The sequence below is a fragment of the Sycon ciliatum genome, chromosome 5 (assembly GCF_964019385.1).
Source record: "Sycon ciliatum chromosome 5, ocSycCili1.1, whole genome shotgun sequence".
NCBI classification, from domain to species: domain Eukaryota; kingdom Metazoa; phylum Porifera; class Calcarea; order Leucosolenida; family Sycettidae; genus Sycon; species Sycon ciliatum.
Window position 1 is genome coordinate 9599289 of NC_088647.1, and position 67868 is coordinate 9667156.

The 67868-nt window shown below is 47.5% G+C and overlaps 3 protein-coding genes across 4 annotated transcripts in view; all 3 read right to left on the reverse strand.

Annotated features, from left to right (window-relative positions):
• LOC135817515 (uncharacterized) overlaps positions 1–22312 on the reverse strand; it is a 48409-nt gene extending 26097 nt beyond the window's left edge. The window contains exons 1-5 of the mRNA XM_065330718.1: positions 21663–22312; positions 10741–11498; positions 9021–9098; positions 7488–7754; positions 4062–4176 (exon numbers count right to left, since the gene is read on the reverse strand). Of these exons, the coding sequence (XP_065186790.1) occupies positions 4062–4176; positions 7488–7754; positions 9021–9098; positions 10741–11498; positions 21663–21768 (1324 nt within the window). The 5' untranslated portion in view covers positions 21769–22312. The remainder of the gene's footprint in view (positions 1–4061; positions 4177–7487; positions 7755–9020; positions 9099–10740; positions 11499–21662) is intronic.
• Positions 22313–31465: 9153 nt separating this feature from the next.
• LOC135817516 (lysophosphatidylcholine acyltransferase 2-like) lies at positions 31466–60039 on the reverse strand. The gene is made up of 15 exons (XM_065330720.1): positions 59820–60039; positions 50634–50779; positions 49588–49811; positions 49217–49339; positions 48412–48453; positions 46901–46956; positions 46108–46142; positions 40611–40665; positions 39544–39573; positions 36451–36503; positions 36063–36188; positions 34388–34538; positions 33594–33695; positions 32976–33087; positions 31466–32444 (listed from the first exon to the last, which is right to left on the reverse strand). The coding sequence occupies exons 1-15, from the start codon at positions 59931–59933 to the stop codon at positions 32359–32361; spliced, it is 1455 nt and encodes a 484-aa protein (XP_065186792.1). The 5' UTR covers positions 59934–60039; the 3' UTR covers positions 31466–32358.
• A 2054-nt stretch (positions 60040–62093) lies between these two features.
• The window catches only part of LOC135817517 (lysophosphatidylcholine acyltransferase 2-like), a 21501-nt gene continuing 15726 nt past the window's right edge, over positions 62094–67868 (reverse strand). For both annotated transcript variants that reach the window (XM_065330721.1, XM_065330722.1), the window contains 5 exons: positions 67864–67868; positions 67168–67318; positions 66477–66578; positions 64936–65116; positions 62094–63043 (listed from right to left, as the gene is read on the reverse strand). The exon at positions 67864–67868 is cut by the window's right edge and continues 121 nt beyond it. In XM_065330721.1, the coding sequence (XP_065186793.1) occupies positions 62961–63043; positions 64936–65116; positions 66477–66578; positions 67168–67318; positions 67864–67868 (522 nt within the window). In that variant the 3' untranslated portion in view covers positions 62094–62960. The remainder of the gene's footprint in view (positions 63044–64935; positions 65117–66476; positions 66579–67167; positions 67319–67863) is intronic.

Here is a 67868-nt window from a genome sequence, read left to right on the forward strand (position 1 = left end):
CTCAAAACCGAAATTCTTCAACAGACTCTGCTAGTACCCCACATATAGAACGTATTGCCTAACAAGCTAAGAAAACAAGGATGGATTACCAGCACAGATTGCCTTGATGCGTGTCACATACACACTTTGACAGTAGACAGCGAATCTGACCATTGTAATGCAAGCTACAACAGTGGTACGTCAGTGTTCCAGTACATGATGTTCGGCCCTAAAAGCAATTTCCGACAGAGGTGCAACCCCTGCACACTTCCTCATTACTTGGAAAGTGTGTCTCTTCACACACTTCCTCTGCCAAGTGCCACACATCACCCTGGACAAACAGACTAGACTGCCGAAACTGAAGGATCATTTATATTATGCTTTAATAAATCGACATAAACTTTCACCCAAAATACTTAGCATGTGACTGAATGGAGACAATGTGCATCCGGGTTACTACTGTACTAACTAGACACGGAAAATGTGTACGCGGCACAGGAGTTACACGACTGAAGTTCAAAAGCAACTTGTTGCTAAAGCCTGTGGTAGTGCCTGAGCAAGAAATCTGCAAAGGCCGCAACTGCAAATCATCACGAGTACTATAAAGTTACAAAAATCTCACGAAAATCCAATACCCTCTGGGTCATCCAAATACCGTGTATGATGTACCACGAAAGCGTGATTCAGATCTGCCAAATTTGCAAAGGCGGTATTCAGTGTACATGTGCCGGATTGCCCCCTCTGCATACATAAACACCATGAAAGGAAGGGCGGTCTTTCTGACTGGATAACACTGTGCAGCCTGGTAGGCAAGCTAAGGGAAGGCTTTCATTTTTGAAGTACTCAAAATATGCTTGCCATCAATTTGAAGTGTTCAACAAGGCATCATCAAGTTGAAGTGCATGCAATTGTAATGTTTTGAGAGCTACATGCAATTCAACTACTAGTAGTAGGTCACTGCCACTCCCGACATTGCAGCCTGGCAAAAAAACGTGCATGGGTACAAAGTGTTCTGAAGTAAACAGCAACTAGACCTAGTACTCAGTAGTAGTACTAGTAGGTCCTGGAACTTCTTGGCCCGGCCGCAGCCTGGCCATCATCCAGCACGCTATAAGAAGGTGGCACTGAAGCATGGTGCTTGAAGTATTAGCTTTTACAGGGGGAGGAGGGGGGGGGGGGAGGGGGATTGCACACAGAATAATGCTTTGACCAGGGTGGTGCTAGCTACCTACCCTGTGTGTAGTGATCAACCAGCGAAAGAGCGGCACACTTCGGTCCCGTGACAGTTACTCTGCACCATCGCAGTATGCTTGTCTCCAAACTGCCCCATCCACGTGGAACAATAATATATTATTAGGATTGTACACGGCTGTGACTTTACTATGACCGCTACATGAACATGATGAATGCCATTTCGCCGCGTTGTTCACGGTCCTTGGGTCTACCCCCCATTTAGCGGCAGTGAGTCAGTGTGTCAAGATAGAACACAGGGCGGGATATACACAGTTATTACACGTATCATTTTCATTAACTGTGCACTTTTATACAATACAAACAACGAGCAGTGCATTGGATATTCCCGATCCGAATGGCCATGCTACACGCATAAACCAGGTGATATTGAGCCTGGCTCCCTGATGGCCACACATCCACAGTGTCACAGAATGATAGAGATATCTCCGAACTCTATGTTCACCCTATAACAAAACTCCCACGCACAGCCAGTCAATTATTGTTACAAAACACCATGTGTACAGGTATGACGGAATAGAGGTATCATACCGTGACAGTGACACGTGCTCTCTCCAGACAAACAAGTCTACAGTAGAGGCTATCAAGGAGTGGGTCACGCCCAGGACATGCTGTGGCCCAGAATAGCCCTTGCAGATACGGACACACCTGACCAATCCGATATGCTCCACCGACTTGCTATGCCATGGCCGCACCATGACAGATAGAGAACGTGACGAAACTAACTACAATTGTGGGTTACTTACCCTTGAATGGATTTCAGCAAGAAGGGGGGGGGGGGGGGGTAGCTTAAGTGACGGTAGCATTTCTCAGGAATCTTTCCTTTGAAGGCTGCCAGCCAAAAATGGCAAAATGCTGCTACTAGTAAGCCTGCGTGCCAATTGGTGGATGAAGCCTTGGGAAGTATGACATAGCGCAGGCACTTTCAGTAGGCCACACTCACCGAGGCCACTAGCACCTGTTGGACAGCAGCCGTACATGTTATGCTGCAAAGGGGGTATATAAAGACACTCAGATAGCACGTTCTTCATCACAGTTGGTGAGATCTTCTCTTGGAGTTGATATCACAGATACCTATCCTAGAGACAGGTCATACCCGAAGTTGAGTCACTAGCTGGCCATAGCTACTTTGAAAATAATTATAATAATGATTGGTGTACAGACTTTTCTTCTCAGCGTTGTGCTGTTCATTACCTGTGCTGTACTACAAACCCAAACGCTGGCACTCCCTGTGGATGTACCTAGGGCAGATGGTGAAAGTGCAGCAGATAACAGCAAGAGCAATGCCCTCACTGGAGAGACACCGTCGATATACGGACAGCATCCGGTAGTCAAAAGATCTGAGAGACCGTGTACTCGGAAATGTGTAAATGGACGGAACTATTGCGAAGGCACAAATATACCTGCTGGAAGGGAGCGCTGTGGCAACATACAGGTACATGTATGTAGTGCAGAATCCGGTTTGGTGGCTGTGAAAAAGTACAGGAAGGGTAAGGACGTTTGCAGACCTCCACCAGAAGGTCCGGAACTAATCGTCATTGGCGAAAAGATATTCTACGATGGAGATAAGACCAGAGAACTAAATTGCACACGGCCCAAAGGAGGACAAGAGTTCAACTGTGGCAGACTAAAATGCAAGAAGGGTCGCTTTGTCAAGTTGCTGACGGAGAACGAAAGTTGCCTATGAGCCAACATTTCTGCCATGCACCAATCATAGGGGAGATCCAGTGCACACCATGGATGCTACCGGCACATACAACTTGTGACAGCTACCCGACTGCCAAGCCCAGACTTGAACACACAGGTACATCATGGAGCCGCATCGTGCAAAACAAGCCTGGCTGCACTGGTGAGCAAACGACTACTGATATACTAGACTGGCAACTCTGCTCGTCATTCGTACTCCAACTCCAAACGGTATTACCTTTGTATTTCTACATGTACAAGATAGTTTGCAAGCTACTGTAAGACCAGTATTTTTAACGAACATTTAATTCTAACGAGTCAACGAATTTGGAAGAATCGTTTCCATTTGAAGTCGTTATGCGCACAACGATATGTACATGTACAGTTATTTGCCGGTTCGGAGACAAAAAATCGTTAGAATTTCACCTCACTAACCTACAAAAATCTGGAGATGCGATTTAATTTTAATTGACGTTAAAGTATCTGGTCTTACAGTACCATAACCACTAACATGTGTGCACGCTAATGAAAGCATAGCCTGTAGAATTTCAATAACACTTCCCAAATGCTATAATTGTTGTTTACATAAACTTGAAGCTCACTGCCGCTCACAATGCCGGCACAACGATAACTTTTGCCATGGCAAATCACGACGCACACTTTCACGCAGCTTCTTTCAACTTTGAGCCAGAGAAGCGACATGCGTTGCCTTTTTACACCACTAATTCGAATGCACGTGCTATTGATTTTTGTTTTAAATCTGTCTTGTTGCTGGCCTGTCTTGGCCAGATTATTGAAGAGATTTTGATTTTTCTACTAGGCTAAGCAAACAGCACACATGTGAACTCAGTGTTCAGTGCTGCTCTTGACACATATGTGGTTGAGATCAAGACTATCAATCGTGTCCTACAAATACTCTCAATTTCTTCTATACTGGCTGTGGACTGCACGTGATTCATATCTGCACAGCGGGACAGCCTCTCAGTTATGAACTTTTCACGAAGTCTATGTGATGGTTGTAAGGCACAGTCAATATTTTCAGGTTTTCCCTTTTTGAACGCCTCCCTCTAGCCGCTGAAGCTCTAACTTGAAGAATCCGAACAAAGATATTTTCAATCCCTTGACTCATGCAGCCTGTGACTTACTTGTACCCATGATCTGTGTGAGGAACTTGGTCTTGTCTGTGGGCAGGTTGAGCTGCTGGATGATTGAGATGCTAAGGTTTAAGTTCTCCTGGCACTGCAACGGTGCTCCGGGTGCCTGCAAGTACAGACCACACGCAACAGAGATAACACTCAGTTTTTAATAGCGTGTTTTTCAAAATACACACAGATGACAAGCAAAGGAGATGCTACTGCTGTTATCTTTTTAAAGGGGAAATTCACCCTAAAGTGAAAACTTCACAGCTGGTAGTGAAAATGCACTGATTCCAACGGTGAAGGTTCCAGGTTGGTGGGACCAGCCGTTCCCCAGTTATACCAGCTTGAAGTTTGCACTCAATTTGGTGACATCATGATAACGTCATTAACTTGATCAGACTAGGCCGGATTTATGACGTCAGAGAGATAGACTTTGTATGGGATTAGATGGGGAAATTTCAGTATTTTGACTCTCCATTGTCCCAAAGAAGTCAGATGTTTTTCAAACTGCGGTATGGGAAATATGGCACCCTACCGGTATCCCGAATGGAAAAAATTCTCGTATGAAGTTCGTTGCAGAGAAACGAGAAAGAAATTGTTTTTTCCCATCTACTCCCATACAAAGTCTATCTCTCTGACGTCATAAATCCGACCTAGCCTGGTCAAGTTAATGACGTCATCACGATGTCACCAAGTTAAGTGAAAACTTCAAGCAGGTGTAACTCGGGAACGGCTGCTCCGATCACCCTGGGACCTTCACCCTTGGAATCAGTGCATTCAAGTTTCGCTACAGGTTGTGAAGTTTTCATTTTAGGATGAACTTCCCCTTTAATATACACAGATGCCAGTAGTGATTACTCACCACGTGTTATCTGTACCCGAGGGCATCCCGCAACCTCATTCCATCATTATTCATTTTCCTAGCTGCCATTGCGCAATGTAGAAAGGAAAAGGGCAAATGGATACGAGTTGAGAGTAACTCTCCATCACTGTAACTGGATACTGGATACTGGTTAGCGCTACGGAGATGTGTTGAAGCTAGGTGTCAGGACGTCGAATGTCTCAGTATTCTTGTCAGTTTTGTGCCTAGTTATTGCACTTTCTGACTGTATAATAGTATCCAGTTACAGTGATGGAGAGTTACTCTCAACTCGTATCCATTTGCCCTTTTCCTTTCTACATTTAAATGTTAATGAACATTTAATCTAACGATTTAACAGATTTAAAAAAATTCGTTTACATTTGATGTCATTATGTACAAAACGATATGTACATGCACAGCCATTCGCCGGTTTTGAGATAGAATTCATTAGAATTTCACCTCGCTAACCAACAAAAATCCGGAAATCGTAAATTATTAGTGTCTTAAATTGCTGTTAAAATATCTGGTCTTACAGTACACCTGTAGCAGCATACTGCCAGGACCATGCAGCTGCACACACACACACACACACACACACACACACACACTATGGCTTGCATTAGACAGGGCAGTAGAACCTCTCTTATACGCATCTCCAATGACAATGTCCAGACAATTGCCGCCCTCAATTTGGCACCCTGCATGCAGGTCTCCTCGCGTAACTGTGACAATGAAGAGTCCTTCATTTTCGTGGCGGTCACCACAACTACTTGAACGCCATATCCATTATACGTAGGGTCGTGGTGTGTTCCAGTGGCGTAGCCAGGGGGGGTGCTTTGGGTGCCCAAGCACCCCCCTCAAAAATTTCAGGTACCATTTTCGTACTGCTGTGGATCTACGCCCGCCCGCGATCGAGACTCGACGTCGACAAGATCGACGCCACACGACGCTGCGCTGCACGACGGGGCCCGGCCAACTGTATTACACTAGTACTAGTAGCGCATGCAGGTTGCACTTGAGACTGCATGCATGGCTGCACATGCAGTCATGTTCTCGCCGGTGACAGGCGCAGTAGTGCTAAATTATTAATTTTTAGTACAATGTAGTACTACCGGTACTGTAATTTGAACTAGTACTACCGTGGTAGTATAGTTGTGTGTAGATCTTTGCCTTTGAATGTGAGTTTGGTCGTTTTCGGATGCACTGCGCATTGTACAACTACCGGTATATAGACTCGCACTTTGTGTAGCTAGACTTGGTAGAAGTGAAAGAGAAGTGTCAACGTCGTTTTGTGATCCGCAAGTCGAATGGATTCTTATGAAAATGTCGATCTTGAAGTATTTTAGTCGAGGGAAGTCGAAGAGACCAGATACCAGTAGCAGCAGTGCCAGTGCCAATTGTCTGTATTATATTCTGGGTCCAACCACACCCTGTCAATCTCTTACCATCCAACTTCTGTAGCAAAGTACTGTGCGTTTCATACGATTATCTGACTTTTTATTGAATCATTGGTGGAATGGAAAATAATGAAATAGATGCAAAAATGAAGGATTTGGCACTCAATATCGAAAATTTTTCCGGGGGAGGGCCCCCGGACCCCCCCCATTTTTCGCGCCCTTCCGGCGCACGCCCACACTTCCAGTAAGCACCCCCCTCAGCCACAATCCTGGCTACGCCCCTGTGTTCCCGAGTTCTGAATAATTCAGGCGAGTATATGGGAGGGTGCAGGACTCGTGGGCTTTTAAGTCAGGATCCAGGGCACCGAAGAACAAACAGGCTAGATTGTTACCAGGTACAGCACACCCCCGTATGTACACGGTGGCTCAGCGATGTTGAGATCTCTACATGAAAATAAGAACGACCCGGGATACGGCTCTGACCCCCCCCCCCCCTACCATCCCCGCTCTTCGGCACCAGGCAACACTGTGCTGGCAAATTGCATCTTGGTGAAAGGCCCAGAGATTAGGGAACACAGTTGTGTAGCATACCCACAGCACCAAAGTATCGAGCACCAAGTTCCATGCCCATACTTGACACGTTGCATGCTCTCAACATATTACAGTGAAGTTTTCAATGTGTCTTGACGCCCGCGCTGTGTCCCCAGATGATGGGTTTCCGGGCAGCTTGGAAACTCTGCCGGATAGACGCCCGTGATTCTCAGATATGGGCACCCCTTGGTCCAGAGGCGCCCCGGGAAAGGAGGTTCTACTGTCATGATTATTGAACTTCTCTATGGGGCATGCATTGTTTTCCTCCATCCCCCACCCCAAAAGTCACTTAACCCTCCCTGCCCCACCCCAAAAAGGCAATGTGACCTCCCCCCCCCCCCACCCTAAAAGGCATTGTATCCCTCCCGCCCTACCACCCAAAGGTACTGTACCTCTTCCACCCGACCCCCAACAAGGCATTATACCCAGCCCTCCCCACCCTAACCCACAAAGGCATGTCCACATGCCCCAATAGTCCCTGCAATGCCAGGAAATGTCATGAAAATTGTAGAGAATATTACTGAAAAATATAGTTCTCCCCGTGCGGGGTTCAAGTGGGAATCTGCATACTGCCATACTCACACGGCGGTTGTCAACACTTTGCCTGTCGGCTTCGGTATTATGGGCATTGTCTTGTCGGCTGCTTTGGCCTCGTGATGCTGCCGCCGGCGTCGGTCTACGCGAGCATCGGCGACGTGGCTTGTCTGGCTGAGGAGCTTGACCGGATGATGAGCTGGGGTCTTCATCACTACCACTACCACTGCCAAAGCCATCGCCGCTTCCGCTGCCAAAGCCATCACCGCTTCCACTGCCACTGCTGCCAGATGACTGGCTATGACTGTCTTCATCCTGATATTAAAACAACAACAACAACAACAGCAGCAGCAGCAGCAGCAGCAGCAGCAGCAACAACAACAACAACAACAACAACAACAACAACAACAACAACAACAACAACAACAACAACAATAACAGGTGAATATCTGCTCATGGGTCTAGACAATTGTTTACCACTTGCCGGAATAATACAATTGGTGGCCTTCCTCAGCCCCCCACCCCCCCCCCCCCCCATCAAACCCTATAATCATGCACACTGCCCTACACAGTCCAGACACTGCATCCAGCAGTCCAGGATATCATTGCACGGTTACATGGTCCAAGGTCCCCTGCATGGTCCCAGGCGCCATGCACGGTCCACGGTGTGTTCAGAGGCCTAGATATGCCCTATGAAGTTCAGCCACGAGTGTATGCATGAGGGGGCTAGAGGGGGTAGAGGGGGTAGAGGGGGTAGAGGGGGTAGAGGGGGTAGAGGGGTGGGGGGGGGGGGGGCTAGTAACTAGTAACTCATACTGGTTACATTTCCTGTACTCTGCTATACCTCCTGGTCGCAAACTTGAGGGCATAGAGGTGGAGTCTAACATCACCTTGCACTCTTGACTTGACATTCGGAGCAGCCTGCTGTGCAGAACACTCAATATAACCTACTGTTCTCCTTGCATGGGATCATGAGGCACTCTGTTAAAGACCCTGCATATCTATTTCCATTCCATGCAGTTATCCGACCTCAGATATACCGAGTATCTTGGCTAAGAAAGGCAGCAACAGCTGTTGGAGTACAAGACCAGTCAGGATCAGATTCCTACTCCGATTTCATGCTCATGGAATCTTAAAAATCAAGGCAACCAATAATGGCATAAGGGGACCTCCTTTTCTTCAGCATCAGCTACCCGAACATTGTATTGCCACAGACATGTGATTCAGAGTAGCAGCCTGATCCTGATTTTCCTCGTGTGAACAGATTTGTCAAAAGAATGTGGGGGGGGGGGGAGGCTACTCGGACAGCTATGGTAACGCCCAAGGGTTAAGATTTCCAGGATGCCTACACTACATGGACACAACGCTTGGGTTGCAATGAAGCCGAGACCCTATGGTCGGTCAAGCTGCCCCTGCCTCTCCCCCACTCCTGCCATTCTATATGTCTCATCGCTGCCTTGCTGCTTTGTGCCGGCAAATGGTGTTTTTTTTGTAAAAATAAAATTTAAAAAACATGCATTCCTTGCAATTCAACAGCAGAGCTTTTTAAAGAATAGATCGGTATGCGATGCTAGCACTCACGTCATCAGGCAGCCACTGGTCGCACATGCGCGATGCATCCGCCGGGTTCCAGGACAACTGCAGAGAGTTCAGCGTCACCTGCACAGCCAGACAAGCAGTACACATACAGACAGCAAGCGGAAAACCAGCGATAAGACATCACCCAGGCAGCTGCACCTGCATTTGCGTTTGCGTCATAATCATCTCCATCAGTGTTACCAATGCTTGGGTAAAAGACAGGGACTGCAGCCATTCACTTATCACTTTGGGGAAATATTAGGCTTGATTAGGTACTTCGAAGTAATTGATTGAAGGCAGATATGCCAACAGATGAAACGGCAAAGCCACTGCTATTTGCGATGAGGCCTTTCATACCAACAACGACAATGACGACGACGACAGCAGCAGCAGCAGCAGCAGCAGCAGCAGCAGCAGCAGCAACAGCAACAGCAACAGCAACAGCAACAGCAACAGCAACAGCAACAGCAACAGCAACAGCAACAGCAACAGCAACAGCAACAGCAACAGCAACAGCAACAGCAACAGCAACAGCAACAGCAACAGCAACAGCAACAGCAACAGCAACAGCAACAACAACAACAACAACAACAACAACAACAACAGGGGCAAGGGGCAAGCTAGAAAAATAGAAGCCCGTCGCATATTGCAGCCAAAAAAAATCGATGGTGATGATGCACAGCAGCCGCATTTGTGCACAAGACGACGGGCTTCTAAACACGTTTGGGGTCATTCGTGTACGTGTACAGTACAGTGGTCCCTGTATAATCCGGCACCATTTGTGCTAAGGAAAATCTGCTGGATTAGGGAGGGTGCTGGATTAGGGAGGGTGCTGGATTAGGGAGGGTGCTGGATTAGGGAGGGTGCTGGATTAGGGAGGGTGCTGGATTAACAAATCTGATTTACTGCTACAATGTGCATGAAGAGGACCTTTTGGCTATTGAAAATTGTGCTGGTTTATCGAGGGTGCTATTTTTTGAAATTTTTCCCGGGGGAGGCCCCCCGGAACCCCCCCCCCCCCTTTGAAGGGCACCGGCGCAAGCGCCTGCATTATAGCCAAGGTTGTACGATGTAGCTTAGGCTGGTGTACAGAGTTGGCGGGGATCGATCGCATACAATCTGGTACATGAAAAAGACATCCTGATCTGCGCCTCAACTTCTACAGAAATAAGCCCGGCTGTATTATGCAACATTGCGGCATCTATCTGTGAGGATACCGTAGTGTCGTGTATCAAAGTCAGGCATCCTCCTGTAGAAACTGATGTCAGTGCTAGGCTTCTAATCAAGTCAGGCTTCTCTATTCATACCAGATATTTCTATGTATGTCAGCAAAAACCGGTCTTATGTTCCACCAGTGCATCTTGAGGACCAGGCTCGTATTAAAAAAAAGGCTTCTATATGAGACATGCTTTAAGGGGTCGTCGCAAAAGTTTTTTGTCGTCCCTGAAACGAACATGATTCATTTTTGGGGGGGGAGGGGGGGGGAGGGGGTGCGAGCCAAAATCGCAAGTCGACCGACACTGTACATATGACGTGCACATGCATGCGATTTTTGTCGTCCAGCATAGCAAGCTGTGTTCGTTTCAGAGGGAGGGGAGGGGGCCCGAGCACGAAATGAACGATGTTCGTTTCAGGGACGACAGGAAACTTTTGAGACGACCCCCAATACAAGACACTGCGGTATGACTAGTGTTTTACATGCATCACCAGATCTAGTACATACCACGAGTGGACACGGGTACCGCTTGTCGCCTGACCAAGCCAGATAGAACTCATTCTCCACATCCAGTGGCATTGGCAACCTCCAGTTGTAGTTGCCCGGTATCACCTGCGAGACCTGCAGAGCGCAATCCAGGTACACATCCACCTGATTGTCATGGATGGCAATGGCCAGTTGATGCCAGTTGCTGTCAAACCCTCTCACAGACACCGTCACCGTTGCCACACCGTCTGACTTGTTGTCCGCATCGCTGAGGTTCTGGATCGGGATCGGGAAGTTCAGCGTGATGTTCCGCAGCCTACGGCGTCTATCGTAGCGGCCAAACCGAACGCCAAGCTGTACAGGGTCCTGGCGTTCTTGGTGCTGACTATCTCCCCAGTGTTCGCCGAGCGGATTTAAGGTGTTTGGTGCATTATCGCTGTCATCCGCATCCGATTGCGTTACATTCTGTCGCTGTGTGCCGCGGATTGCAAACAAATAGCCGCCGGAGCGTTTCGCCTCGTCGCTTCCGAAGTATGCCGTTGATAGAGGATCGTCGGCTATTTTTAGCCTGACCATGATGGCTATATTGTGCGGTGGTGCCTCGGTCAGCACTAGCTGGGTGGGCAGGCGGAACAGTGCGTTCACCATGAAGTTATAGCTGGTGTTGTGCAGATTTCTCGGATGGCTGTCCTCAATGCCCACCCCCTCGGGCAGGCCATCGCTGTCTGCCTCCTGTTCAACTTCTTGCATAATCTCAATGATGGGGTAGTGAGCCTTCCCTGCGCCATCCATTATACAATACATGGAAACAGAAAAAAACAAGACATTAGTATAGAATACAAATAATTATTCCAAATGCAATGGATTACAATGATGTCATTGGAATGAAAATGACATCATGATTGACTGCAGGGGCATCTTCAGTTGGTCCTGTGCGGGGAGTCGTACAAACCCTGGTAAGGCACCCTGGTCTAATGAACACGATACATTTGTCAAAGGTTAGATACTGTAAAACGGGTAACTATTGCGACGTAAAAATGTTTGCGAATTTTGCGAGAGGCCCCGAATCGCAAACTTTGAACAACGCAAACTCGGGCCATGTAAAGTTCAGTGCAAGGACTGACTCGACTGTGTAGAACGACTGTAGAACGACTCGCAAGCATAAACAGCGCAAACCAGTCTCAATTTGTAAAACGCAAACATTTATTGTCGCAAACGTTACCCGTTTTACAGTATCAACTCAGTATTTATGTCCACCATTACCCGTGGCAGATCCAAGGCCACCCAAAGCAAGGGTAAGTACTACACTGGGATTACAACGCCACCTCCTCATCAAGATACATAATGCACAAAGTTGCCTGGGGGCCCAAAGTGATTACAGTGACATCCAGTGAAGGAATGCAACGTGTATAGGGTACATTCTGAATGTCACCAGTACAGCTATTGAGACTCAAGTTGTACAGTGTATTGAGATTTGTACGGTGCTATACAAACCATGGTCAAAATTTCAACAGGAGGGACCCAGGCCAGCCCCCCTCCCCCCCCCCCCCCCCCCCCTCTCCCCATCCAAATCTGCCGCTGATGTCGCGTACGCGAGCTTCGTGATTTGAATCTCGATTACTTAGTTATAATTTTACTACTTCCCTTTTTCACGTCGGCTCTACGCGACGTCATTTGCTTTCCCCAGCTCCGCTTGTGAGGCGCATGTGCCATCCTTTTTCGTTTTTTTTTGACTTTTACAGTTTTAGAGAGAGAGCGCGAGAGAGATGCAAAGATAGAAGCTTGAAAGTATTTACTATTTATGGCAAGGTCGCGTGATGAGTGTGAGTTCGTGTAGAAGCATGTAGCCCTTTAGAGGCAAGAGTGAACCCAGGGCGCAGAGGTGAAAGTGTTTACCACAGCTGATTCCCCAAAGCATTGAATGAAATTCTATGAAGTAAACAAGTTACCTATGGAGTGATAGCATTCTCGTCAATCTATTGCAAATTTCAAATTCAATCACAAACCTGTACCCTGCATGTCAGTGAAACATTATTGCATGCCTGGTGCAATCATCAGTTGAATAGAATTTGCTCAAACATCACACCAGGCTGCTGCCAGATGTCATGGTCATCGACAGGTGCCCCAGCGTCAGGACCGGCAGTCAACCGCCATATCTACAGTGCGACACCAATGGTAATGATGTATTCTGTTTGCATTGCTTCGAGTAAGGTATTCACAGGGCACTCAGCTACTGGGGAGAGAGTAAGAATGTTTACCGCCATAGAGTATGTTCACATCATAATGTACATGTGCGAACATACATGGATATCATGAACTAAGGATGCCGGGCTCTGGTATTCAATAGTACTTTACAAGTTCCTGATAAGACCACCGACGACAGTGTCAGCACTTGCGATACCCCGAACATACGCATGCACTTTCCTTGTCCCCAACTGTGAAACCTTTTCACGGGAAGTACCAGCTTTCACGTCTAGCAGAGATTGGTTGTCAGCGCGGCTGATCTGCCGCAGTCATCTCAAATGTCCCTCGTGAACTTACATAAGTACATTACTCCTCACAGCGGGTGCTGGCTGCACGGTCTTATAATAATTATATGAAAATATTTTTCCAACTAGGTTCATTAACGATGGAAAGCAGAACTGGTGCCCATAGACCAAGGTATGAGGGCTGTTCACGGAAAGAGCCGACACTGACGCAACCTGGCTACGCCGTACACACATACGCAAATATCTTACGTCGACTTTGTGAAAGAGATACAAGAAGGGCACGGTTCGCACCAGGGTGTGCGCTGGTACTAGTATCTTCCGACTTTGAATGACATCGCATTGTTAACAAAACTATTACCCTGTCTGACACGCACATCACCCACAGGTACTCTTCCCATGCAGAATACTCTTAGCGTCCGTCGATCCAATAGCTCATCGACTTCCCTCTGCAACGCAGCATGTTCAGTGCAACAATACGAAACAAATCCCGGCACCTGGACCCAAGGAAGACGAAGGAGAGACCCTGTAATGATGATGGGCATGTAATGTTGCTATTCCATAATGTGTGACACGGTCCCCCTTCCCCCATCACCACCACCACCACCGCAGGGCACCTTGTAGCAATATTTCTGGCTCTTTCGTTTCATGTAAATGCTCGATGCCCAGATATAGCATCCAGTTCATCACGGCGGGGCATGGTACAAGCGGGGCGAGCAAACCACGGCTGTGGTGACACGGAAGCAGGCATTGACTCTGTATTGGTGATGCTGATATCATGCTCATCAGCATGTACCCAATCAAAGGTAGCCATCACGGCCAGTCATTGAGAAACACGAAATACAGGCCAATCCATTATGAGATTGATTGCGAATATGAATAGCTAATAGAGCACCTGCATGACTGACAATTATCACATTACCACCACAGGCAGTTTTAAACAGCGCTAATTGGGCTGTGATCTTGATTAGAGCGGAAGGTCAATACAGTCCGCATAATAGATAGTACAGACGATATACACTTAATCAAATTAGCGCACCCATGGCACGCTAATGAGGTAGGAGCTTAACGCCGACATATGCACAAACACACACACATGTACATTGTACATGCACACGCACGCACGTACATGTACATGTATATAAAATTGATACGCACAATGGAAGCTGTTGGGTCCTCACCAAGGAAACATATCAGTTGTAAAAATGGACACCCACATACATGCACATGTACATATACACATACGCCCACAGTTTACTGTACATATGCATACAGGGACGGCCTACCCAATTCACCGCACCTGTGATGCTGACTCATGCCAGTCATTTAAAAAGTCCCCCGCTGTGCCAGTATCAGATCTAGTATTTGTGAAAGGGGATACTGGAAAACGACTTAAGTGCTGCCGCAGTGTCTAGTACAATGAGAGGTCGAATGCACCTGGGTGGTTTCCACTGTACACTACGAACACATCGCCACACCAGCACAGCAAACAGGAGTGTGACTGTGTGACTGAACAACGATCCTAAACACTAACAATACAATGAAGCATTGGCCAGTACTAATGGATGCGCACTGTCAGCATGTCATACTGCTACACAGTACACAGTATACTGTATAAGCAGAAATTTTCACCTGGAATTTAATTTCGTCTTTTTCGTCCAAGGAGCGTTTGGACTGAATTAAATGCCGGACTAATGTCGATTTGTCCAACTTTTCTATACGCTCTTATGATCCATGGACGAAATTTACAAACGGACAAACTCCCTTTCTTTGGAGTTGGACGAAATTATTGAGCGACGAAATGTTCTGCCTGTACAGTACATGATTGTAGGTGTGCTGATGTGTATACTGACTGCCGACATCACGGTGTGACTGCAAGTAACTGTCTCAACAATCATTGCATGTGCATGTAGATGACTGCAGGTGCACTATGTGTACTCATAGAACTCAACATGCTGCTTGGCCAGGGCAGTGTGCATACTGTATACAGACAGTCTACATGCAGTGTACAATGTACATGCAATGTCCATATCGGCGTGCATATACAGTGTACATACAATGTACATGCAGTGTCCATATCGGCGTGTACATACAGTGTACACACAGTGTACATACAGTGTACACACAGTGTACATACAGTGTACATACAGTGTACACAACTGCACAATGATACAGTCTACAGTCCTCATGCAGTGTCCGGGTAGCACTAGTACACGACAGGTTCACTGAAAGCACTCCAGGAGCATGAGTCTAATGAGGACACAGTGCCAGTTCTCAAGTGCCCTTAGTGTCTTCCGCCCCATACCCTGCTGAAAATGTGCAAGATAAGCAACCACTAGCAGCAGACGTTCTCGTAAATCAGTCGAAAAGCTGAGTTGTAAGTATGTCGTATCAAGCGGAAAGAGGCGGACTGTTCACACTGTCAAGCTCATCAGAATATACCTTTGCAATGATGAGCGTTTAAGTTCTATCGGTGTGGACAGACATGTGCTGAGGGGACTTACTTACTTAAGCTATAAGCAGTTTTAATGGGTTCCTGTCACATATACAGGCCACAATCATCGGGCAGAAACACTGATCCAACCCATGTAACCATGTACAGCATACACTGCTACTGCTCTGTACTGTGTGACAAGTATGTTGGCAAGTAAGAAAGTTTCAGACACAAATCGACGAGTCAAAGGCTAGAAGCATGCAGTGATAAGGAGTGGACCAAATCACTTATTCCACCCAGAAAAGGATGTACTAAGTTATCAGTAGTCGGGTGTCAGTAACAGTCACCACAGCAAGAGTAGTAATTGCCGCTGACTGCTATTGCTATTGCTGCTGCTGCTACTGCTGCTGCTGTTGCCACTGGTGAATAGCAATGAACTCACGTGGATGCTATGCATGTTATGCTAATACTACTTGCACTGCCCTCCACCAATGTTTACCCTACTAGTATGCGTCTTCAAGCCCACTGTAGTTCTGACGGGAAGCAATGATGTTGACAATGTCATCCTCTGCCCACAAGGATCATCTAATGATAAACTCAGTGTACCGACACTGACAACAAAAACAAGAAAGCGGAGAGCGCCCGATCACAGAACCACCTGACACACACACACACACACACACACACACACACACACACACACACACACACACACACACACACACACACACACACACGAACAGAGGCAGAACGGTAAAGCTACACCACGAGATCTAGTTTCAGCGCTGCTTCTGGTCGGTAGACAATGCAGCTGTGTTGGATCACACACTGGACTAACTGCACCTGCAACACAGCAACCCCATGCCCGTGCAGAGCATGTCACAACCAACAGCCCAGTATCTCTGGGACTAGAATGAATGTGTCAAAGCAGGCTAAACCACAACACTCGGAGCCTACCGTGACTTCACTTGGGCAATATGATAGTCCAGTGAAATACACAAATTCCAGTGGATTATTCTGGTTTGGTATTACGGAATCCAATCCTGTTTTTTCCATTTGACATCTCTTTTCAATTCAGAAAGTTGATAGGCCATAGATTAAATTCTCAACATAGTTGTCTCCTGAGCAGATTGCCAGGAGAAGGCGACCGTCTGCATCATTGAATGATACACGCATTTGCATGGCACGTAGAAGGCCATACAATGGCCATATGTAAGATTATCGCAACGCAAGATGACACCGTTTTGTGCGCTGACTAGGCCAGTATCAGCTTTTCATGCCTTCCTCATCAAGAAAATCTCAACCCGGCTGGCACATTGAATGTCTGCCATCACGCAAGGGAACAGAATGACGCAAGGAGAGAGTATTTTTACACACCTAGTTCACCAGGCAGCTTCTCAACTGCAGGAACAAGAACGCAGCACTGATTGAAGCCACTCATTTCTCACTTCAACGTACCTTGTCATTCTGAACTAGTGCGTATCTCCCATGTTACATGAATCTTATAAACAAGGCTACAAAAAATACCTGATACATCCGCGTTTGGGAATACAAACGGCACTGTCATCATGTATATCGTTATAGGACGCCAGTGTGAAGCCACTACAACCCTTAGTGGTGTGTTGCAGCCAATACAAGCATACCAGAAAGATCCCCATACCCGGCCAAGCTACTGATTGCCAGAAAGTACATGATAACCCAGGGCTACCAGCAGCGCAACACTTCACCTCGGCATGGATTGCCTACATAAAAATCCCGTGTTTGGCAAGTTGCCTGTGCCAGCACTTGAGTAAAGAGAGCCTCAACTGCTCACTAAATCTGTATCATCTGGCCAATGTCCGGGTAGATAGTCGAATTCACAACAGGGTCTAATGCCCAAGTAGTCTTTGCCTGACCACAGCTATGCCTCAGTATGGCGCCACCACATGCAGGGCCACCCTCCTCGCACCCCGGGAGTGTAAGGTAGAAAAGGTTTCTTTCAACACCTTCCCCGGTTCGCGAAGGAGCCCTCTCTCAATGACAAGGCCTTTCAAGAGAGTGTGAAGCGAAGGGTGATTGTCAACTTTGAAAGAGCTCCATGCACTAAGGACATGATTGAAAAGTAACCCCACACTCAAGGCACATTTACAAGATTGATATCAGCTCCTACACATGAACAATAGCAGACATGCGCAACCAGGCAGCACTGTAATGTTCTTGAATAGCACCCTCCACATCCACCCCGCATCCACCCCGCTTACGCAGCACTGACACGCTCACTCACAGACTGGAACACTTGCATGCAGCATGTACTGAGGGAACATAATTGCAACACCGTGTACTGTACATGTAAAAGCAGGAACAAATCAAAGATACAAATGCCCTGAAGAGAGTGAAGCTTCCTGCGTGACTAGACTAGAGTACAGAGTACAAGTACACGTGGTCGGCACACACACTACGCGTGTTTGTATTCAGGTAATACAGATCACATGGTCTTCAACACCACCCCGAGATTACTATGTTTCCCATATCATCCAGCAGACACAGTCACTGGGCTGCATTCTATAGCCCATGTACAGTCTATATCCAGCCCACTGATAATGGTGCAGAGCCACTCCGTTTTATGTGTATATCAGCACTGCTTGTTGTACATGTACTGTTGTGCATTATCATACTACTGATTGGCCAGTCTATAGATAATATCTACACATGTAATGACAAGAATATTTGAGTCCACCCAGTGATGCTGGGATGAATTATCCAAGGAACATCAATCAATACTAAGTGAGTAGTACTCTACTGCTCCAGATCTATAATGGAAATCACTCTGTTAGAATCACATTTCCCCAGGCTATGATGCATCATGCAGGGTGATACCCAGCAACCTGTGCTTGAATACGGCCTTGTGCTCCACAGCACAGTAGCGCTGCATGGCGCTACATGCTGACAAGGAAGTGTGTTCCTGTGTCACCATCCTGACTGAACATCTGCAAGGAAGTTCATACCTCGTCATCGGATCCTCAGGGGATGCTGCGTATTCAACCAAATCTTTGTTCCTTTCTTTTGATACAACATGGTCAGGGTGTGCACGATTGTTATCTTAGCATACCAAAGAACCAGTTTACTGTGTAACATGATGACAATAACATCTCTAAAACTCAGTGCTTGCTTCCTCTCACCTATTAGGACCTACGTGCATGTAGTCAGGGCCAGTCACACCCACTGGCAGGCATGAAACACAATAGTGAAGAGTTTCCTGCTTGCTCTCGGGTGACATGCTCTGCCACTAAGGAACAGAGTTAGTCGCTACATTGCATGTTGCGGCTCAGTGGCTTGTACCATGATCACTTCCTAGTACTGAGTACCTCGTCTACAATTCCACACACACACACACACACACACACACACACACACACACACACACACACACACACACACACACACACACACACACACACACACACACACACACAGCTGTACAAGGTGGGAAATGAACTACATAATATCACCTTCCTGGATGAGGCCACAAACTTGCTCGGGTTTCGACAGTGAATTTCAACCCCATAGCAGTGGAAAACTCGTGACGTTATGAGCACACTAGTAGTAGATATTTCCCGCACGTTATTAGACCAGTACAATGCCAGCATTTACATCCCGAACTTCAAACCCAGCTAGACATGTTCACAAATATTCAGGCGCACCCAGTTTGCCTGTGTCCTTGTATGACTGTATAAGGTAGTTAAAGCCTAGAGGTACCACCATGATGCGCAGGAGGAGAGCCAGTGATGGGTAGGAGAGATAAAACCACCACGCCAACAGGAAGAAAGACAAGCAGCATTCTCGTCTAATTGACGCTAATTAGAGTGTACCTGGACACACACCAGTTCAAAGTGTGACTGAATGGAGGACGTGATTGAAACCCAGGCAGCCAGCTGCAGTTGCATTCACTAAGACAGGCCAGCTAAGTTAAAGTTACACTCTCTAGCCGATCATCCTATGATAGAATGCAACCAACGTCGCAGACAGTGAAGAAGACTCTGAGTCAGGGACTACACGTGCAGTCGAACACACGTAGACACAAAATGCCGAGTTCAGAGTTGATCTGCTGGCATGCATCACGCACCAGAGTGGCCATCAGACCCCTGTGGCACAAGCATAGGGTTAATCACAACCCCCTGGCCATGAGGACACGCACAGAATAAACACTGAAGCAGCTCTACAAGACATTGATTGCCTATTTTCAGCAGCGTCCTGGAACCTGGGGGCCTCCAATCTCCAAATCACACCAAAGTGTGTTATGACATTTTTGTGAATCGTGTCTCAAGCTTTGGGGGGATCAACAGAATCATGGCTTGATGTCTTCTCCAGTTCCATGGTGATGCATACCCGGAACACTGTGCACCCATTGCTGAACAGCGTGGATGCCCCCTCCAGTCACTCATTACATACGCACTCCACTTCAATCAGGAGGAGAGTTGACCTGTCTTCCACCATCAGGCTCCACTTCTATCTGCTTGTTCCTAGCATGCCCACAAGCAAGTCTCCTTTCACATCCACTCCCCAGCACAATTCCCAGCCCATCGCCTAGTCCATTGTCAAGACAATGCCCGTGATGAGTATGGATAAACCGCCAATAGGACCCTGAAGGCTTCATAAACCCGCAAAGCCCAGTGTTCTGACTCAGCTACCACTGTAACCATGCAGGGATCTGCGTTCAGTGTGAAGCAATCCCAGCTACTAATTTGACTAATTGCATGCACTTGCATCTAGACAACAACTACACAGATGCTGGAGTGCTCTCTCATAGTCTTTTGCTCCAGGTGGGGTCCCATATCTGGTAACACAGTGTTGGGCAAAGATCCAGCATTGCCACCAAAAAATTTAATTGATTTCCCTGCTCCACTGACTAGTGACTGTCCAAAGCCTCATGCACTGCATCTGGAAATTCTGTTCTGTCCTGGCCAGACACATTCCAGCAGGATCACACTCAGCTCAGCCAAGTACACAGTCATACACACTAATACACACCAACGACGTGGCCCGAGGATGCGTTGTAACAACTGACACATGTTCAGTGTTAGTCACTGTTACCGTTGCAGCCAGTTCTTTGAATGAGATTATGTGCTGTCACTCCAAAACTTGCCTCTAGCGACTTGGGGCTTTCGACCACTTTTCTTCTGGCATGGGTGGAATTGTCGACGACTCGCCTTCTCGCCTGAACAATGCTGGGGCCACCAACACTAGCCCAACTTCTCAGTGTTCGAACGATTGCTCGCTGTCAGTTACTGCAGTGTCACGAGTTTTAGTCACTGCACTGGAAAGATACTGTCTGTACCCGTCAAAGGAAACCTCAACGGATTGGCCCAGGCAACACTGCTTAGCACGAGGGCTTCGACTCGATGCTCACAGCTAATGCAAACAATACCCTCGGGGAGAAAAGATCTGCCTTCGACTCGAATTGAAAAAGTCTGAAGTGGCGCTGAAGTGTGCAACGTAGACACGAGGACTCGTAAACACACTCTACGAAGTTAGTTTGTTCGACACTGTCACGGCCATGATCGATATCGACAAAACGTTGCCAAAAACATTCTCGTGATAGCAAAGGAACTCGAGTTCTACTGTCGAAATCCTTTTCATGTCCTCCGGACCGAAGCGGCATAGGTGTCGTCGTTCAAAGGAGCAACAGATGCTTGCTATCTATGTTTCCTTTCCGCCGATAACCGAAAACATGATTCCATCGACACGCGGATGAACTACGCTGATTTCGCCCCGAAGCCTCACCACAAACCATTCGCGTCACATGCATGGGTTCACTTGCCAGTTTTGGGCGAGACTACCCCCTGGCGGAGAGAAACACCCGTCGGAATGGCGTGGATAAGCAAGCGTCGATCCTGTGAACCACTCATGTCGGCGAGGCGGATGGAAACACGCTGAGCCTGACAGCAATTGGGAGTGGTGTCAGGTATTCTGGGTCCTTACGCAAATCCTATTTTGCCATAATTTAGTGCTCGATCAGGACACACGCACACATACATACACTTTACCTGTTTTCTGATTGATGCCGACCACCAGCCGAGAGTTCAGGCTGCAGGCTGCAATGAGTAGCGTGGTGAGGGCCCAGACGCTCTGGCCTTCAGTGGGCCGCAGCATCTTCTAATCCCGTAGGCGCTTGCTTCGCCACTATCCTCCCTAGTCACGTCGGGTAACGACCTTCCCCACTGTGAACGCGTCCGACAGGAATTTCCACTTCACCGCACAACACTGTCTGCTATCGGCTCTCCGGCAAAGAGCAACCTGTAGTCACTCCGGAATGAACTTCCTACAAATTCTTGCTCGACCTCTCAGGGAACACTACGCCGCACTCGTTTCTCCCAATCACTGATACTTTGATAATTTCTAACAAGTGTCGGCTAAGGTTCGTCTGTGTAGCTAACGAGGCACGTATGGCCACTACGCGTCCTGCTTGCTGGAGCGGAGGAGGATCAGAACCTTTCTACCAACCGGCCAGAACACAGCACTGCCTGGAAGAGGACTGCAGTATGCGTGCTGTGCTGTTTCAAAAGGTCTCTGTTGAAGGGCCCAGCAAGCAGCTGCATGCCCTCTTCTATTTCTATCTGTCTGAATGTAGCAGCACACTTACTGCACAACGACGTCGTTACAGTCCCCCTGTACTGGCTGAATGCGGTCTAGTCAGGTCTGATGCTAGAGCACTTTCAACTCAGGCCGAGATTGACGGCAGCTTTTTGTATCCCATCACTGCATGCATGATCATCGCCAGCGCATGCCAGGACACTTCACCGTTCAATCTCAGGCAGTCAGGGTGCCTCGGCTGGCTCAGTAGATTCTTCATAATAATAATAATCAGCATCGTCTGTTGCTGCTGCTTGTCCTGCATACACTACTCGCGCCCGCATAGCATGTGCCTGAGTTAGTGACCTGAAAAGGCTGAAGGCAGTGAAGTGCATGGGCCTGGGGTGAGCGAAGAGAATGCGCGCGAATCGCGGTGACCCCTGCTGCACTCCTGCACCCTTCGCTCTGCCACTAGCACTACGCACTGTACTAGTACTACTAGCGCTGTACATCACACAGTAGCAGGGAGGCGGGGGGTTGTAGATCTACGACTCCCTGATCAGTAGACAGTCAGTCAGTAGAACATGCCCACAGATACAGTGTAGCCTGTAGGCCAGTCCTGACATTCCAATGCAAAAATTTACTAGACTAACAACAAGGGTATCGCTAGGCCTAGGTAGCATTGCTGCGAAGCGGGAATACCCCGGTCTTGTTCAGAGTTCCGTCACGTGAGTCACAATAATTATGTTCCACGTGGCCCAAGTGGCGTTTGGCTCAAGCCAAGGTATCCCTGCGTTTTCGCCCCTTATGATGCAATCGTCGACGGCACGATGTCCTCCTCTCAGGACTCGGGTGCTTATGAAGAAAGTAACTTAGTTAGTCACTAGTAGCATCGTTGGAGGAAGGCTGAATCAAGCCCGATAAGTACTCCATTTACACACGGAAAATGTACACAGCACACGAGTGGTCGTCGTTTGGTTGCCATACAATTGCTGCGCTGTGGCGAGGCTTGCCCACTGGCACTGGCTCTGTTGCCTGTGTGTCCTCTCACATACTGAGCTAATCTTGGTTTCTTCCCGATCACATGATGCTGCTGGTGTGCATTCTTGGTGAAGTGCTTCCACTGCTAGCACTGGTCTTCCTGTGTCCTGCTGGGCCTCAGACCAGCTCATGACTCCAAGTCTTCGATTCCCTCTTCTCACCCCACATGACGTCCATAATGCCTGACACGCATATACGGGCAAGTAAATTAGTTGTACAGTCAATACAGAAGCATTGTAATCCCTGCTACAAGCTAGTATTGACAGTACTGTACTGCACAATGTACATGATTGTATTGTGCAAGGCAGTTTGGAACATGTAGCGTCTAACGGATTACGATGCGAACAAGCGGTGCCGCTTCGGTGACCGTCACTGGCAAGCATGGACAGGTCCGCACTGATGTCTAGGACGTATCATGTCAGAGGAGGCCATTGTCGTGTGAAGACGGAGGAGAGGTTGTCAACTTCCGCCGCGGAACTCACCAGCTCATGCAGCTGCTCTACAACAAAGGACGCGCAGCGAGGAGGCCAGGGGTCCATGATGCGAGTTGTTACAAGTAATAGTTACAACAGCGGCGGTGACTGTGCCGTGTTCACTCCAATAGTAATACACACACGCACACATACACACACACGCACACATACACACACACGCACATATACACACACACGCACATATACACACGCACACGCACGCATAAACGTGTATGCTTTTTAAAAGAATGCTTGCCAGAGCTCACCTGTGTGCCCCTCTAACTAACACTGGTACCAGGAAGAAAAGCGCGGTGCGGATGTAGTTTGCACATCGATTTTGGAGTAGCGACGATGGTTTTTCTAGTGTCCCTGTAATTACTTGGGAGGATTTGAGAACGTGAGCCGTTGGTTCCTACAATGTACCAATTGCCAGCAACATTCACGAGTCGTTTGTCGGGCATTTAACACGTAACAGTCATGTATCACAAAGGTCATGAAGCGTAAGGTATTCGTGTCCTACTACAACTAGTACTACGTGTAAGCCAGGTCACTTGTGTGTTGTACTCAATCTTCCCTAAAGACCTGGGCATAACGAACTCTTCACTGGCTTCCGCTGCTAGCTTTGCAGTCTGCAAGTTTAACCTCTTGAGCTGATAGATGCTTGGGGATTCTTTCGGGGTTTTGTTTTGGATGCACTTCGATTCGCCTTTCACCATGGCATGACCACACGTTTGCAAAGACCTTCGTTGTAAGTTGCAATATCACTTACTTCAGAAGTACATGTATTTGCAAACGTCTGCTACTCTTAGGGACTTTAACGCTCCGCACAAATCAGTTACTGGATAACTTGCTTTGGTTAGAACCGGTAAATATGGACACATCCTTAGCTACCAACTGAGCCTTCCAATTGCACCACTTTCAGCATCGGCCGTTCACTGCGCTGCTTCAAAAAAAGTGGTATGGGCAGGATACCAGTACATTCAGTTCACCGAGCCAGGCATGCAGCTGATAAACATTGTCATTGGTTGCCGTCTATCTATCAGGGTTGCTCGGCTTTGTTTCTCGGCGTTGCGCTGATGAGTCAACACACGTCGATGCATGTCCGCATGTAAGTTGACATACAGTCAGCCTCTTGGATAACAATAATCATTCCTGGGCGCGGTCGATCGTCGATATTCGCAAGGTTGACTGTGCTCTAAGCTAGACATGACAATCATTATTATGAAGGTTTAGAAAAGGTTTGGCAAACTGCCATATTATGAATACAAGTATATAAAAATTACAACTCCGCCTCCTGCTGTCTAAGCTCAGCCTGCAGCTTGGCGTATGCATGTGGTCAGTATCAGCGATCTCACGCTGAGACAGTGTCCTAAATAGAAACTAATAAAGTAAGTGAGCTTGCTGTGTGACCAGAACGCAACACGTTCAAGTAACATAGTTACTGCACATACTACCTGTGCATGTAGCACTCCAATCTCTCACTACGACGTCCTTTACAATCCAGTCTCTCTCTCTCTTTCCCTCTCTCTCTCTCTCTCTCTCTCTCCCCCCCCCCCCCTCCCCAAGAGATTTCAACCGCATGCATAGAAAATCAGACATTGACGTTCATTGTGTGAACAGGACTTGGCGGGATGTTGGTGTTGGTACGACTCATGCAAGTGTTTCTTTCGCAAGGGCAAAGCAAGTGGTGGACAGAACATCATCATCACTGCACAAGTGTCACTAAGTGTGTTAGGATGAAACTTTCCCTCTCAGAAGATCATCATTCGCTCCGCGGGAGACCTTCCTTCTTGGTTGTACGGCTCGTACGGCGCAGCAAGACACCAGACTGCCATGCACGCGGGGTGTCTAGCCTAGCCGCAACCTAGGTTGTGCTTAGTTTCGGAGGAAACCAAACATGCACAGGTGTCAATAGCTGACAGTGGACGCACGTCCTTCCCCAGTCTTACTTACTAACCTTGGTCTTATAATACCCAAACACGTAGATGCACATGTAGTGCATTGCCGAAGCGAACTTTTATCTCCACGTCGCTTATTCGTTTAGTTCATTGTGGTATGTACATGTACATCAGTAGAAACACCCTTGTGCCATCTACATGTACATGTACCGTGTACATGTAGATCTAGCAACGCCTTTTACGTTCAACTACAGCATGTACTTGATAGGGAATGCGACGAAGTGGTGTGTTTCAACTACTAAACGTTACTTCAACATGATCGACAATCTGGAGAATGTTTTCTTCAGATTCCAAACACTACTAAATGCAGCACGAGACGCAAACGATTATTGAAATAGTTCCGGTCATACTGCAATGCTGCGACCCTGTACCTCTTCGCTGTTACTCCGAGTTTTGTAGTGCTGGATCTGTCCAGCGGGCAACTACCACTACACGCTCTGCCTGAGGATTTCAGACGTCTGAATATTAAAAAAAATGGATTGCCGTATAACTTACCACAACGGAACAGAGTCGTGTACCTCAATGATGCATCAGGTCTGCAGAGGTTCTGGTCCGTGACAAGCACTGAACTTAAATGTAGCCTCAATACCGTCATATCCAGACTCAGGAATTCTGTTGCTAGCACTTGTCCTGCGCACCACTGACACGGTACCGGAAGCAGCTAGAGAAATTACAACGCTTCAGCCATTGGCCATCATCAGTGAAATAACTGTTGAAACAAATGATCGTGAACCCAAATACATGAACTTAAACATTGTGCCATTGTGTTAAAAATATATCGTCACGTGAGTGAAAAAACATCAGCACTAAAAGCATCACGTTCCGTAGGGATGTCAATTGAATATTTATCCAAGATGAGAAATAACGATATTGCGTGACTGATCCTTTCAATGTTCTTTCTTATCTTTCCTTTTACTTTCGCACCTGGACTCCTCCTTGGTTTCCCTTTATCTCTCTAGCTATTCTCTTGTAACTTACTTCTTGCTATTATTCACTTATGCGGGGCTTTGAGTAACTACAGTCACAAGCCTCTTGTACGGGCAACGCAAATTTGCTTACATAATAATAATTATTATTATGACAGAAAATCTCAATACCAAAAAACAACAAAAATGAACAAAACGTCAAGAATCTGAAGAAAGAAAAAACTCAATCCAATTCTTTGAAGATGGCAGTTGGCGGTCACGCTGCAACAAAATCACCAAACGTAAGCACTAACAATGTTGAAACATGGTTGCAGGAGAGTAACTACATGTATACTGTCTATAAAGCATCACTGCTAAATACTATGGGTACATGTATCTGGCAAGCCCATCGCTCTATCTTGTTGGAACCAAAGGCTTCCTTCCAACTACTAGTAGTCCAATAGATGCAGCCATCGTCCCGTACTGCAAAGGAGTTGATTTTCTCGCCGTCGTAGCAGACTATCTCACCAACAAGATCAGAACCAAAAAGTATGTACAAGTAGCTAATAGCGTGCAAGGTGATGGTGATGGCGATGGCGTGAGAAACATTGCTGTGCTGTGTTGAAGCGCATGTGTGAGTGTGAGTGTGAGTGTGCTCATGTCATGGGCCTAGCCGGCTTGTTGTAGTGGTGTTGCTATACATGTAATGTGCATTCTGTACTGTTGGACAAGGAGGAAACCTGTACGTCTTAGATAATACTAATGCTAGTAATGGCCGGTCCTGTCAGACACATGTACATGTACATGTAGTACCCATTGGCAGTGGCAACATTTAATTATCAGTCGGATCGGACGAATCGAAGGTTCGATGGACTTCTCGCGTGCTCTGGACAGTAGTCGTGAGGCAGTCAAACGTCAAGTCAAGTCGGTGGAAAAGCGCGAGCTTGGGCGATGGACAATGGCTGAAGTGACGTTACGCCAGTTGAAACCTCTCTAGCTGCTTTTGATGCTGTGTCGGTTGTACGAAAGAGCGTAAATGTGGTAGCAAGGGTATAACCTCCGTGGGGGCTTGTTATACTCTTGGTAGTAGTGAGAGCGGAGAGCAAGTAAAGACTTTAAGTGCCCTAGTCTGGATATCGTGCGTAACTCAAGTTTCTTAGTCACGTGATTCCTAGCCTAGTTTCCTGGAATCCTGGGGGGGGGGGGGGGATTCCTGGCTCGTTTAAAAGGCACGTGGTTCATAAAGAAGATGTGATTAGCTGCTTGGTGTAACCTTTCGATACATGTATTGCTTTTTCGGGGGTCCACAAGGCTGCAGTGAGAGAATGGGGTCGCCAAGCGGAGGCTTCATTTGACTTCTTTTTCTCTTTCTGATCATTACTGTACATGTATGTTCTTTCCACTGTTGTTTCCAAAGCTGAGTACATGGACCGGGAGCTGCATGGTTCGGATGTCTAAACATAACCTCAGCTCTCAGCTATCCATGGTCCAATGGGCAATGGACCATGGCAGAATGTTGACCAAATTGAAAACGGATTTACGTGTGTATGTGTCTTGTTCTTGTTCTTATTCTCCACGTCTCTGTGAGGACACTCTAGTAATTTCAAAACTCTGTGGTGATCCCCTTGAGGAAATCGCCTCCCAGAGCCTTGTAACTGATTGGGGAATATCGGGTTGTTCGGTGCACGGAGTGTCGGTGCTGATATACTAGTACTAGAATGCGTATACAGCAGAGCTTAGGATAGCTATGCGCCATCATCACGATCATTATACTGGAACACCGCGGGCAAAGACACTGGGCCCCGGGCCAGTCAAACACCTATCGAGCTGTTTCCCCCCGCAGGAAATTCTGGCGGAACATGACGCAATACAACACGGTGCATAAGTATCACACCTTTGGCCGGAAACTGGCCAACAACAGGGTCACGATGTGGCTGGCACAGATGTGAACGACCGAAAAGGAGTAACGATGATCGCATTCGGCTCTCCAATGTACGATGATGTTACTTCAGTGCTAACACTATTCAGTAACTGCCGGGCCGATGCTTATAATACGTCTTACAATCATTCATTTCACTACTTCCGAAGTAGTGCCGGTATTCAGTAAGTAGTCAGCCATCGATGTGCGACTCCGGGTATACTAGTGTGTACAATAGTGTAATGTACATGTATGTGTGACTGTGTGTGCAATTACATGTACTTCTGTTACAGTCGCTTGTATTGCTTTCACCGATCGAGGCAAGTCGTGTATACATGTGTGTATGTTCATGGTCTCCTTGGGTTCGCATTTTTCACCCTCTTGTTTTCACCGGTCGTGTTCAGGTTTTTAAGACTTTCCCATCGCGTGATTAACTCTTCTTCTAACGCAAAGGATACTTCTTTCATTGAGTTTTAAGTTCGGAACTACACTGTGATTGCTTTCTTACCTCGAGTGTCGACATTGGTCCTCTTTACCTAACCACATCACAGATTTACATGACGTGTAGGGCAGTGAGTGGATCTACATGTGCATGTACCTGTGCCTCAAAGGCTCAATGATTACTAGTACCTGGTACAGTATGTGGAAGAATACGACGGTTAGCGAGTTACGTGCACTGCACATGTATGGTCAACGGGCAAATACTAGGTACAATGTGTGACTAATAGTAGTACCGGCATGTAAGCGTAGTGTTGCTGAAAAGGACTACGGCCGGTACGGGTGATACCGAACCAAAAACACAGTAACCGCATAATGATCGTAGTGAAACTCAGAGTTGTGACAAAGCTTCCAATCTCTCGTGTGTAACCGCAAATATACAAGCAAATGTACATGACTGTATATCTTGTCGAATGAGAAGTCATTGAGAACTAACTTGAGTCGCGCCTGCACGTTCACGCCACCTACATTGTACATTATGATATTGCGAAATAATTAATAGAAGGCCTGATGGATGGCACCAGCATGCACTAGGCAATCCATAGCAGTACTCGAAAAGGAGTGCCGGAGGAGGAAACTCAATGGTTCAGCGGCTTATGTCGCAGCACTAATAATATTATTATCTTTAACGAATTCTTCCCATTCTAAACTCACGTCAGTGGACGAAGCGATGCAGTGGTACCACCTTCGCTGTGGCCAGCCACCAGCTGTGTGCATCTAATTACTGAGGTATTGATTGGCTGAAAACTTCTCAATCGGATCTTTAGCTACAAGAGGCCATTGGCCAAATCCAATCCAATCATCTCAACAGAGGATGTGTTCTGGAAGTCCTAGTGGTAACTAGTGTTAGGCTAATTTCAGACTGACTCCACACTGCACTGAGGACACATGATGCATACTAATAATGGCATGATGAGATAGGCCCATGCAGATTGACACGCGGAGAAACCTCCAGACTCGGTATGGTTCCGAAGAGCACATCCTAGCTCTTCTCCGGCCTCAGTCTGCGTGGGCCTATCTCATCATGCCATTATGACACACCCGGCCCGCCAAGTCAGTTGCGTTTCGAAATACACTGCACAATGCAGATACTAGATAGTGGTACGAACTTCGGCGATAATTTCATGCGAAATAATAATTAGTTGGTTGCTATCCACACCGGAGCTCACGCTTTTCCCGGCCGACCTGACTTGACACTTGACTAAACTTCAAAGTGACTGCCATCCAGAACACACGAGAAGTCCATCAAGTGTCAAGTCAAGTCGGCGCGGGCTCCGGTGTGAGCAACCAACTTATCAATCCAAGTTCAGATCCTCTACAGTATTTACAACGAGAGTCCAGTGAGCTAAGAGCGATACTCCGTCCCGATAGTACATTCTGCAGCCAGTGTTTGTCACCAGTGGCAATAGGGGTTATGGACCGGCTCTACTACAGTCTTGTCTTGATGAAGTTGATGATAATCACTGAAGAGTAGATCTACATGTGCATGGTTACCTAGCAGTCTTGACTTGAGGGTACCTTCAACTAACGGTCATGATTGCAGAGGCAATGAAACACCTTCTAGGAGTGGTTCAGGTCTTCCTGCTTCGCCTTGATTTCGCCTTGATTGTTCTCCAATCTTCCCAATCACGGCTGAGCGCTACTGAGTACTGTACTGTACACCAACTAACTGTCCACTCCAGCCCAGGGCAAAGCGCTGCTTCACCGCGTACATAATACCTTGAGAATTGTGGATGGAAACCGTCGCAAATTCAAAGTAAACGTGAACTCTGGCTCCATGTGTTCAGTTCGTAGATGATCTGCAATATACGCAGCATGCACACGAATACTGAAAAGTGAAAGACAATCTCCTCACAATCAACACCGGCCGTGCATGGCTGATACCACGAAGTCGAGGTTCGCTACCAGCGAACAGGATCATGTGGCACTAGGTGCCCCAAGTAACTTGTTTAGCAGAAATGTAAGGTACAATGTACGACCAAGTGGGTTTCGGACTCTAGCTTGGTACAATCGTGCCTGGTACTGGCAGCAACAGCAAGAATATACTATTGCCACGCCTCCACTGCTTCGACTGCCAGTATGTGTATCCCTGTGCTTTTTGCCGGCGTTTGCACCATGATGGTTTGTGGCTATTTCGTGTAATATTTAAAAAAAATAAAACCTTTAAAAAAACACATCAGCCCTTCCTGAAGTATAGATGAAGTCAGTTCACCAAGAGTACACTGGGTGTTTCTCATAGTCACCAGCACACCATCGATTGAGTCGTACTGAAGTAAAATTACCTTATTCTGCCAAGTCTGGCTTCAGACGACAACAACTTGCTGGGCACATACAGGTTTCGTCCACATTCGAACATTCTACAGGTGGTGCACATACCGGTACCGATGCAGGTCTATAATAAACAGGATTGCTATGAATTGGATTACTCTGAATTGGATTTCTTTGAATTCATGCCAGAAGTCTCTCAGTCAACGACCAAAAGAGTCGAAAAGACATAACTTCCTTCCAGTGATTGTTTGATTCTTCAAGCAAGCAAGGGAAAAGGAGAATTCAACTGTTGGAGGAAGAAGTGCAGGACAGGAAGGAGGTTATACATCCATAGAGCAGTGTGCTAAAGCAAGTTGGGCAGCTGGCCGTGATCAATCCAGGATGCCATGACCGCGTGTGCAAAAGACATTAAAAAGTAGTGTAGACATTAAAAAGTTGTCTAGAAGGGCAGGGAAGAGGGAGGGATTATATTCTTGCTTCTTCACCAAGCAGGAAGTAGACGATATCTCCATAGTAAAGTGATGGTATACATAATAATAATAATAATAATAACTGATATAACTACGTCTCATCTCGCGGGCAAAAATAACTTAAAATCTTTCCAGTATTCAGATAGGTTTCTAGTGGCAACGTGTTAGCATACATGTACATGGTGTAGCAAACTAATACTACTAGTTACTTCAACTTTCTCAAACTTATAAATAAGAGGTACAGTAAAGCTTTGGGTGCAGTAAAACATGAAGGCAAGTCAATAGTTCGTTTCAACCTCGCAGTACACGGACTGTGGTTGCCTTCATCTGCCAGCAAGGTACTACACCAGTTATGCTGGTGGAAGGATCCACGTCAGTCTGCCGCAGCTCCAGTTTTCAGCTAGGTTTCAGACCACCTTTAGTGGCAGCAGGCGACAGAAGCTCTCAGAACTCAGACTTGCACTTGCCGGTTGAGGCAAAGAGTGCAGTGTACATGACAAATTCACGGTGATGTACATGTTGACCACATCACTTGTTCCAGGCGTGCCGTGAAAAGATCGATTTGACATTTGGAATAGGCTAAAGAAAAGACTGGTCAGGTAATGGCGGAGTCTTGCACATCTTTGTCCCCGAAAGCAACTAGGACTTCTTCTTGGAGAGGGCTGAAAGCAGTGACACGAGGACCAGGAGTTCTGGTTTCTTGGACACAAGCTGCTTGAAATCATCTATGTGTGAACGAAAGAGAAGCAGAGAGAGAGAGAGAAGATCCAATATCAAGGAGGGAGTTGTTCGAATCTGAGAAAACAAGGTCTTCGCCCTGGCCACTCACATCATTCTTTTGATGCAATTGGAATTGAAGCTCTGCGCCAGCCAATTGGACTTCGTTCTTGCAACTTCACACTCCTGTGTCATACACGGTAAGGGCATATGGGTGGGAAATGGTACCACAGCCGTACACAGAGTAGTGCTCAGGGCATTATGGTGGAGCGGTGTAACACAATCCCGCTGCACCTTCTGTGTAGATGTAGTTGCAGGCGTGTAGCCCGCATGGGGCACCAGGGGGCACGTGCACTCTCCTAAAAAGGTCGACCTAGGTTAATTCAGCATGCACATAATGACTATGGATGACATGCACCAGGTATCCTACACATACCGGAACGCAGCCGTGCACCCCCCCCCCCCCCCTAAAAGGGGGAACACCTAGGCACCTGAGTTGTCTAAATCACTTTCACCTCTAACACATTCGAAAAACTTACCTGAGCTTAACACCTCCTCGTCCGCCGCGGACTCCTTGAGCCACGTGCGATACACGGACAGCTGTGCATCCTTCACTGACTTGCTGACCTGCGTAGCAGCGACAGTCAGCGTCTGAAGAACACAATGGCAGAACAACATTAACTGCCTCAGACTGGGACGGTGATACTGTGCAAATGACAGTTGACTGACTGAAGTACAGCATTGTACTGTCCAAAATAACTGGTTTTTCATGGCCGTGACATGCCACTGGATCACTTTCCAGACAGTGGCAGCTACACACAGAGGGAAGCCGGGAGATAGATAGAGAGAGAGAGGTAGATGGAGATAGATTATAGATAGAAAGAGAGAGAGAGAGAGAGAGAGAGAGAGAGAGAGAGAGAGAGAGAGAGAGAGAGAGAGAGAGAGAGAGAGAGAGAGAGAGAGAGAGAGAGAGAGAGAGAGAGAGAGAGAGAGAGAGAGAGGTAGAAAGAGAAGAAAGAGAGAGAGAGAGAGAGAGCCGGAAGTTACACACTCTTGGGAGCCATGTCCCCCAGATAGCATCAGATTTCCAAAGCCACTAGAATCACGTGCAAGAAGTATCCAAGACAGAAAAGTCGTATGTCCAGTGTCAAACTAACCTCAAATGCCTCATCAACAAAGGCTGAGTCGTTCTCAAATGGCCGCATGAGATCAGCATAGGCAATAGCATATTCACGAAATGTAATCTTGCCTCGACTGGCCTGGATAACAAAACACAACCACAGGTATAGTGCATCAGAAAACGTCTCAATCTTACACACTCCACTCTCCACTGCAGGCTACTGGCTACATCGAATAAAGAGGCCACCATTATTTCGCCCACGAAGAGTGCAACCTGATAATGGAGAATAGGGTGTCTGGTCTGTGCATGTGCACGCAAGTGTGTAGCGTGGCTACGTCTTTCGCACAGGAGCAGAGACAGGCACTGTAACAGAACTACTGCAAAGCACGCTGCCAGTAGTAGGCTACTGTATCACCTTAAGGCCTGGCTGTGCATTTCTGAGTTTAAAGAGTGATACGAGAAGAGTAAGATGTGTTGGGTGGATAGGATTTCCTCAGACAAAAAGCATTTCCTGAATATATCCGTCGTGTACCGTTGATCCCCGCACTGCACTGAAGTCCCAGAACCATCGGGTACGCATGTTTACGTACATGCAGCTAGCTCTGCACCGCAGTGTACTGAGCAGTGGCCCGAGCTGCCACAACTGGCTTCAAGTATAACATCAGAGACATGTGTGAAACTGGGTGAAGTTACAAGTGTTCCTGTTCTGAAATAACACACCATGGGACAGCATCCCATCTTTTAAAGAGTGTACATGTTTGGCTATATTGTGCACAGCAGGGCAAAAGAAAGGCAAAGAGAAACCAGGTGTCTTGTAAGGGTTAGACATACCGTGTCACAGATCCTGAAGAATTCGGAAACGCCCTCTCTTGCCGGCCATTTCAAGTCAGCGGTGAAATCTTCACACGTGATGAATCCGTCTTTATCGGAGTCGAGCGCTGCAAATCGCTTTAGCAGAATCTTCAACTGATTCAGATTCAGCCTGCAAGAATAGCACATATACATGTGCATACACGTGCGCTGGAAAATTCACACGAGTAATGCTACCAGTGTTCTACCTCCCTAACAACTGTGCGTATCCCGGCACATCACGGCTTAGGGTCAGCTGCGACCCTCCACCTCTAATCCAAGCACAGTCCTTGGCTATACCTTCAACCTCTAATCCAAGCACAGTCCTTGGCTATACCTTCAACCTCTAATCCAAGCACAGTCCTTGGCTATACCCTCCACCTCTAATCCAAGCACAGTCCTTGGCTATACCTTCAACCACTACTCAGTATGGAATCCTCAATATGTTGCAACATTTCAGTCAGAGCAAATACATGTAGCTCTGGACTTGCTTGGCAAGACTTCAGGAACACGATAATGGACCTTATACAGTCAACTTCGCTAATAACGACTGCGGATATAACGACAATTCGCGAATAACGACCGAATTTCCATGCCCAGAGCAAAGTCCCATCTAACTGTATACATTTTACTTCGGATATAACGACTATCTGAATAACGACAATTCGCGTATAGCGACATGCTTTTAGTGCCCCGAGGTCATATTCACTGCTTGAATAACGACTTTCTGGGCTTTTGACAGCTATTTCAAGTACCTGTCAGTCAAGTACATGTACCTGTCATGCAGAAGTACCAGAACCTATGGTGCACCGGTGGCGGTGATGGATATTAATAAAGGCACACATGCAAGAAAATGCAGCCAAGGGGGCCGGGGGGGGGGGGGGGGCTTTTTCTTCCTTTTTTATGTTGGCTTCAAAATTGTTGGATTTACCAGCACACCTACATGTATATGTATACAATGTACATGTAGTTGTACAAGATTGTACAGTAATCATCATACATGTACATGTCTCTGGCCCTGTAGATGGCTCAAAAAGGCATATTTTTCAATTGATTTCCCTTGCATATTGAATTTTTAGTTCCTTTCAACTGCAATATGAAAATAAAGTACACATATTGACATAGAGCAAGAAAAAAGCTTGATTTTGATATGCATGTCATACTATACAAAATATGGGTTCACATACATTCAAATGGGACTTCGGTTATAAGGACACTTCGCGAATAAGGACACTTTTCTGATGCCCCGCCGAATGTCGTTATTGGCGAAGTTGACTGTATACCGGCAAGAGTACATAACCCCCAGAGTGTGCAACGCCTGATCCAGCTCTGCATAGGGTCTTGGTCGAGCGTAATCGGATCTTTGCGTCATAATATACACATCTGAGAGGAACCCGGGGAGTCGCGGGTACTCTCGGATCAAAAACAATGGTGCCCTGCCTCGAGACCGGCCTTGCGCTGGTATAGAGTGTACGCATGACATCAGAAGATCCGATTACGCTCGACCAAGACCCTATGTAGAGCTGGATCAGGCGTTGCACACTCTGGGGGTTATGTACTCTTGATATGGGTTGTGAACTTGTGATGGTGGGTAAAGAGAAGAACACTGCATTAGCCCTCTCAGGAGCAATAGTGAACAGGAGGGGAGGGGGCTCACCGGAAAGTGTCTCGCATGAGAACATACTCCACATTGCCTACCCACGCTGGCAATCCATAGTCTACAGCAAAGCCAGTCAGGTGCATATCCTGACGACTGTGAAGGGATACTTCATGGTCCATTTGCCTGTCGCAAGGGAAACAAAACAAGAAAGAGAAAAGGGAACGCTTTAATGATGAAAGCTCTGAGGTGCCAAACCGGTGTGTGTGTGTGTGTGTGTGTGTGTGTGTGTGTGTGTGTGTGTGTGTGTGTGTGTGTGTGTTGCTGAGTATAGTGTGGTGCTGGTAGAAAGTGAGTATGCACAGAGGTGGATGACAGCCCCACTCTACATACTCTACATACTGTATGTTGCTTCAGCTAACAACTTGTGAGCTAGTGCACTACTTACTCGGCAATGGTTCTCTGAAAGTTCCTAGCGTAGAGCTGTGGATCTTGCTTTTCCTGCATACCAACAGGCGAAAGAAAATGCACACACAGATACACACTTCACGGGGAACACACACCGAATTAGACGACATTGAGTTCGGAGATTGCGCAAAGGGCAGGTTGCAGAAGCACTCACAAAAACGAGTGTCATGACACTTCAAGTAAGTTTATTCATGAGCTTTTCAGCTAATTCCATTCAGCAACGCCGAGGAGCAGGCAGCATGCATCATATAGCAACACACAACGTCTAGACTGTGGTGATTGCACATCCCACTGTTTGTCATTGTATCCTTTTATGTGACATTTATGCATTCATCCGGCCGCGCTGCACGGCATGCCAGTTGTACCGTACGCACTGTAGCTGTACCTGCCTGCCTGGCTTTTCCTTTGATCTCTCTGTCGTTCTCTGTATTCCCACACACTTGTGATTTGTTGTAAACTAAGCTAGTTACAAGATGTCTTTGGTGCATTTGTAGAACCACTACGGCATCACATCAGCACCTGAGATCTTCCAGAAGCGTCTCACCATCCTTCTGGACCAGCTCCCCGGGATGTTCGTCTACATGGACAATATCATTGTCCCTGGCCGTACACGAGAAGAACACGACCGTAACCTAGCTGCCATACTAGACATCCTGCAGAAAGCCAATGTCATGCTGAACATGACGAAATGTCACAAGCGTCAGGCCGAAGTGAAGTTCCTTGGTCACATCTTCTCTGCCAAAGGTCTCCACCCTGACCCAGCGAGAGTGTCCAGCGTCGCTAATCTGAAGCCGCCCAAGAACGTCACGGAACTGAAGCGCATTCTCGGCATGTTCGCGTTCATGTCACGCTTCATTCCCAATCTCTCGGAAGTCAGCGCTCCACTGTGTCTTCTACTGGGGCATGACACCGCATGGGAGTGGTCTGCTACACAACAACAGGCCCTGGACAAGCTCAAACACCTTGCCACCAATGCGCCCTGCCTCGCGTTCTTTTAACCAACCAAGCCCACGGTCATCAGCGCTGATGCCAGCAGTTACAGCTTGGGAGCTGTCCTATTGCAGGAGCACGACGACGGAATGCACCTCATTGCATTTGCCTCACGCAGCCTCACCACTACTGAGCAACAGTACGCGCAGATCGAGAAGGAGTGCTTGGCTGTTGTCTGGGCTTGTGAGCGATTACACGGCTACATTTACGGCAACTCGTCCCTCACTGTCCAGACGGATCACAAACCACTCATCCCGCTGATCAATACGCGTGATTTGAACCGTGTCCCGATGCGATGTCAACGCCTCCTGATGCGCCTGCTTACGTACAATCCAGCCGCCGTGTGTGTCCCTGGCAAAGAGCTAGTTGTCGCCGATGCTCTATCCCGCGCTCCGCTCGCCTGTGACGACACGCCTAGTCTCCAAGACGAGATCAGCATCAACCTCACATCTTACATCGGTGAGATCGTGTCGGATGGTAAATCCCGTGACATTGCTGACGCCACCACATAAGATGAGACGCTCAAGCAAGTCCTCCACTTCGTCCAACACGGATGGCCGTGCAACCCACGTGATGTCGACGACACTGTGCGTCCATGAACGCCAGTTACTGTCCTGTGAGCAAGGTGCTCTGTACCATGGTTTCCGCATTGTCATGCCACCCTCTCTGCAGCCTGAGATGCTCGAGAAGCTCCACGAGGGACATCAAGGTGCAATGAAGTGCAAGTCTCGCGCCCGCCGTTCCATTAGGGTGGCCAGGCTTGTCAAGGCAAATCGACACAATGGTCGCTACGTGTGAAGTGTGCACCAAACACCGCGTCCAGTCGACCGAACCACTGCAACCCGTCCAACGCCCAACACTGCCGTGGCACATGGTTGATGCAGAGCTGATGGAATTCAATGGCACGACTTACCTCGTCATCGTTGACTATCTCTCGCGTTACCTCGATGTCGTACCGCTGACTGGCACAACCTCGATTGCTGTCATCAAGCATCTGCACTGCATCTGTGCCGAGCATGGTTTCCCGTCCACCTTGGTCACAGACAACGGTCCTCAGTTTGCCAGCGAAGCGTTCACTGAGTTCTGCACAGCAAACGACATCACTCATCGCACTTCCAGTCTATGGTATCCCCAGTCGAATGGCGAAGCGGAACGTGCAGTTCGCACCGCAAAGAATCTCCTGCGGAAGGCCGAAAGCCTGCAAGATGCACTCTTGGCTTACCGCACGACACCGCTGAACAACGGCTATGCTCCATGTCAGCTGTTGTATGGCTGCCAGCTCCGTACCGGTCTACCTGCAATGACTGAGCAGCTGGAACCGAAATGGCCAGATCTCCCTAGTATTCTGGACTCGGAGACTCAGTCCCAGGAGCAGCAGAAGTTCCACTACGACCAATGGCATGCAGCTAAGCCTCTCGCGACTCTACAGCTTCATGACCGTATATTCATCACCGATCTTGAACGGGAGGGCAAGATAGTAGAGCAAGTGTCCAATCGTTCTTACCTCGTTGAGTCTGGTCACTCTACTGTTCACCGCAATCGTCGTCACTTGATCCGACTGCCACTACCAGAAGCAGAGAAGCCGACAGTCGAAGTTGAGTATGGTGGCACAGCAGCTGATCCAGTCCGTCGCTCTGCTAGAGCTGCTTAGCCTGTCAACCGCCTCATTGAATCATGCTAATTTAGCAACGTGCCGAGACGTATCTGCCGTCGTCTCTGCACATCACTCATTCACTGCCACTTGCTCTACAAACAATACCTACATTATCGAATAGTCTTTGTACTTCTCATCTTCTCTATTATAGCCTGTTTAATCTCAGAGGGGAGATGTAGTGGATGCACATCCCACTGTTTGTCATTGTATCCTTTTATGTGACATGTCATGTATGCATTCATCCGGCCGCGCTGCACGGCATGCCAGTTGTACCGTACGCACTGTAGCTGTACCTGCCTGCCTGGCTTTTCCTTTGATCTCTCTGTCGTTCTCTGTATTCCCACACACTTGTGATTTGTTGTAAACGAAGCTAGTTACAAGATGTCTTTGGTGCGTTTGTAGAACCACTGCATAGACATGGTTGCTTACCGCTTCAGAAGGCTTGTATACGGGCAGAAACTGCACATGCACACACACACACACACACACACACACACACACACACACACACACACACACACACACACACACACACACACACACACACACACACACACACACACACACACACACACACACACACACACACACACACACACACACAGACACACAGACACACAGACACACAGACACACACACAGACACACACACACACACACACACAGACACACAATGCACTGTGTGTTGTAAGGTATATCATAATTATTTCTAGAAATTGTGCAAACATTTTTGAAAATTGTAATAATTTGGAAGGGTTACTCAGTGGATGGATGTGACCATTTCCGACAAAATCAATGTTCTTCCCAGGTGCATTTTCTATCTTATCCTGTATTATTTTTACCCTCAAATGTTCATGGACTGAGGAATTTCAAAGCTATTGTTACGGATCAATTCGAGGAAATGAAAAGGGAGAAGTCTGGAGAAAAATCGATCGTCGCCACCAGGACTCGAACCAGGGACCTTCACTATACGCTAGTGATGCTCCAACCATTGAGCTATGGTGTGGCTGTCATCCCAGCAGAGACCTTTCAACATTTTCTTCTGATTTTGAAGCTGACACTTCCTGTGAAACCACACAGGATGATGGAGCACATCCTTCTCTACACCCACACACTTAACATGCAAACTAGTATGAGGGGGGGGGGGGGGAAAGCTCCAATGCATCAAGTATTCATCAGTTTGTGGGGATGAAAGTGGGAAAAAGGGTTTCGTTCGTGGACTGGGGTGAGCAGCCCGATAGTGACCTGAGTGCAGGTGCCCCGGTAGTGACCTGAGTGCAGGTACCCCAGGGTAGGGACGTGAGTGCAGGTACCCCGGGGTAGTGACCTGAGTGCAGGTACCCCGGGGTAGTGACCTGAGGGCAGGTACCCAGGGGTAGTGACCTGAGGGCAGGTACCCCGGTAGGGACCTGCATGGGAACCAGAGAGCTGGGGCTGACTTTGTTCTAGAAGCATATTCCGGTGTACCTAACCCACCCTTGCATGCATAGAGCTTACCTGAAGAGTAATTGGGTTGTACAGTATACTCATTGTCTGAAGCAAAGCTGCCGGACTGGACAAAGCACATGCACACACCACGCACACACGCACGCACACACACACACACACAGACACACACACACTTTACTACTTTTTAAAGCCATAATTAAAATTATAACATACTGCTTAGAGAAATAACACTAAGAGCAACAACAGTGAAATTTACAAGTGTGAATTTTAACAATCAAAGCGAGAAATGAACAAAGGAGAAAGGAAGGAAAGACAACGTGATAACACATAACAGCAGCCGTTAATGTTCTAGGTGTAATGTACTGCTGTTATGTGTTATCACGTTGTCTTTCCTTCCTTTCTCCTTTGTTCATTTCTCGCTTTGATTGTTTAAATTCACACTTGTAAATTTCACTGTTGTTGCTCTTAGTGTTATTTCTCTAACTTAGATTTTCTATAATAGTACATACTGCTTAAAGGGGAAGTATACCCTAAAATCAAATTTTCACCAGTTGTAGTCTTCGGGGTGCTGAGTCGAATGGTCTTGGTCCGAGGAAGCTGAGACGCTCCCTTCCTACTTGAATCCCAATCGAACTCACGCACTTCCACCGAAACTGGGTGACTGCGCCCTACTAGATGGGGATTTGTATGCAAAATCTCACTAAAAGCGCCATTTCGTTCTTATAAAAGCACGGATGACCGCGATTGGCCCATATGTTGTAGTCTTTTGGACGCTGAGTCGACTGGTTTTGGTCCGAAAAGGCTGCGATGTAGCGTTCCTCCTTTATTCCCAATCGAACATGGTTGAAGAAGCGGTCACGTGCTCCTGCGTACACCAGTCACCTGGTCACCGTGCCTGCAGGGTACAACTTACTAGCCTGTTTGACCTTTTTTGGGTGCACTCCTGTCACTCGAGTTGAACTCGAGTTGAACCTTGGTGTGAAAGTTGTCGCCTGCTGGCGCGGTGACCAGGTGATTTGGGCACCCAGGAGCACGTGACCGCGTGTTCAACCATGTTCGATTGGGAATAAAGGAGGAACGCTGCATCGCAGCCTTTTCGGACCAAAACCAGTCGACTCAGCGTCCAAAAGACTACAACATATGGGCCAATCGCGGTCATCCGTGCTTTTATAAGAACGAAATGGCGCTTTTAGTGAGATTTTGCATACAAATCCCCATCTAGTAGGGCGCAGTCACCCAGTTTCGGTGGAAGTGCGCGAGTTCGATTGGGATTCAAGTAGGAAGGGAGCGTCGCAGCTTCCTCGGACCAAGACCATTCGACTCAGCACCCCGAAGACTACAACTGGTGAAAATTTGATTTTAGGGTATACTTCCCCTTTAATTAGAAGTTTCTTCCGGGACCAATTTCTATCAATACGATTTCGGTAATCATTTATGATCATTCGAACCTCAAACTGGGCACCGTAAAGTCTTGTATAAAAGCCGCGGCTTATACGACTTTTTGGGGGAAATTTCGCAGGCTTCTACATGTATATGAGACAGGCTTCTATACACGACAGGCTTACGTGTGAAGTTGTGTACCTGTATTCTGACTTGTTGAATACCGGTATCACCAATATCACCGGTATCACCAATATCACCAATATCACCGGTATCACCAATATCACCAATATCACCGGTATCACCAATATCACCGGTATCACCAATATCACCGGCATCACAGCCATTTTGGCACAATCGGGTTTGTTTACTCATCTTTTTTCTACACATTTCTTCTGTTGCTATCTGATCTACGTGATGTGTTCACATGCACGTGAGGCCTACACATGCGACAATGGCTGTAGGGTAGCCCGTACGTATATAATATATTGACCTTTGATAAATACCCACACTCATTTAGAATAGTGACCACACCATCAACAGTGTCAAATTCAAATAAATACCACTGCACTTTTCCCTAAAAAGGAGTATTTTATAAACAGTATTTATTGGCCTTAGTGGTGCTTTGAAAGGATTGGGAGAATGTCAAATTCAAAGGATCAGTCGGGGAAGTGAACTGCCCATAGCTCAGTGGTTAGAGCATTGCTCATGACAAGCAAGGTCCCGGGTTCGAGTCCTGGTGGGTCTGGCGATTTTTTCTCTTTTCAGGCAGTTCACTTCCCTGACTGATCCTTTGAAAATGTAGTAGCCTCAGGATTTATTGCGATTACATACCAGTTATAAAAACCTCGGCATCGCCTCGGTTTTTATACTGGTATGTAATTGCAATGAATCCTTCGAGGGCAGCTGAGGGACAGAGTTGCTCTCTCAGCAGCAGATAGTCTCGCACCACGATTGCAGTTGCGATGCTTGAACCCGGCCGCAGAACGGAAGCATCGCTGGCATGTTGGGCAGTGCTGCTGGCAACAAGCTGAAAGCGGCACAGACAGACTGACTGTTGGTGTAGGAAACTTGCGACTGGCTGACATCGATGGACAGAATACTTACCCTTGCTACGGAACCACCTCTGGCAGTTCTGGCACTGCACTGACCCACGCTGGAGCTGGATGGAAGCTATCTCTGACTGGTGCACTTGTGCCCCGTCCTATCGGAGACCCGTGAGAAGTTCTGGTCACACACTGCGCAATGCACAGACTTGGGTATGGTGGAGCTCGACTGGGGGGCAACCCGCACTTCCCTCCCCTGTTGGCGGTCCTGAGCAAGGTTGAACCGCTGAGATGGCTGCTGCAGTGCAAACTTGAGGTCGCTCATCACTGTATCCTTCCACCGTCGACGGAAACAAGCGATCAAAATCAAGGAGGGACTCATCTGGGACTGTAGTACCAACGACTTAATTGGGTTTGTGGACAGCGAGGAAACAGTGGTTGACGATCACACAGGCAGCAATGAGAAACTTGTCGCGACACATGTGATGCAGTTCCATTTCAAATCCTTATTCTCTACTTTCAATTTTCCATGTGCATACTTTCATACCAATTCACCAAGCTCTAGTTCGATCAACGAGATGTTCTGGACTGGTGTGGAGCAGCTCCACAATTATGGGTTCAGAGTACAAGTTTGTTGCTGCGACGGCGCGGCCAGTAATCGAAAGTTTATGATCGATAACCAGGCCCTGAATAGCGAAAACCCTGGCTCTACCATCAACCCCTATGGAAACTGGCCTCTCTTTTTCTTGTCAGACCCAATACACCTTAAAGGACGACGGCATATTGTTCTTTTTTTCTTTTTTTTTTTTCTGTTCTGGGAGGGTAAGCAGTTCGAATCACTATTGTTTCGCGAGCTATGCCTACGTCTTGACATTGATAAATCACGAACGACTCCGTATCATCCGCAGGGCGATGGTGTTGTTGAGAGAGCGAATAGAACGATCCAGAATGTTTTGAAGATTTTTGTTGATGAGGCCAATTCGAATTGGGACGAGCTACTTCCTTCGACGATGTTAGCGTACAATACAAGTGTTCACGCGTCTACGAATTTTACGCCGTATTCTTTAATGTTTGGTCGCGAGGCACACATGCCTCTCGATATTTTGTGTCCTCCGCCTGCCGACTCACTTCCTGAAACGCACGAATCTTTTGCGAATGAACATGTTTCAAAGTTGCGTTCCTCCTACGATTTGGTTCGACAACATCTCGATTCTAGTCAACGTTGTTCCAAAATCCGTCACGATCGAAAATCTCGCGCTAGTCCATTGAATGTAGGTGACCGAGTTTGGTTACATCGACATCCGCCGCCTCAAGTTTCGCCTAAATTTTTCAAATATTGGTCGGGACCTTGGGAAATTGTAAAGAAACCGACAGACGTTACGTATGCGATTGAACCTCGATTTGAGAGTCCTATCCGCCATCGGCCTTGCACAGTCCATCGAAATCGCCTTCGGAAATGTTTGACACAAATGGGACCTGCTGCACGAACACCGCTTGCTGCGCCTACACGAACAACTCTTGCTGCGCCTCCGCGACCAACACTTGCTGCACCTACACACACGTACAATACTCGTTCTCGCCCTCCGACTTAATATAATATTCTTTACCGATAAGTGTCCTTTAATTCGGTGTTGGTTTGTTTGGTGTGTGTGGTCGGTTGTTTTGCTTCGTTGTTCTCGTCCTGGGTGTGGGGCTTCACTCATCACACCATGATAGCGAGTATGTCTCTTTCGCCTGATGAAGAAATGGCAGCAGCCCTCTTGCTTCCGCTTCCGCCGAATTCGCCGCCCTCGTCTCCTCCGCCTCCACCTCCGCCCCAAACGCCGCCGCCGCATCCGAATTGCGCCATGCTAGAGCCATGGGATATCTCACCATGGGGGACGCCGCCGGAATTCAATGACTGGGTGCGGCAAGCACCGTCGCCGCCGTCGCCGCGGACGCCCATACTTCCATCTCCACCACCGACGCCCGGACTAGTCAGGCCGGCGCGCCTGGACGCCGCGCGTCGCCACCTTATTATCCCACCGCGCCCTCCATCGGCAGAGGAACTAATAACGGCTATTCGCCAGCGCCTGAATATCCGCACTTACCGACCACCGCTCCGATGACCACGCCCGCAACCTCGACAACGACCACGCCCGCAGCCTCGACAACGACCACGAACGATACGCCCGACGATACGCCCGACGAGACACCGATACTTTGACGCCGACGTTCTCCCACCGCACCGCCTTATTATGCCGACCATGCCCCGCCACGCACCGTACCGTCACTGGACTGGCCCTCCACCCAATCGTCGTGGAAAAATGCGGGCACAAGTTATGCGATCGAGTCCACCAACTAAACCAGATTTTGAAGAGTCAGATGTGCACAATCTAGCACAAAACTGATAAGGAGTACTGAGACATTCCACATCATGAAAATCTCTTCAAAATCCGGTTTAGTTGGTGGACTCAATCGCATAACTTGTGCCCACATTTTTCCATGTTACCATTTTTTCCTTGGCTCACCATCTGAGTTCTTAAAAATCTGGTGCACACCAACTAATTTGTCCATTTTAAAGGACATCATTGACATTTAGTCATACAAGGTGCCGGCGCGCTGCTATTTCATGAACGTTCAGTTGGTGTTGGTGGCTTGCAATCCCGTACAATACTTAGGACATAGTGCAGCTTCTGGGACCGAAAATGTCTGTTTTGGCCGCTAGCTATTGCACCAGACATACATGCATTGGCCAGCCTTGCCTTGATCCTAGATAAAACATGGGCGGTATGATCCTATTAATTTTCTGTCTCTGTCTCTCCCTTTCCTGAGAATTTGCCAACAGCTCACCCGGCAATACAAATTTTGTTTTGCATCAGGCCATTAATGCTTTGCATCTGGTCTGTCATCCCTCCAAGTGAGACTTGCTCTTCCTAGGATTTCTACAATGTGGACGTGTGTGTGCGCGTGCACCTGTGTGTGTGTGTGCATGTGCGTGTGTGTGTGTGTGTGCGTGTGTGTGCGTGTGTGTGTGTGTGTGTGTGCGTGCGCGTACGCACACATGCTATGAACATTCTTTCTTTGCCTCTGCGAACCTCCCTATTACAAAACCAAACCAACTCTATGCCTGCACTCACATTGAACGGTAATAGGACCAGAATATCCAGCCTGGCTGCAGTTAACAAACGGAATGTATGTACACGCACGCACGCATACACACATGCACGGACGCATGCAATACCACATGCAGCCATTAATTTTACTACTCGAAGTACAAAGTGTCGTACGTACCCATAGCCCCCCCCCCCCCCCCCCCCCAAAATTCACGGTTCGCGTGAGACTCGGCCAAAGGCCCAGTTTTCCGCATCCGCAGGAACGCCACCACCCTCTTGGATCAAGGCGCAGATGCAGCTCCTAAGCGGTGGGAGGTGAGTAGATCAGACCCACCACAAAGTGGTCAAAGACCGAAAATCCCATTCACTGCATCCATGTTTCCCTCGTACCAGGCCACGAGTTCCCAATTAACTGTGGGTCGCAGCACGGCTGGAAAAAATCCTTCCGCTTCCAAGCAGGACTTGAACCTGGTACCCTCTGTTTCTCAATCATGGTCTTAGACCATCCCACTGTGCCTGCCTCCCCCCAAAGCACCAAAATATTACCGTGTGCGTGCGCGCACACACATACACACACACACACCCACCCACCCACCCCCCCCCCCCACACACACACACACACAAACACACACACACACACACACACACACACACACATCTTCCCGCACGCATACCAGCCCACGCATGCTTTCCCCGCTGACCTTTGCCCGGTTGATCTTTTCCTCCGCTTACTGGTTTGGTCTGTTCACACTTTTTGCGACACCTGTGGCTGCGACACACGATTCACTATCTTTCTTGTTTCTGCTCAACTGCTTACCTCAGTGTCAAAATGGAGGAACACAGGTTGAACAGGCAAGCCATACTTGAATGCACCTAACAGTACGCAAAGATTAAAGCAAACACACACACACACACGCACAGACACGCACAGACAGACAGACACCCACACACCCACATGTGCACGCCATGAACACCACATAGTAAACAGTTGAACAACACAAGACTAGATACTGACGGATACCAACCTTTCCTTACATTCATTCAGATTGATATTGAAAAAGGGAGAGCCCTTCTTTTGGCATTTATCCGTTTCTTGTAGCTGATCAGGGAAATCAAGGAGAGCAATTCATATCAAGCAAGAGCTCGATTCCCCACATACAGGTTGAATCCTGATAATTCGAACCTCAAAATGCCAGTAAACTTCTAATTATCCGGAGATTCTAAATATCCAAACATGAACCGACAACACAATATGTATGTCAAAACGCAGATGCTGTGGACCTTTTTTGGTGGATTTAAAGGTATTAGAGAGGTTCCGGAGTACGGTTTTTCGTGCCAAAATCCGTAGAGGCGCTACGGATTTTTTATACGTTGTTTTCGAGCAGTGAAATGTTCCGGAGTACGGAACTTATGTGTTTGCCGTCATTGCCTAGGTTACGATTGCAAACACGTCACATTCCCGCGCTATGCCTTTTTATTTTGAAAATTTGTACCGAAATCAAAACTTCCCGTCGAAAATCGATGTTTCTCGTACCAAATTTGTACGCGAAAAATCGTTCTGCACCCGATGATGCAAAATCTCCATGCGAAACATGGTTCGTATGAAAGCCAGTCCAGAATCCGTGCCGAAAAATCGTATGGAGAACGCCTTGAAAAAATCCGTGGAGCCCATACGGATTTTGGCACGGAAAATCGTACCCGGAACTTCTCTATTATCAGCCTAAAACCCCTCTCAAACATGTCGATGGTGTCCGCATCCTGATCAATTTGATATGCATATTATAACCCGGATCGAACATGTCTTCCTGGATGAATTTGAATTCTGCCATATCAATGATAGGAAAATTTCCAAGGATGTCTGGCAATGACAATGGCGGGAGAGTACATGGACCAGAGTATGCAACTCCCGGAGAAAGAGGCCACAACGAAACAATTTAGGTCATAGTGGCTCGCGTTTGCAATTGCTGCATCTCACACCGGTTTACAAAGTCGTTTACCATACCACCAACGTGATGTCTGTTGCGCATTGCTGCTTGTGGTACGAAAGGGGAAAAGTGAATGCAAATTTCCCGCTATCACTTTATTAACGCGGTGATGACACTACGGCGCGATGGAGTATCCCATGACTTCCGATGAGCTAAACAAAACCTTTGCCATGGCGTGGTTGTATGCAGCATAGATGCGGAGTTGCACACACTGGTTGATATACTCTTGCTGTTACTCTACACAGGATACATAAGTGTTCATCTATACCTGGTGGTATACTGGTACAATCATGTACATGTATGGGTACTGGAGCCAGCACAGCTGCACAGAGTCATCTCTCACCTAGCTTGAATTCTGTTAGAACGCCTGGACCATGAACAGTGCCTGTACGAAACAATACACGTGCACACAACACAACACAAAAACACGATTAACACAAACTCGCAAAATGGAAGAAAAAAAACACACGAGTACCACAAAACACACTCATACACATATAACATGGATAGCACAAACACACGAACAACACACACACACACACACACACACACATACGCACACGCACACACACATACACACACATAATTATACACACACACACAATTCCTCAACATGCTGCTATGCAGACTATAGAAGGCTAGAGTAGATGCTACAGTAATACGAAAAGGAATATAAAACCGCTTGCGCAAAGTGATGAGCAGACACAACGGAAGACGCCCAAACTGCCAATGTTGTTTACTTGTAGCTTCATGCATTGTGTTCTCCCTGATCAGGAATGGATGCAAATCTTGGCCAGGACAGATATGGGGTCGCGTAGTGAACTTTGCAGATTTTAGTCATCCTATCGTCTCCCATAAGGAAATAGGGTGTGACAGGTTAATCAGGCCATTGGGCATTGTTGTGTCAGGTTCCACGTATTCAAACAGCACCCAGTACTTAGCTAAGCGGAAAGTTTGTCTCCTCTGCTCCGACTCACGGCACTCAGAAGCATTTGTTGGATTGCAATTTGCTTGCCGCCATGCATTGTGCATACAACTCAAGTCTGCATTGGAAGTAGGTTCGTTGACTGGTTGAGCCAGGCTTACCCAGTCTCCACTGAGTGTGCCACCGGCAAGCAATGACAATACGCCCGACCATCCACTCTCACCTTCCGGAAAGAAGACGATCGGCGACGACTGCCTGTCGGACTTGAGACGCTTGCGGAACTCCGCCACGCTGTCTTCCGTGTTCTTTTCATTCACCCAGATTGTCTCTGTCGCTGTCAAGAGATCTGTGCACAGTGTGAATCATGTAAAAGCAAAACAAGCCAGGGGTAGAGTATCACATGATCTACTGCTGTATCAAAATACCCCCAAAGACGTTATGAGTGAGCAGTTGGATCCATGGGATTTTCCCTTTTTCCAGCTTCAAGGCTATTCATGTATTACTGAACACGACATGTAGCGAAGCTCAATGGAGTTGCACGTACAGCAGAGGACATAGTGGATTGCTAGACTAGCATGAATAGCACAGACCTACCTCCCAGCAGCAGGTATTTGCGATTGCTTTCCAGGGACACGTAGGAACCTGCAACGTGGTAACCAAGCACAAAGGCGTCGAAAATGGACGTGTGCGGGCTGCCGACGACAATGGGTGCTTCGTCAAAGCTTGCCTGCTTGCCAATGGTACGAAGCCAGGGGAAGCCAAACGACCATAGCATTAGACGCCCGCATATATTCGATAATGCGACCTTCACGAGAAGCCTGAGTTCAGAAGAAAAGAAAGAAAATGAACAAGGTCACAGCTATGCACAAGCAGTGTTGCAATCCGACTTTTGAACATGCATACGGACTTGGGATCACAACTTGCCAGACACGTCGAGAGAGATATCACGCAAACCCCCAGAACCATACAGATCCATCCCCAATGCCGCCCGAGTCACAAGAAATCTGTTCATCGAGCCCACGGTATAAGTTGCAGATGTTCTTGAACAATATACCGTATTTCCGCAAATAAAAGGCCGTCCTCGTATACAACGCCTTCCTCGTATACAAGGCCGGGGCAGGGGCGATTGAAAAAATAAAAGACCGTCTCCGATTAGAAGACCGGGCCTACTAAATGAGTCTTTGTTCTTGTGTTAAAAATAGAAGACCGTGCTCAAACTGTGTGGCGAGAAATAGAAGACCGGGGTCAAACTGGGTTGAAAGAATAAAAGACCGTCCTCGGTTATAAGGCCGATTCAGGACGAGGTTGAAAAAATAGTAGACCGGCCTACTATTTGTGGAAATACGGTACACACCGCCAGCACTGTAATAAAACTATAACATTCCTAAAGGCCAGTTATAGCTGTGGCTGTAGCGCCGGTCAACGTGTAACTGTGACCTGAAATGTTTTGCACACGCGCGTATAGCAAGTCCAAACAAAAATTCAATAAGCAACAGGGCAGTTCGTCATTAGCTGACATGGCAGCTTGGTACAAACATGGTAGGTCAAACCTGATACAGTGAAAAGGCCATGATTCTCAAAGCCAAGCTCACCTGGGCCTACAAGGCAAAGTAAATTGATCCTGTACTCATAGCTCTTACCGTTGCCATGGCAAGTGATACTTGATTCCTTCGGCACTGGTCGGCATAGTCACCGCCACTAGCTTACACAGTATGGTGACTGGTAGTACTAGGAGCAGGACTAACGTCAGGCGAATAGGAAGTATGACCAGTGCGCCAAAAGCTACCTGTACACCAGTACCAACATACAGACACATACACATACACATACACACACCACACACACATACACCACACACACATACACACACACACACACACATACACCACACACACATACACACACACACATACACACACACACACACACATACACACACACACATACACACACACACACACACACTTCAGACCGGCCCATCGCGGAAGCGATGATAGCGAACAGCTATGTTAGACATAGCAACTTGTGCTGGGATTACACCATTCAACAGGCAAGGCTTGCAAGGCCGCACCACTCCGAAAGGAGCCAGAGTCATTGTCAGGAGCAGAAACGGAGATAACGACTCCTTCGCCTCTCCGCTTCTGCTCCCCGACACATGACTCAGGTCGCGTCGTCGCGAAAGAGATACACATCCGAGGGGTTACCAGCCCACTGCGAATGGCGGAGAGTGGATGCACACGGATACACACGGATACACACGGATACACACACGGATACACACACACACACACACACACACACACACACACATACACACACAATGAAATATTTTCGTTATGGGGTGGGAGAGGTCGACCGATTTCGTTTTAGAAAACATTGATACATGTACATGGAAGTAGGAGCAGTTACACACTTGCGACTTTCGTCGAATATGCATGTATATGCCTCCCGGTTTTTCCGGGAAATCAACAATAGTCCCGGGATCCTGGGGATTTCAAGCAAACACCCGGAAAAGTCACATTTTTGTCTGATCCAGGTTTTTCCTGAAAACTCCAGGAACTTGACTCCAATGGACACCCTTAGCAAACAACGTTATGTTGTAACGGTATTACCGTAAGGGGGAAAATACCGTGATTTGGGTTCGACCTTTAGCAAGATGCACACTATTTTTAGTACGCTGTTGCCACGAGAATAGCTTTTACTTCGCGCGGTACAACCATTTATGTCACCATATATGCGATACAAGGTGAAATGCGTACGGACTATGCAATATTTGGCCAAAAAACGTACCGTTGGTCACAACGATAAATCAGCCCCCATAACGTGTTTACGCTGCAGCTTCAACGCTATTTGGGTGATCAAGGTACGAGTACCGTAAAAAATAGTGTTACCGTTGTTTGCTAAGGGTGTCTAATGTCCTGTTTTCCCCCCAAAAAAATGTAAGGTACGCACCACAGCACCAGCCTAGCCTGATCTGCACCGACAGGCGCGCGCTAACTTATCTAACTGCACTGCAGGGTCGAGCTGTGCTGTTCCGTCCGTCGGCAGAAGGCCTTGATGCCACCCTGTCTGAGCTGCGTGATTTCAAAAGTGCGCCTGACTACATCCTTCTTGTCAACTACAGCAGCCTTGACCAGTTGTGGTTTCTGGTCGGCAAGCTGACGACGCCAGAAGATACATCCAAGCTCCGATTTTCCCACATCAGCAAGCTTGCGAAGGTGGCTCTGGTGTCACCGCACTCAAACGCTGACCCAGAACGGTTATTCAGCATGGTGAAGAAGATCAAGACCAGCCACTGCAGCCTCCTGAAGCCGGAGACCACCAGCAACCTGATCAGCTGCAAGTGCAACGATCTGGTGCCGTGCCACGAGAGTGCTGCAGTGCTGTCACCAGAGTTTCTCGCCGACTCCTTGCCGCGACAATGGTCATCTCACTGAAGCTCAACGGCACTTCAATTACAAGCACTCTGGTTCCAGGATGGTTATTGGTCGCGCAAAGTGACCCACTACCGGTATGACTAGCCTGTAGCATGCTGAATCGGCCGCTGCCGCTGGCACATTAGATGAAGATGCAGCCGGCGATGATGCCTTTCTGTGAGTGTAATTTGTTAACTTGCTGCCAATGTCTTTTTCTGGCAAGTCATGGTCATTGTGTGATATTTTGAATTATTTTCCCGTTCTGCTTTAGGTTTACTTTTAGGGATTTATGCTTCTAAATTTCTTCCGCTTTAGATTTCAAAAACGACGTTTGAAGCAGACACTTTCTTCACAAATTTACCGCCGATGTCGCAACATATTAGATGTTTAATGCAACTATTTTATTATTCGCAGATGTTCAGGCCCCCGGATTGTACCGGTATGTGCTGCTCTTGTTGCTGTGTATTTTCAGCTAAGTTTTTGGTGAGAGTTCAGGCCCCACCGATGATGAGATTCATCGGTTGTGTTACTTTCAATAGTCATTAACGTTGATACAGTCTCCTTCTTTGCATATGGTTTCATTGCCTGTTTCCTGATTCTGGTGATATACTCGTATCGTTTGTCCTGAGCCGTCGAACGTTTTTTTGCGGTAAAAGTTATTTTTCACGTGTTTTCGTGCCACCCAGGGATTTTGAGAGAAATCCAGGGTTCTGCACGTCTTGTCAAGGGGTAGAGGTTAGTGTGGTTGGTCAGTATGTGAGAGGTATTTGCTAGGGATGCGACGAATAATCGATTATTCAAACATATTCGATCTGACAGCGCATCAAGTATATTTGAATAATTTCAAATTCAAAGGTTCGAAGTATCACTGCAATGCAGACCTAGTGCCTAAGCATGCTAAGACATCCTTAGTTGGCGACAATGATACATGAGTTAGCGCTGCTGCAAGGGTAATCCCACCCAAGCGAGCAGTGTCTGGACAGAGGGGAGCTATGACATCTTGGAGGATAAGGACGGGTAAAGCACGTGCTCGGGTTCCGAAAGCATAACTGGTGATGATCATCTTTTCTGGGGACTACTAGTAGTATGTGGAGAATAGTAGATTATTCGCTTGCTCGTTGAATTTGCATTCGAGCGAATAATCATTTGTGAAAATCGTGGTTCATTACATCACTAATATCAAGGGTACATCTTGATGTTATTATGCAAAGCTCATGGTTGTGTACTCTTGCTAGTATTTGGGCATATGCACCATTTGAGGATGGTTTTCGGTGTTTTGGCGCAGGTAAGCTTTCACAGGAATTTCCGAATTTGGGGGAAGCTTTTTTTCGGAGTCTGGTCTACTACCGTATTTTTGGGAAATAGTGCCGGTCTTTTATTAGCGCCTGTCTGAAATAAGCGCCACATCATTTCAGGGCTTTTGTCCGGTTTTTTTTCAAATCTAATAGGTGAAATGTTAGGGCTCGCTAACTACTAAGCTGTAAGATATTGTCTGTTGCATGACCAGTGACTGAGTGTGGTTTGTGTAGATATCATACATGCAGATGTAGTACTATGTACGCATGTGCAGGCATGCACGTGCTTGTACCGCTTTTTAAAGTATAGCTGCAGGAGAGAGATGACACACTAAAGAAGACCGGTTTAGCACAATGGCTGTGACTGAATAGATGTCTACATTGGCGCAGTGAACAAAATGACAAAGGGCAGGACGCCCAAGGAATTTATTCCTGACTATGCTGCGAGCAACATCGGCGCTGATTTTGAACTCTGGCTCGAGGACAGATGATTTCCTTCAAATCAGTGAAGTGGCGGAAGCAGCTGACAAGAAACGCTTGTTCTTGAATCTGGCTGGATTAGCAGTGAGGCGCATCGTGAAAGGACTGGTTCTCACGGCGCAGCAGACACAAGATGGCTCACCTGCAGATGAGTACCGAGCCTTGACAGAGGCATTGTCAGCACACTTCCGACCGTCAACAAATGTCACGTCTGAACGTCACAAATTCCGCCAACTCCGCCAAATGGAGGGCGAGTCTGTGACTTCGTTCGTTGGACGGCTGAGGGAAAAGGCAGATGTTTGCGAATTCAGCTCTTCTTCTGTGGATACCACCAAATTAGAGACCAGCTGATTGTGGGCCTGCGTTCTGTTGAGCTTCGAAAGGAGCTGCTGAAACAGCCGAAGCTGACCCTGAACGACGCCGTCACCAAGTCAGTGGCGTTGGAAGCGTCGATTACTGACAGTGAACTGGACGATAGTACCAGAGCTAGTGACGCACCGCCTGTGTTCCCCGTGCCCATCCAGCGTGTGCAAGCTGTCTTTGCAGCTGGTTCTGGATCAGATGGTGGAAAGAAGTGCAAATACTGCGGACGTAGCCACAAACCAGGCATGCGTAACTGTCCTGGGGCCAACGTCACCTGCAACAACTGTGGCAGGCGAGGGCATTTTGCAGCTGTCCGCATGTCAAACAAGGTGGAAAGACACGAAGAAAGAACCCGGCCAGTAGAGGCTGAGCCTGATGAGTATGAGCATGCAAGTCTCATGTACGACTCCGCTTTCGCCGTCAGTAGCTCGGCACTCGCAGGCGACAAGACATTCCAGTAGGGGTGAAACGATTAGTTCGAATATTCGAGTATTCGTTCGAAAATTTCAAACGAGCAAGTATTCGAAATTTTGCACTCGATCGTTTTTATTTTTTTTATTTTTTTATTTTTTTTTTAGTATTGGCATTGTATTTTTCAAAAACTTTCCTTGTACCGCTGGTCCACTGGTATGCATGCGTTATGCATGGTTTGAGTCAGTATTTTAAGACTTGGACGATGCGATCACCACGGCAAGTAACGTTCTGAGATATAAAAGTACTGATGAAAATCGTTACTTTACACTCTGTACAAGACATTGGCGACTTTTGTTCTACATGTATGTTCACAGATAATTTCTTCCGAATTGGTCGAGAACTCGCAAATCTAGTGCTTTTGAATTTTGATAAAATACTCGAAATAATCGGATACTCGATCGAATATTATGAACGAGTGATCGATTGATCAAAATAGATACTCGTTTCACCCCTACATTCCAGACTACACTCAAAGTCAATGGTGAGCTGTGCACTGGACTAGCTGCTAGACACAGGGGCAACTCGGACAATCCTCACTGATGATGTGATCAAACCAACGCGCAAGAGTGATCGCTTGCTGAAAGCGTACAATGGCGGTGTCGTAGAGACTTTGGGCATGGCTGATGTCCACATTTCACATGGTAGCAAGAATGTGAAGTGCAGTTGTTTCGTGGTAGCAGCCAGTCAACGCTCCGTTCTATTCGGACAGGATGTCATCAAGGAGCTGAACCTCCTGTCACAAGCAAACATGATGAACGTGTCACCCATTAAAATCTCTCTGGAAGAAGGTTCAAAACCTCTGGCCCAGCCACCACGACGCCCGGCTTTCAGTATTCGGGCTGACATTGAGACCGAGCTGAAACGGCTGACTAAGTTGTACTATCATTGAACCCGTCAAGGAAGCCACGCCGTGGGTGTCACCACTTGTTCCAGTCCGCAAACCGAATGGAGCACTGCGGCTATGCGTGGACTACAGAGAACTGAATAAGAGAGTGACACATGAGCGCAATGTTCTTCCAACAGTTGATGAGATCACAGCTAAGCTGGATGGCGCAGCGGTCTTCTCAGTTCTGGATGCTGAATCTGGAGTCCATCAGCTACTCTTGTCAGAAGAAGCAAGGCCTCTAACGACTTTCTCATCGCACTGTGGCCTGTTCCGTTTCAATCGTTTGCCTTTCGGGATTGCATGTGCGCTTGAGATTTTCCAGCGAGTGGTGTCCGACATTCTGGAAGGCCTGCCAGGAGTCATCGTCTACATCGACGACATCCTAGTGTTTGGCTCAAATCAAGCAGAACACAATGCACGGCGGCTAGAAGCAGTCAAGCAGCGACTGCAAGCAGCTAACCTCCAACTCAACTGGACCAAGTGCCGACTGAACCAGGACCCTGTGAAGTATCTGGGACATTGACTAAGTGCGACCGGCTTGTCCCCAGATGATGACAAGTTACAAGCCATCCAGGAGCTGGCCCCTCCGAAATCTATCTCTGATGTGCGACGTTTCCTGGGGATGGCTGCGTACCTTGGAAAGTTCATTCCGAACTTGGCCCAGATCACGGCTTCTCTGTGCAAGCTAGCGAAGCGTGATCCCTTCAGTGTAGATGATGAAGTCCTGCAGGCATTCACCTCATCAAAGGCTGGTATAGCGTCAGCTTTGCAAGCGTTGGCATTCTTTCAACCAGCGTTGGACGTCCCCACTGCTATCAGCTGTGATGCATCGCCAGACGGTTTGGGAGCAGTCCTGTGGCAGAAGAATACCAGTGGCTGTTGGGTACCAGTAACATGCGCCAGTCGCTCTCTATCTGATGTTGAGTCACGCTATTCTCAGCTGAAATGAGAGATGCTGGGAGTGGTATTCGGCCTGACTCGGTTTCGGCAGTATGTACTAGACCGAGAAGTGCAAGTGTTTATGGATCACAAGCTGCTTATTTCTATCGTCCAGAAGTCGTTCGACGAAGTGCCACCGAGGCTTCAGAGATGGCTGGTCGCATAGATGCCCTATCGCTACAGCTTGGTATTCGTCCCTGGTCAGCAGATGGTTTGCGCTGACACACTCTCTCGAGCTCCTCTACCTGATCGCACAGCTTCACCTGTACTGCAGAGGCACGTTCAATGGCGAAATTCGTTAGTCTCAATCTCGAGGCTTGTCCGGTTCGTTGCAAGGACATTCGCCAGGCTACGGACACTGATCCGATACATTACACTACATCTCCCTTAACGGAAAGAGTTGCAGGCCCAGGCAATGCTATGCCCAGGGATAGAGTTCTGTCATGATGTTACTTATTACCCCACACCTTACTTCCTGCTACGCCATCAGTTGACAGCCATTGACGGGATTGTCATGCTGGACAATCGCTATGTCATTCCCGAAGAGCTCCGTCCAGCGGTGCTGCGACTAGCACATGAAGGTCATCCAGGCATCAATGCATTCCGCGATACCCATCGCGAATGGGTTTGGTGACCAGCTCTCATGAAGGATGCCAATCTGCTTGCAGTAAATGCTCTGAATGCTAGCGTAAATGCTCCAATCCAGCGCAACAGCTCCTCCCTACAGAGATAGAAGACGTCTGGCAGAAACTGGCCATTGATTTTGTTACCATTGAGGGAGCCACGCTCCTGTCTGCTATTGATTATGGTTCCCGCTGGCCAGAGCTTCTACCACTGTCCAATACTACGACAACGGGTGTGATCGACAAGCTGATGGAGTTGTTCGCACGGTTTGGTCTGCCTTCAACACTCGCCTCGGATTGGGGTCCACAGTTTGCATCCACTGAGATGTCCAAGTTTCTCGCTCAGCTGGGTGTTGAGCATTGCAAGTCTAGCCCCCGGTATGCCCGCTCTAACGATATGGTGGAGCAACTACATCGTCTGGTGAAAGAACAAGTTGCCAGTCTGAGACCTCATCTACCGCTACACCGAAGCATCACTCAAGTCTTGTTCGACATTCGAAATTCGCGGCACCGGATGCTAGGTACATCGCTGAGCGAAGCGTTGTTCAGCAGAGTCATTTGGACACAGGTTCCAGCATCCATCACTCCACAGATCGTCAACCCATCTGAGCAGATCAAGGCGAAAGCAGCAATGGTTGAAGGCCATGGCTCACGCCGAGGTGTCCACAAGTTACCCCATTTGCCATCAGGTACGCGGGTAGTGCTCCATGATGGGTATAGCGACCCTCGAAAAAAAAAAAAAGAAAAAAAAAGGAAGGTAGTAGAGCAATATGGTCGACAGGTTGGGGTCACTGATGGGTCATGCATACTGCTCCAGAACTGTCAGAACGTCACCGAGTTTGTAGCACCAGCAGCAGCAGCGCCGGAAGCACCCATGAGTGAAGTTCCGGCGCAGTTAGAGAGGGAGCATGTGCCAGGGGTCACTGATGGGTCACGCATACTGCTCCGGAACTGTCAGAACGTCACCGAGTTTGTAGCACCAGCAGCAGCAGCGCCGGAAGCACCCATGAGTGAAGCTCCGGCACAGTTAGAGAGGGAGCATGTGCCAGGGGTCACTGATGGGTCACGCATACTGCTCCGGAACTGTCAGAACGTCACCGAGTTTGTAGCACCAGCAGCAGCAGCGCCGGAAGCACCCATGAGTGAAGCTCCGACACAGTTAGAGAGGGAGCATGTGCCAGTGCCAGTGTTTGCTCCAGCACTGCCAGTGTCCGCCCCAACAAACCTTCCGTCAGCAAGCAGCGCAACATCCAGACCCGAAGCTCCGGTAACTGCGCTCACATTGCCGTTGTCTTCTGCAGCTTCGCCGGAGACAACAACACCACCTGCAACACCGGCCTGTATCAGTGTATGTCACTGTATATCACTGTCACCGCCAAAATCTCGTCCAAGTGTATTCCGCGAGGGCGTACAGACCAGAGCTGGCCGTCAGATCAAGCTTACAGAGAAAGCACGTGAAGCTAACACAAGTTAAAGATTCTAAACAACGCCAATCTGGTAGCGATTGAAGCCACTCATTTGGTGATGCATGACTCAACGACTCAGATGAATATTTCGAATTTTTTACTTTTTTTCCCTTATTGGTCGAGTTTGCATTGAAACTCGAACTCATTGTGTTCTGCACTGATCCTCAAGTTTGGGTCAGATTATTGCTAATAGTTGCAACACTTCCCGTCTCTCTTTTACTCCAACACCTGCACATACATTCCTCTGCAAGCTGCAGGATACGGATACCGGTCCGGATGCAAGTGTTTTTTGTGTTTTTTTTGTTTTGTTTTCCTTTTTTTTCTTTTTGAGGGAAGGGGGTAATAATGTAAATATCGTACATGCAGTTGTATTGTAGTACTATGGACGCATATGCAGGCATGCACGTACTTGTACCGCTTTATGTATAGCATGCAGGAGAGAGATGACATGGCGCACTTCTGATAGAGAACTAAAGAAGATCGGTATAGCACAATGGCTGTTTTGCGAGTGACTGAATAGATGTCTACAGTTTGCACTGTCTTCTTGCATTACTGTTTGATCACAAGTACATTTATTTATTCGGTTGTGCCTACAAGACGTTTGTGAGTTACGAGTGCATGGTTCAATTTTTCGTTCACATGAAGCACACCTAGTACCTACCCACATTTCTTATTGCCCTTATATGGTGCGGCCAGTATTGCCGAAAATAGGGTACATGACTGTATTTGAGAAAATACGGCAAATCCACTGGAAATCTACACCAAGTCTAGATGTTGAGCCCCAAAGCCCATTCCCCTAGAAGTTTGCATAGTTGTTTGTCATGTACACATGACCAACAACCCATTTTCGGTGTGCCGATACTATTGTATTTTGTTTTACTGACCTGTAAACAACGAAGAGGTGTCCATTGCAATCGAAAGCAGAACGGGTTTTCTTTGGGTTCGGGAAGTCGCCGAACAGACAGGCCACGGGTGGCAGAATATTGCTCAGCTGCCATGGCCACCTTTCTCGTCTCTTATCGGCGAGAGTTTCCAAGCCAGAAGACAGAGAAAGAGCTCTACACCAAAATAACCAAGGCCAAAATAATCCTCGACACTGCGAACCGCGATCTCTCATTCTCACACGTGTGTAGATCTACAATTTCGAAATACAAAATTAATGTACTCGATCGTGCGCGCGCAATGCGACTCGACTGAGTACTGCTGTTTTGGTTGATCATTGAGAATGTAGCTTGAGCACTTCTTGTAGACTCTACACTGCATGGGCAAATTACACATTTATATTTGTGAAGCATCAACACAATCATCCTTTTGGTTGATTTCTGCACAGGATCAAAATTCAGGGAGTTGCAGGAAATAATATTTCCTACAACTCCTCTTTTCCTTTCTAACTCATCCTGTGTTTCCTCAATCTATAATAAGTATTGAAGGAAAGGATGACGAGGCGGGTCAGTTAGTGAAAAACTTCAACTTCAAAAAGGGAGCAAATCCATAAAAAGTACTGCTCCCAATTGGCCAAGCCCTGCACAGTGTTGTAGGCCCTGTGTTATTAATTTTGTCATGGATGTAGAGTCCTGTCACGTCGATGAAGGAAGTAAGTCGCACTTCATGCAATGATTGATGGTGACAACTCACTTACTACAACGAGTGGAGAACGATTTCCAGTTTTGGTTTTATCACACTGTCACTTGTCAGTGCGAGTGGGTATCATCAAGTCTCGATCAGATGGCACCACCGCAAGGAATAGAGTGGGGCAGGAAGTAAGTTGCATGGTCTATACTAACTCCCTGGAGACTGGAATGAAGGGTTAGTAATCCCTCAGTGTCAGTGATTCACGCAATGCAGGTGAGGTTCTTATAATAGTGCTGAAAAACTACGATGTAGTTGACATACATGTAATTATCTACAAGGCTGAATTCGAACTTCGCTTTGTAATACGCATTGTATTGTATTCCAGGGGTGAACTATTTAGGACATAGTCCACCTGAGAATACCGTAGAATCCCACGGATAAGCCCTCGGGCTTATCTGTTTCACAAGGACATTTTGGTGGGCTTTAAACTGTCCCTTTGGAAAAACGCGGCCAAGAAGTCAAAATTCCGCGGGGAAAAGCGGGGGTTTCTGCGGCATTTTCCGCGGTAAAATTAAAAATCTGCGGCACTTTCTGCAAGTTTTTCACCCTCCTTGTAGAGGATATGACAACTACTAGCATGAAGGAGCACCTTTCACACTATCCTTTGCAGTCACAAACTAAATGAGAGTGAAGAATCTTGGAGAGATCTGCACCCGCCTACACTGGCAAGAGGAATGTGCTCAAACAGATCGCAAAGTAGTTTTTCTGCTGCTTACTGAGTAGTAATTTTACTAATTTACCCTAAAAAATTCAAATTCCGCGGGCAAAAGTGTCCCGACCTGCCCGGATTAGGGGAGTTTTACTGTAACTTCAACTCATCTTACTGCATGGTGTGCACCAGGGAACCTGGTGTATACGACTCCCTGGTGTATATGCTTTTTCGCTGCTTGTTGTGCTGTGTGACTTGTGGATAAATTTTCAAAGTGTCCATGAACAGCTCCGCCAAGATGGTTGTAACGCAACGCAAGCTTAAAGTGAATTACCATTATGCCTTGTGCTGTACGGCATGTAGATCTTCAATGAGCCTGCAGGGAGTTGTGAAATGATCTATCTTACTACTCGCTGATGCTGGTAGCGTAATAACTTACTAATAATAAGTAAACAGCCATATAAACGATAATCGGTTGCGGAATGTCAACACAAAAAGCTAGGCCTGCCTCTGCTGTGGGTGTGTCAACTTCACGTTTGAAACAGTGTGTGATGCGCGCACGTCTTTGTAGCCACATTTTCACATCCTGACCTGCATCGCACCTGGGCAACTGCCCATTGCTCTTATACGTTATAGCACAGCCCCCGTCTGAATATGGCTCAACGTAACTTTTCTTTTCTCAGGGGGACGGTACTCATCGGGGCAGGGGGACGGTTCTCATCGGGGCAGGGGGATCAAGGTCCCCACCATCCATGTCCGTGCAGCATGACCCCGCGCCAGTTTGGAAGCCAGGCATTCTGAAACACATTCATCAGTACTTCAGTGCATAACAGAAGACCTCTCTGTCTCTGGGCGCACAAGATTGAGTAAGCATGAGAGAGATTGAGCACGCTTGTCGCCAACTGTTGCGTATTTTCAGAACACAAAGATAGTCTGCCACATAGTAAAATGCAGCCAAAATTCAATCAAGCTTAACGAGGAGCGGGAGCTAGGACCCCCATGGCCATTACTCCAAAGAAAAAGATAAAATCAATGTCACTTCGAAGAATATGCCCGCAGCACAATCTAACCCTGTCTCTGCCCAGGTGGATGATAAACTAACGGGCATCGCGTGTTGATGCGTTTTGCAAAATAATTGAGTGAATAGCATTCACATTTTATGAGTGTTTTAAAAGGACACTGCTGGTCCACTCGGGAGAAAGATGTGTAACAACGAGCTTCAATGCCCGCCTGTATAACTACTACTGTAAGGTCTGAGTGGGTAGTCAAGCTGTAGTACTGTATCTATAGACAAAGGGAAGAATAATTCAACTACTGCTCGTTGATGCAGCTTGCCACTTTAACACACACACACACACACACACACACACACACACACACACACACACACACACACACACACACACACACACACACACATGCACACACACACACATGCACACACACACACACACACACACACACACACACACACACACACACACACACACACACATGCACACACATTATTATTATGAAATGACCCAAAGCATGCACACACGTGCACACATGCACACACACACACACACACACACACACACACACACACACACACACACACACACACACACCACTGGGATAAAATCACAATAGGAAACTGGCTATGATATAACACGGAGTGCGTTCACGTGTTGAACTACACATACATGTACTCTTATGCCACAGCAAGTAGTCGTCAAGCAGAACTAGTCGAGCGTGTACCGACTCATGATTCCATACTAACTGAGCTGAGGGATGACAAGAGGACGAGAAGCTCTGGCTTCCGGGACACAATCTGCTTGAAGTTATCTACACGCAGCAGTCACATGTAAAGAAGAAGCAGAGTAGGCGTGTTGCAGCAGCGTCTGTTGGATTCCTCGATTTACGAATGATCATCCCAACATTTTCAAATCTTGCATGCCGGTCATACTGCAGAGTAATATGAGCCAGAGCACGCCAAAATATGACCACAGACCAAAAATTCGATTTTCAGTTTTTTGTTCAAAAATGATCTAACACACCTAATGTTCACTGTCTGAAAGTTTTGGATTGATCCGAAATGTCTAAGTGTTGCTACAATGGTATTATATGCAGCACTGTTGAAGTGGTGAAATTCTATGTACAGCAATGGGATTGTCATTTTTGCACACAATTGATATGCCCTTTGGTTCATCCTTTCCGGGTCAGTTCCTCTGTCCAGGGTCTTATAGCATGAGCTGACAGGTACTCAGCCACATCCAAATTGTCTATAGGCAGCTGAGCTGGGTGTCCGAAATACCTCCTGTTTGGAGCACCACTGGAGAACCGCCAGCGAAAACACGGTCAACATCTGTGAGATGGCCGAAGAAGTTGGCACTCCATGTCCTCTCCATCACACTCCACCTGTACTTTCAGATATACAGTATACACTGCTGCACACATTGTTCGTCAACATACTAGACGTCGCACTCATATTCCCCACACCAAAGCCCATCTGCACACGGTTTTCTCCGCTCGCCAGAGAGTACTGCTTTCGCTGCATACTGCTCATGCTAGCGATGTTCCGCATAAGGGTACTTAAATTATCGACTTGAGCAAGTTGAGGGAGCAGCAGAGTCCAGTGATTGTTTTTGCACTTGCAACCAATACTGGCATTGTCCCGGATATGTGCAGCGATGTCCATTGTGGCCAAATCATCGGCCGACTCACCTCCCAAGTCAGTGTCGATGCCAATCGCTTGCCAGGTTGTCATCAGAGTAGAATTCCTCGTCACAGCAGATCGTGGGACTACCAGCATCAATTCTTTTTACTGAAGTACGCTCGATGAAAGTGTCGCCCTCAAATGACTCGTCGCTGTATCCATCATCGTCTTCCTTCTGTTTCCGACTCGAATCCCCAAAATATTTTATCCTGCGCATGGAGTGCGATGATGTCGTCTTCTTCCGCTCCGCAGTACATTACTACTACTACGCTCTTCTGTCGATACATTGAGGACGATCAGTTTTAGGCGACTCAGCGCAACGTGGAATACAAACTCTAACAAATAAACTTACTTGCAACAGAAAATTGCATCCGGAACAGTCCAGTCAACCGAGGAGAACAACAACAGCAACTCGCGTTGCACTGCACTTCGTATTTTTTGCCGCGGAATTCAAATCGCGATTATCTCGACTTTTTCAAAAAAAGCTGTGGTCATGTTTTAGCGCGCTCAGGCTCATATACAATTGGTTGTAACCATGGACATTTGTCCACGTTATTCTGTAGGGACAGTACAGTAGAGGCGTGTGCCGAAGAACGTCGTTTCCATTGAAGAGGTCAGGCTGGGACGTACTTACGTTCGAGTAACTTGGTTGCGCTCTTATCACATTCTTAGAAACCATTCATACTGGATCGTGTGCACACACCACTAGTAGTCTACATACATAATGTAACACAAAGGTTGCCCGAATACTAACACCGCCGTTCTTAACTTAGGGCTGTGGATATTTTAGTAATTCAGGCCAGTCATTCTGGGGTGACTTTGCACATCTATCGTTATGCTGCTTCATTACGCGACCTGTTTTATTATTATTATTATTATTATTATTATTATTATTATTATTATTATTATTATTATTATTATTATTATTATTATTATTCTGGGGTGTGCAACCGTCTACTGTAAGCCAGTGTCCATATCTAAACGGATACACAATCATATGCAGATGATAGCCATGCCTTACCAATGATATCTGTTGATGTGCCGTTACGATTGGGTGTTGAGGAGGTTTCAGCGGAGTTTGTACGCTCTCGAGCTCTGCCATTTGCCACCAAGCCCATCAGCCATGTACTAACCGACAGGAGTCTCTGGTCCTCGACTGACGTTCTTCCAGTTTTCGCATCTGCATTACTCCGGTTCAAGGCCTGCACATGTCACCACATGCAACGCCGGTGCAGGCAGTGCATGCCATCATGCACACACACACACACACACACACACACACACACACACACACACACACACACACACACACACACACACACACACACACACACACACACACACACACACACACACACACACACATAATGTGACAACCTAATGGTCAATGTCTCGCACACCAGCTTCAACAGGCTCAACACGGTTATACAGTCAACTTTGCGTATAACGACACTCGGCGGGGCATCAGAAAAGTGTCCTTATTCACGAAGTCTCATTATTATGTATTCCAGTTAGATGAGACTTTGCTCTGGGCATGGAAATTCTGTCGTTATTCGCGAATTGTCGTTATATCCGCAGTCGTTCTTAGCGAAGGTGACTGTATTTCCCACCTCTTTCACGACAAATGGAAAGAGATGGGAAATTGCTCACATACGTGTATATGGCAGAACTGTGTACACAACTGCAACTACTTCAGTACGTGTAGTGTATGACGTATACATAGGAGCACAGTACTGCCGGGCGCCGAAGAACACGGGGGCGGGGGGGGGGGGGGGGGGGGTTATGGGTAAGAAGAACTCCCGTTATCACGAGCAAATACCATCGGTCCTTTGGTGTTGGTCCTAAAGAGGTTTGACTGTATGTAAGACATGCACATGCAGCTACACCACACAGGGTAGTAGTGCCTGGCAGTCCCAGTCCGGCATGGCTAACAGCCTAGCAGTTCCAGTCCGGCATGGCTAACAGCCTAGCAGTCCCAGTCCGGCATGGCTAACAGCCTAGCAGTCCCAGTCTGGCATGGCTAACAGCCTAGCAGTCCCAGTCCGGCATGGCTAACAGCCTAGCAGTTCCAGTCTGGCATGGCTAACAGCCTAGCAGTTCCAGTCCGGCATGGCTAACAGCCTAGCAGTCCCAGTCCGGCATGGCTAACAGCCTAGCAGTCCCAGTCCGGCATGGCTAACAGCCTAGCAGTCCCAGTCTGGCATGGCTAACAGCCTAGCAGTCCCAGTCCGGCATGGCTAACAGCCTAGCAGTTCCAGTCCGGCATGGCTAACAGCCTAGCAGTCCGGCATGGCTAACAGCCTAGCAGTCCCAGTCCGGCATGGCTAACAGCCTAGCAGTCCCAGTCCGGCATGACTAACAGCCTAGCAGTTCCAGTCCGGCATGGCTAACAGCCTAGCAGTCCGGCATGGCTAACAGCCTAGCAGTCCCAGACCGGCATGGCTAACAGCCTAGCAGTCCCAGTCCGGCATGGCTAACAGCCTAGCAGTCCCAGTCCGGCATGGCTAACAGCCTAGCAGTCCCAGTCCGGCATGGCTAACAGCCTAGCTTGCAGTGGCGTACCTCAAACGTCTGACTGATGAAGGCAGCATCCTCTTCATATGGCCGAATGAGATCGGAATACGCAACTGCATACTCGCGGAATGTGATCTTCCCGCGCTCGGCCTGTACAGCATGATGGAAATTGGGATGGGGTCAGCCAGGACAAACCATTAAAACATAATTATACGGACTTTTACAACACCTTTTCAGACATTCAGTTGTTCTAAATATCTATTGGCTATACTGTGGCATACTTCCACTGGTACAGTACTGTAGGCTTTCACCATGCACTACTATGCACAGCTACATGTAGTCATTGAACCTAGACCCATGGACGCCACTCACAGCCAAGTGGGTGTGGAAAGCGGTATGGCAGGTGCAGCCAAGGCCGCACCAATCATTTTCGAGCCAAATTTTCGAAATAATCTACAAGGGCTGGGATTGGGCGCACCGCGTGAAACTCGTTCCAACACCCCTGGGCCAACATAATTCTTCTGACCACACCTACAGGAGAGAGCTTCACACGGTATAAAATGGAAAATGTCTGTTGGAGCATGCTTCCAAATACATGTGTTAGGTCAAAGAGTGAATCTACTTTCAACGAATCTTTTTGGGACCCAGTGCAGCAAGATCGAACAACACACTGACTGCATTCTAACAGTGCCAAATCCCGTGCTCTATACCCACGATTGCTTCCAGTATGCTACTGTACCGTATCACACGTCCTGAACAACTCAGCAACATCCTCTGCCACGGGCCAATTCAAGTCCGCAGCAAAGTCTTCGCTCGTGACAAATCCATCTTTGTCGGAGTCGAGCACTGCAAACCGTTCCAGCAGGACTTTAAGGAGATCGAGATTCAAGCTGCATGTACAGCACAGGCAAGCAACCACGACTAACGTCAACAATGGAGCTACATCCGAGATGGTTTTAGATCACTGCTTACCATCCGATATTGGTAAACTCACTAAAGAAAACATTCACGGCTCTGCCTCTCATTACGGGCAGCGAGCACTGGGTAAGGATCAAGACCTGGACAGCAGGCACGCTGCTTGCTTTGTTCGTCTAGCAAGCAGCATTAGCTGGCGGTAAGTTCAAGGGATCAGCCCGAACCTGAAGTTACCTCACATGTCAGACCACTAACCATCATACACTGAAACTTATTCAGTTCTTGAATCTTGATAATTTGAATACTGCCACTCCCTTTTCTTTAAAAAACCTCTCGCTCATGACTTGTTCATACCCTGCACAAATTCCTGGATAAGCATCCATTTGCGATGAACCTGTGCAGAACTGAACGAACATTCGCCGTGCTATAGTGACCATAACATACTCCATGACTCAGGGGTATGCCATACTGCCTTACGTGATGCAAGAATCTTTAAGAACAGTGTGCTCTAGATACTTACTGCAA

Bases quoted from the DNA above. Each gene is read 5' to 3' on its own strand.
- LOC135817516 (XM_065330720.1), bottom strand. From the start codon at position 59,933: ATGGCAGCTGAGCAATATTCTGCCACCCGTGGCCTGTCTGTTCGGCGA. The intron at 48,454-49,216 runs GTGAGAGTGGAT...TGTTTCGTACAG, and splicing joins GATCGTCTTCTTTCCGGAAG to GCACTGTTCATGGTCCAGGC. The intron at 33,696-34,387 runs GTATGTCTAACC...TTTGTTATCCAG, and splicing joins TCTTCAGGATCTGTGACACG to GCCAGTCGAGGCAAGATTAC.